General features: G+C 45.8%; 1 protein-coding gene across 1 annotated transcript; it reads left to right on the forward strand.

The window, feature by feature from the left end:
- Positions 1–325: 325 nt before the first annotated feature.
- On the forward strand, positions 326–32859 carry LOC136626802 (homeobox protein NOBOX-like; the record flags this gene model as incomplete). The annotated part of the gene is given in 8 exon segments (XM_066601807.1): positions 326–374; positions 4727–5209; positions 16482–16588; positions 19083–19279; positions 19704–19790; positions 21046–21276; positions 22983–23221; positions 32804–32859. Coding segments are annotated over 8 exon segments (1449 nt in total), but the record flags the coding sequence as incomplete, so codon positions are not given.
- Positions 32860–61370: the final 28511 nt, after the last annotated feature.

Genomic DNA, 61370 nt, shown 5'->3' on the forward strand with positions numbered 1-61370 from the left:
GCTCGGCGTCTTCAGCTGCCGCTCCTCCCCGCCGCCCAGTGCCTTCTCCTTACTCCATGCTTGCAGGGCGGCCGGCTGCTCTCATGACTGATTCCCATCTGGTCCTGCAGCTGCAGCTCCCTCTTCCCCCTCTCACTCACCTGAGCTAATCACCAGCCCGGACCAAACCACCCGCACCGGAGGGGAGTTCTGTGGGGTCCTGCTGTCATCCCCCTCAGGCAGGAGTAATGGGTCCCCCCGCCCAAAAGAATGGAACAGTCCATAAAGTTTGCGCAAACGTGCAAAATGATGAGAAAAAGTGTAAAGAGCTGAAGAGAAAGAGACGATGGAGGAAGAGGAAGGCGAGACGGAGCGGAGGCGGAGCTGCGCAGCGGGTAACGGCGCTAATTACCGCCATCATTAGCAGAAGCCTCATTATGTAATTAGGGAGATGAGAGTCATAAACAGCTGATGAGGAGGAATCGCCCCATTACACGGCAGGAGTGGCGATTATCAGCCTGCAGGGCCCCTCACCCCATTATATGGCGGGGGGCGATGGGGGTCATTCTCTACAGTGCCTATTATCAGCCTGCGGGGCCCCTCACCCCATTATATGGCGGGGGGCGATGGGGGTCATTCTCTACAGCACCTATTATCAGCCTGCGGGGCCCCTCACCCCATTACATGGCGGGGGGCGATGGGGGTCATTCTCTACAGCACCTATTATCAGCCTGCGGGGCCCCTCACCCCATTACATGGCGGCGGGAGATGGGGGTCATTCTCTACAGCGCCTATTATCAGCCTGCGGGGCCCCTCACCCCATTACATGGCGGGGGAGGCGATGGGGGTCATTCTCTGCAGTGCCTATTATCAGCCTGCGGGGCCCCTCACCCCATTACATGGCGGCGGGAGATGGGGGTCATTCTCTACAGCACCTATTATCAGCCTGCGGGGCCCCTCACCCCATTACATGGCGGCGGGAGATGGGGGTCATTCTCTACAGCACCTATTATCAGCCTGCGGGGCCCCTCACCCCATTACATGGCGGGGGCGATGGGGGTCATTCTCTACAGTGCCTATTATCAGCCTGCGGGGCACCTCACCCCATTACATGGCAGGACGGGAGATGGGGGTCATTCTCTACAGCACCTATTATCACCCTGCGGGGCCCCTCACCCCATTACATGGCGGGGGCGATGGGGGTCATTCTCTACAGTGCCTATTATCAGCCTGCGGGGCACCTCACCCCATTACATGGCAGGACGGGAGATGGGGGTCATTCTCTGCAGTGCCTATTATCAGCCTGAGGGGCCCCTCACCCATTTACATGGTGGGGGGAGATGGGGGTCATTCTCTACAGCACCTATTATCAGCCTGCGGGGCCCCTCACCCCATTACATGGCGGCGGGATATGGGGGTCATTCTCTACAGCGCCTATTATCAGCCTGCGGGGCCCCTCACCCCATTACATGGCGGGGGGAGATGGGGGTCATTCTCTACAGCACCTATTATCAGCCTGCGGGGCCCCTCACCCCATTACATGGCGGGGGCGATGGGGGTCATTCTCTACAGTGCCTATTATCAGCCTGCGGGGCCCCTCACCCATTTACATGGTGGGGGGAGATGGGGGTCATTCTCTACAGCGCCTATTATCAGCCTGCGGGGCCCCTCACCCCATTACATGGCGGGGGGCGATGGGGGTCATTCTTTACATCGCCTATTATCAGTCTGAGGTACCCATCACCCCATTACATGGCGGGGGGCGATGGGGGTCATTCTCTACAGTGCCTATTATCACCCTGCGGGGCCCCTCACCCCAATACATGGTGGGGGGGGGGGGCGATGGGGGTCATTCTCTGCAGCGCCTATTATCACCCTGCGTGGCCCCTCACCCCATTACATGGCGGGGGGCGATGGGGGTCATTCTCTGCAGCGCCTATTATCAGCCTGCGGGGACCCTGACCCCATTACATGGCGGGGGGCGATGGGGGTCATTCTCTACAGCACCTATTATCAGCCTGTTGGGCCCCTCACCCCATTACTTGGGGGGGGGGGGGAGTTGGGGGTCATTCTCTACAGTGCCTATTATCACCCTGCGGGGCCCCTCACCCCATTACATGGTGGGGGCGATGGGGGTCATTCTCTGCTGTGCCTATTATCAGCCTGCGGGGCCCCTCACTCCATTACATTGGGGGGAGATGGGGGTCATTCTCTGCAGCGCCTATTATCACCCCGCGGGGACCCTGACCCCATTACATGGCGGGGGGAGATGGGGGTCACACTCTACAGCACCTATTATCAGCCTGCGGGGCCCCTCACCCCATTACTTGGGGGGGGGAGTTGGGGGTCATTCTCTACAGTGCCTATTATCACCCTGCGGGGCCCCTCACCCCATTACATGGCTGGGGGGGGGGGGGGGGGGAGGGATGGGCGTCATTCTCTGCTGTGCCTATTATCAGCCTGCGGGGCCCCTCACCCCATTACATGGCTGGGAGGGCAATAGGGGTCATTCTCTACAGCCTGAGGGACCCCTCACCCCATTACATGGCCGGAGGGGATATGGGGGTCATTCTCTGCAGCGCTTATTATCAGCCTGCGGGGACCCTCACCCCATGACATGGTGGGGGGGAGATGGGGGTCATTCTCTATAGCGCCTATTATCAACCTGCGGGGCCACTCACTCCATTTCATGGCTCGGAGGGCCTAAGGGACCTCTCACCCTACTACATGGCGGGGGAGATGGGGGTCATTCTCTACAGCACCTATTATCAGCCTGCGGGGCCCCTCACCCCATTACATGGCGGGGGGAGATGGGGGTCATTCTCTACAGCACCTATTATCAGCCTGCGGGGCCCCTCACCCCATTACATGGCGGGGGGAGATGGGGGTCATTCTCTACAGCACCTATTAGCAGCCTGCGGGGCCCCTCACCCCATTACATGGCGGGGGGAGATGGGGGGTCATTCTCTACAGCACCTATTATCAGCCTGCGGGGCCCCTCACCCCATTACATGGCGGGGGGAGATGGGGGTCATTCTCTACAGCACCTATTATCAGCCTGCGGGGCCCCTCACCCCATTACATGGTAGTGGGATATGGGGGTCATTCTCTACAGTGCCTATTATCAGCCCGCAGGGCCCCTCACCCCATTACATGGCGGGGGAGATGGGGGTCATTCTCTACAGCACCTATTATCAGCCTGCAGGGCCCCTCACCCCATTACATGGCGGGGGGAGATGGGGGTCATTCTCTACCGTGCCTATTATCAGCCTGCGGGGCCCCTCACCCCATTACATGGCGGGGGCGATGGGGGTCATTTTCTACATCACCTGTTATCAGCCTGCGTGGCCACTCACCCCATTACATGGTAGTGGGATATGGGGGTCATTCTCTGCAGTGCCTATTATCAGCCTGTAAGACCCCTCACCCCATTACATGGTGGCGGGGGGGAAGTTGGGGGTCATTCTCTGCAGTGCCTTTTATCAAGAAAGGCACAAAAATTAGCAGTTCTCCGGAGTCGTCGCGTCCTGAGATTGGAGCCGTACATCGTGGCAGCGCAATGGCTGACGGCCTGTGAATACCAGTAATGTTCGAGGTTATGATTGTCGCACAGGGTAGACTGGCGGGATGTTCCCTGCGGTATTTGCCATCTGCCCCAGTAATCCCCCTCTACAGCCCCCTCTAGTGGTGAAGGTTATCTATGTTCCCGCATGTTTTAGCTGTTTTTACCCCCACAAAAGCGCAGCAACTACTACAGCAGAACCGCGGCACGAGAAAAGCTGCTGGAGGCGAGGGGCTCTGAAGACCCTCCGGCATGGCAGAGGCTATGGCCGACACTCTGCGGGACGCGCGCAGCCTATTGTTCCTTCCGATTTTCAAACCAAGAAATCTGTCTGAAAATGGCGCCCATTCCTGTGAGTCGCACGCCTCTTCTAGTCGCACGAGTATTTGGAGTAACCATGGCAGCACGTCGCAGCGGGCACCAGCGGCCGCCCATGTGTGGGTTGTGTCCGAGATTCTTCGGCACCACTGTTGAGCCGTCCGTGTTCCCTGAGTTCACACAGACGCAGTATGGAGGCGCTAACAGTCGCGGTTTTGTGTAGTTTTCGCTCGCCCATGTGAACCCCCCCTGGGGCTCCGCTGACACGGGCGCCCCTGCTGTCCTGAAGTTGGCATCAGAATCCGCCCTTCTTACTATCTGAGTTCAGTCGGCATCTGCGACGAACTTCATGTGGAAGAGAGCTGAAATCTGTGAAGAAAACCGTGCTTGTTATGGAGGTGGCCGGGCGTTGGGAAGGATCAGGCCTATTGAAGTGGACTCATACCCATCTGACCCATCGCGGTTACGTAAAACGCTGTGCCAGATTACTGTTAAACCTGCATCAGAAGAACCCGCCATGAACTTGTCGCGGTGTGAATGAGGCCAACGCAGCTGCTGTCTGTGGGCGCGGATGACGCTGTATACGACGGGTCGCACGGCGCTGCCATGTTATAACCTTCTCCCTCTGGCAGATTTGGTGTTAACGAGCCCTTAAGGACAGACAGGCCGCCCCCATCGTAGCGGACGCTCGGCCTCTTCATAATGCACCAGACTGTTTGCGACCAATGGTAGCAAGACGAGCAACGCTGGATATAATCTGTGGCCCTCAGGTACATTTAAGGGCCCCAACAAGGTGTTTTTGGTGGAGCTGGACGTTCTGTAGACCCCGATGACTTGCAGCTCATCTCTCCTCTGATGTCTTCACAGATTCCAAGGGCGAAACATCTCTACGGTGCACAGAGCAGGATGAAGAGCCCTCCAACAAAGTGCTTGCAGCGGGTCAGAGAGATGATCTACAGACCTCACACCCTGCAGAGTTCACCCACAATGCCGCTGTGAGTCCCGCAGCTGAGGGTGGGCGCTGCCAGATGAGCCTTTTGGCGGTATGTGGGCCTGATGCCTCTGGGGGCAGATGTTACGGTACCTACAGTACAGGAGCACCACTGGAGCCGCGATTCCTTCCTGCCAGCGGCCAGTTCCAGCCAGTCAACCTAAAAATGACAGGCACCTTCCCAACAGTGGTTCCAGTGCCCCGACGCTCGGCTCGCTGCGCAGCCTCATGTAAGATGCCCACCTTCATGTATAATACAGGACTAGAGGGAGAGCGACCCAAATCGAAATGCCATGAAGACAGTACAGAAGAAATGGCTGCACCAAACAGGAAGAAGAGTCGTACTCTATACAACATCGGTGAGACCTGTAATGTAGATGAGACTTATTATAATTCTGCCCCCTATGTACAAGAATATAACTACTATAATACTGCCCCTATGTACAAGAATATAACTACCATAATACTGCCCCCTATGTACAAGAATATAACTACTATAATACTGCCCCCTATGTACAAGAATATAACTACTATAATACTGTCCCCTATGTACAAGAATATAACTACTATAATACTGCCCCCTATGTACAAGAATATAACTACTATAATACTGCCCACTATGTACAAGAATATAACTACTATAATACTGCCCCCTATGTACAAGAATATAACTACTATAATGCTGCCCCCTATGTACAAGAATATAACTACTATAATACTGCCCCCTATGTACAAGAATATAACTACTATAATATTGCTCCTATGTACAAGAATATAACTGCTATAATAATGCCTCCTATGTACAAGAATATAACTACTATAATACTGCCCCCTATGTACAAGAATATAACTACTACAATACTGCCCCTATATACAAGAATATAACTACTATAATACTGCCCCCTATGTACAAGTATATAACTACTATAATACTGCCCCCCTATGTACAAGAATATAACTACTATAATACTGCTCCTATGTACAAGAATATAACTACTATAATACTGCCCCCTATGTACTAGAATATAACTACTATAATACTGCTCCTATGTACAAGAATATAACTACTATAATACTGCCCCCTATGGACAAGAATATAACCACTATAATACTGCTCCTATGTACAAGAATATAACTACTATAATACTGCTCCTATGTACAAGAATATAACTACTATAATACTGCACCCCATGTACAAGAATATAACTACTATAATACTGCTCCCTATGTACAAGAATATAACTACTATAATACTGCCCCCTATGTACAAGAATATAACTACTATAATACTGCCCCCTATGTACAGGAATATAACTACTATAACACTGCCCCCTATGTACAAGAATATATCTACTATAATACTGCCCCCTATGTACAAGGATATAACTACTATAATACTGCCCCCTATGTACAAGAATATAACTACTATAATACTGCCCCCTATGTACAAGAATATAACTACTATAATACTGCCCCCTATGCACAAGAATATAACTATTATAATACTGCCCCCTATGTACAAGAATATAACTACTTTAATGCTGCTCCCTATGTACAGGAATATAACTACTATAATACTGCCCCCTATGTACAAGAATATAACTACTATAATACTGCCCCCTATATACAAGAATAGAAATACTATAATACTGCCTCCTATGTACAAGAATATAACTACTATAATATTGCCCCCTATGTACAAGAATATATCTACTATAATACTGCCCCTATTTACAAGAATATAACTACTATAATACTGTCCCCTATGTACAAGAATATAACTACTATAATACTGCCCCCTATGTACAAGAATATAACTCCTATAATACTGCCTCCTATGTACAAGAATATAACTACTATAATACTGTCTCCTATGTACAAGAATATAACTACTATAATACTGTCTCCTATGTACAAGAATATAACTACTATAATACTGCCCCCTATGTACAAGAATATAACTACTATAATACTGCCTCCTATGTACAAGAATATAACTACTATAATACTGCCCCCTATGTACAAGAATATAACTACTATAATACTGCCCCCTGTGTACAAGAATATATCTACTATAATACTGCCCCCTATGTACAAGAATATAACTACTATAATACTGCCCCCTATGTACAAGAATATAACTACTATAATACTGCCTCCTATGTACAAGAATATAACTACTATAATACTGCTCCTATGTACAAGAATATAACTACTATAATACTGCCCCCTATGTACAAGAATATATCTACTATAATACTGCCCCCTATGTACAAGAATATAACTACTATAATACTGCCCCCTATGTACAAGAATATATCTACTATAATACTGCCCCCTATGTACAAGAATATAACTACTATAATACTGCCCCCTATGTACAAGAATATAACTACTATAATACTGCTGCTATGTACAAGAATATAACTACTATAATACTGCTGCTATGTACAAGAATATAACTACTATAATACTGCCCCCTATGTACAAGAATATAACTACTATAATACTGCCCACTATGTACAAGAATATAACTACTATAATACTGCCCCCTATGTACAAGAATATAACTACTATAATGCTGCCCCCTATGTACAAGAATATAACTACTATAATACTGCTCCTATGTACAAGAATATAACTAGTATAATACTGCCCCCTATGTACTAGAATATAACTACTATAATACTGCCCCCTATGGACAAGAATATAACCACTATAATACTGCTCCTATGTACAAGAATATAACTACTATAATACTGCTCCTATGTACAAGAATATAACTACTATAATACTGCACCCCATGTACAAGAATATAACTACTATAATACTGCTCCCTATGTACAAGAATATAACTACTATAATACTGCCCCCTATGTACAAGAATATAACTACTATAATACTGCCCCCTATGTACAGGAATATAACTACTATAACACTGCCCCCTATGTACAAGAATATATCTACTATAATACTGCCCCCTATGTACAAGGATATAACTACTATAATACTGCCCCCTATGTACAAGAATATAACTACTATAATACTGCCCCCTATGTACAAGAATATAACTACTATAATACTGCCCCCTATGCACAAGAATATAACTATTATAATACTGCCCCCTATGTACAAGAATATAACTACTTTAATGCTGCTCCCTATGTACAGGAATATAACTACTATAATACTGCCCCCTATGTACAAGAATATAACTACTATAATACTGCCCCCTATATACAAGAATAGAAATACTATAATACTGCCTCCTATGTACAAGAATATAACTACTATAATATTGCCCCCTATGTACAAGAATATATCTACTATAATACTGCCCCTATTTACAAGAATATAACTACTATAATACTGTCCCCTATGTACAAGAATATAACTACTATAATACTGCCCCCTATGTACAAGAATATAACTCCTATAATACTGCCTCCTATGTACAAGAATATAACTACTATAATACTGTCTCCTATGTACAAGAATATAACTACTATAATACTGCTCCTATGTACAAGAATATAACTACTATAATACTGCCCCTATGTACAAAAATATAACTATTATAATACTGCCCCCTATGTACAGGAATATAACTACTATAATACTGCCCCCTATATACAAGAATATAACTACTATAATACTGTCTCCTATGTACAAGAATATAACTACTATAATACTGTCCCCTATGTACAAGAATATATCTACTATAATACTGCCCCCTATGTACAAGAATATAACTACTATAATACTGCCCCCTATGTACAAGAATATATCTACTATAATACTGCCCCCTATGTACAAGAATATAACTACTATAATACTGCCCCCTATGTACAAGAATATAACTACTATAATACTGCCTCCTATGTACAAGAATATAACTACTATAATACTGCCCCCTATGTACAAGAATATAACTACTATAATACTGCCCCCTGTGTACAAGAATATATCTACTATAATACTGCCCCCTGTGTACAAGAATATAACTACTATAATACTGCCCCCTGTGTACAAGAATATAACTACTATAATACTGCCCCCTATGTACAAGAATATAACTACTATAATACTGCCTCCTATGTACAAGAATATAACTACTATAATACTGCTCCTATGTACAAGAATATAACTACTATAATACTGCCCCCTATGTACAAGAATATATCTACTATAATACTGCCCCCTATGTACAAGAATATAACTACTATAATACTGCCCCCTATGTACAAGAATATATCTACTATAATACTGCCCCCTATGTACAAGAATATATCTACTATAATACTGCCCCCTATGTACAAGAATATAACTACTATAATACTGCCCCCTGTGTACAAGAATATAACTACTATAATACTGCCCCCTATGTACAAGAATATAACTACTATAATACTGCTGCTATGTACAAGAATATAACTACTATAATACTGCTGCTATGTACAAGAATATAACTACTATAATACTGCCCCCTATGTACAACAATATAACTACTATAATACTGCCCCCTATGTACAAGAATATAACTACTATAATACTGCTGCTATGTACAAGAATATAACTACTATAATACTGCCCCCTATGTACAGGAATATAACTACTATAATACTGCCCCCTATGTACAAGTCTATAACTGCTATAATGCTGCCCCCTATGTACAAGAATATAACTACTATAATACTGCCCCCTGTGTACAAGAATATAACTACTATAATACTGCCCCTATGTACAAGAATATAACTACTATAATACTGCCCCCTATGTACAAGAATATAACTACTATAATACTGCCTTCTATGTACAAGAATATAACTACTATAATACTGCCTTCTATGTACAAGAATATAACTACTATATTACTGCCCCCTATGTACAAGAATATAACTACTATAATACTGCCTTCTATGTACAAGAATATAACTACTTTAATACTGCCCCCTATGTACAAGAATATAACTACTATAATACAGCCTCCTATGTACAAGAATATAACTACTATAATACAGCCTCCTATGTACAAGAATATAACTACTATAATACTGCCCCCTATGTACAAGAATATAACTACTATAATACTGCCTTCTATGTACAAGAATATAACTACTATAATACTGCCCCCTATGTACAAGAATATAACTACTATAATACTGCCTCCATGTACAAGAATATAACTATTATAATACTGCCCCCTGTGTACAAGAATATAACTACTATAATACTGCCCCCTATGTACAAGAATATAACTACTATAATACTGCCCCCTGTGTACAAGAATATAACTACTATAATACTGCCCCCTATGTACAAGAATATAACTACTATAATACTGCCCCCTATGTACAAGAATATAACTACTATAATACTGCTCCCTATGTACAAGAATATATAACTAGTATAATACTGCCCCCTATGTACAAGAATATAACTACTATAATACTGCCTCCTATGTACAAGAATATAACTACTATAATACTGCTCCTATGTACAAGAATATAACTACTATAATACTGCCCCCTATGTACAAGAATATATCTACTATAATACTGCCCCCTATGTACAAGAATATAACTACTATAATACTGCCCCCTATGTACAAGAATATATCTACTATAATACTGCCCCCTATGTACAAGAATATAACTACTATAATACTGCCCCCTGTGTACAAGAATATAACTACTATAATACTGCAGCCTATGTACAAGAATATAACTACTATAATACTGCCTCCTATGTACAAGAATATAACTAGTATAATACTGCCTCCTATGTACAAGAATATATCTACTATAATAATGCCTCCTATGTACAAGAATATAACTACTATAATACTGCTCCCTATGTACAAGAATATAACTACTATAATACTGCCCCCTATGTACAAGAATATAACTACTATAATACTGCCCCCTATGTACAAGAATATAACTACTATAATACTGCTCCCTATGTACAAGAATATAACTACTATAATACTGCCCCCTATGTACAAGAATATAACTACTATAATACTGCTGCTATGTACAAGAATATAACTACTATAATACTGCTGCTATGTACAAGAATATAACTACTATAATACTGCCCCCTATGTACAAGAATATAACTACTATAATACTGCTGCTATGTACAAGAATATAACTACTATAATACTGCCCCCTATGTACAGGAATATAACTACTATAATACTGCCCCCTATGTACAAGTCTATAACTGCTATAATGCTGCCCCCTATGTACAAGAATATAACTACTATAATACTGCCCCCTGTGTACAAGAATATAACTACTATAATACTGCCCCTATGTACAAGAATATAACTACTATAATACTGCCCCCTATGTACAAGAATATAACTACTATAATACTGCCTTCTATGTACAAGAATATAACTACTATAATACTGCCTTCTATGTACAAGAATATAACTACTATATTACTGCCCCCTATGTACAAGAATATAACTACTATAATACTGCCTTCTATGTACAAGAATATAACTACTTTAATACTGCCCCCTATGTACAAGAATATAACTACTATAATACAGCCTCCTATGTACAAGAATATAACTACTATAATACAGCCTCCTATGTACAAGAATATAACTACTATAATACTGCCCCCTATGTACAAGAATATAACTACTATAATACTGCCTTCTATGTACAAGAATATAACTACTATAATACTGCCCCCTATGTACAAGAATATAACTACTATAATACTGCCTCCATGTACAAGAATATAACTATTATAATACTGCCCCCTGTGTACAAGAATATAACTACTATAATACTGCCCCCTATGTACAAGAATATAACTACTATAATACTGCCCCCTATGTACAAGAATATAACTACTATAATACTGCCCCCTATGTACAAGAATATAACTACTATAATACTGCCCCCTATGTACAAGAATATAACTACTATAATACTGCCCCCTATGTACAAGAATATAACTACTATAATACTGCCCCCTATGTACAGGAATATAACTACTATTATACTGCCCCCTATGTACAAGAATATAACTACTATAATACTGTCCCCTGTGTACAAGAATATAACTACTATAATACTGCCCCCTGTGTACAAGAATATAACTACTATAATACTGCCCCCTATGTACAAGAATATAACTACTATAATACTGCCCCCTGTGTACAAGAATATAACTACTATAATACTGCCCCCTATGTACAAGAATATAACTACTATAATACTGCCCCCTATGTACAAGAATATAACTACTATAATACTGCTCCCTATGTACAAGAATATATAACTAGTATAATACTGCTCCCTATGTACAAGAATATAACTACTATAATACTGCCCCCTATGTACAAGAATATAACTACTATAATACTGCCCCCTATGTACAAGAATATAACTACTATAATACCGCCCCTATGTACAAGAATATAACTACTATAATACTGCCTCCTGTGTACAAGAATATAACTACTATAATACTGCCCCCTATGTACAAGAATATAACTACTATAATACTGCCCCCTATGTACAAGAATATAACTACTATAATACTGCCCCCTATGTACAAGAATATAACTACTATAATACTGCCCCCTATGTACAAGAATATAACTAGTATAATACCGCCCCTATGTACAAGAATATAACTACTATAATACTGCCCCCTATGTACAAGAATATAACTACTATAATACTGCCCCCTATGTACAAGAATATAACTACTATAATACTGCCCCCTATGTACAAGAATATAACTACTATAATACTGCCCCCTATGTACAAGAATATAACTACTATAAAACTGCCCCCTATGTACAAGGATATAACTACTATAATAGTGCCCCCTATGTACAAGAATATAACTACTATAATACTGCCCCCTATGTACAAGAATATAACTACTATAATACTGCTCCTATGTACAAGAATATAACTACTATAATACTGCCCCCTATGTACAAGGATATAACTACTATAATACTGCCCCCTATGTACAAGAATATAACTACTATAATACTGCCCCCTATGTACAAGAATATAACTACTATAATACTGCCCCCTATGTACAAGAATATAACTACTATAAAACTGCTCCTATGTACAAGAATATAACTACTATAATACTGCCCCCTATGTACAAGAATATAACTACTATAATACTGCTCCTATGTACAAGAATATAACTACTATAATACTGCCCCCTATGTACAAGAATATAACTACTATAAAACTGCTCCCTATGTACAAGGATATAACTACTATAATAGTGCCCCCTATGTACAAGAATATAACTACTATAATACTGCCCCCTATGTACAAGAATATAACTACTATAATACTGCCCCCTATGTACAAGAATATAACTACTATAATACTGCCCCCTATGTACAAGGATATAACTACTATAATACTGCCCCCTATGTACAAGAATATAGCTACTATAATACTGCCCCCTATGTACAAGAATATAACTACTATAATACTGCCCCCTATGTACAAGAATATAACTACTATAATACTGCCCCCTATGTACAAGAATATAACTACTATAATACTGCTCCCCTATGTACAGGAGTATAACATCTATAGTACTGCCAACTATATATAGAAGGATATAACTACTATAATACTGCTCCCTATGTACAAGAATATAAATACTATAATACTGTCCCCTATGTACAAGAATATAACTACTATAATACTGCCTCCTATGTACAAGAATATAACTACTGTAATACTGCCCTCTATGTACAAGAATATAACTACTATAATACTGCCTCCTATGTACAAGAATATAACTACTATAATACTACCCCCTATGTACAAGAATATAACTACTATAATACTGTCCCCTATGTACAAGAATATAACTACTATAATACTGCCCCCTATGTACAAGAATATAACTACTATAATACTGCCCCTATGTAGAAGAATATAACTGCTATAATACAGCCTCCTATGTACAAGAATATAACTACTATAATACTACCCCCTATGTACAAGAATATAACTACTATAATACTACCCCCTATGTACAAGAATATAACTACTATAATACTGCCCCCTATGTACAAGAATATAACTACTATAATACTGCTCCTATGTACAAGAATATAACTACTATAATACTGCCCCCTATGTACAAGAATATAACTACTATAATAGTGCCCCCTATGTACAAGAATATAACTACTATAATACTGCCCCCTATGTACAAGAATATAACTACTATAATAGTGCCCCCTATGTACAAGAATATAACTACTATAAAACTGCCCCCTATGTACAAGAATATAACTACTATAATAGTGCCCCCTATGTACAAGAATATAACTACTATAATACTGCCCCCTATGTACAAGAATAGAACTACTATAATACTGCCTCCTATGTACAAGAATACAACTACTATAATACTGCCTCCTATGTACAAGAATATAACTACTATAATACTGCCTCCTATGTACCAGAATATAACTCCTATAATACTGCCCCCTATGTACAAGAAAATAACTACTATAATACTGCCCCCTATGTACAAGAATATAACTACTATAATACTGCTCCCTATGTACAAGAATATACCTACTATAATACTGCCCCCTATGTACAAGAGTATAACTACTATAATACTGCTACTATGTACAAGAATATAACTACTATAATACTGCCCCCTATGTACAAGAATATAACTACTATAATACTGCCCCTATGTACAAGAATATAACTACTATAATACTGCCCCCTATGTACAAGAATATAACTACTATAATACTGCCCCCTGTGTACAAGAATATAACTACTATAATACCGCCCCTATGTACAAGAATATAACTACTATAATACTGCTCCCTATGTACAAGAATATAACTACTATAATACTGCTCCTATGTACAAGAATATAACTACTATAATACTGCTCCCTATGTACAAGAATATAACTACTATAACACTGCCTCCTGTGTACAAGAATATAACTACTATAATACTGCCCCCTATGTACAAGAATATAACTACTATAATACTGCCCCTTATGTACAAGAATATAACTACTATAATACCGCCCCTATGTACAAGAATATAACTACTATAATACTGCTCCTATGTACAAAAATATAAATACTATAATACTGCTCCTATGTACAAGAATATAACTACTATAATACTGCCCCCTGTGTACAAGAATATAACTACTATAATACTGCCCCCTATGTACAGGAATATAACTACTATAATACTGCCCCCTGTGTACAAGAATATAACTACTATAATACCGCCCCTATGTACAAGAATATAACTACTATAATACTGCCTCCTATGTACAAGAATATAACTACTATAATACTGCTCCCTCTGTACAAGAATATAACTACTATAATACTGCCTCCTATGTACAAGAATATAACTACTACAATACTGCCCCCTATGTACAAGAATATAACTACTATAATACTGCTCCTATGTACAAGAATATAACTACTATAATACTCCTCCTATGTACAAGAATATAACTACTATAATACTGCCCTGTATGTACAAGAATATAACTACTATAATACTGCCCCCTATGTACAAGAATATAACTACTACAATACTGCCCCTATGTACAAGAATATAACTACTATAATACTGCTCCCTATGTACAAGAATATAACTACTATAATACTGCCTCCTATGTACAAGAATATAACTACTATAATACTGCCTCCTATGTACAAGAATATAACTACTATAATACTGCTCCCTATGTACAAGAATATAACTACTATAATACTCCTCCTATGTACAAGAATATAACTACTATAATACTGCCCCGTATGTACAAGAATATAACTACTATAATACTGCCCCCTATGTACAAGAATATAACTACTACAATACTGCCCCTATGTACAAGAATATAACTACTATAATACTGCTCCCTATGTACAAGAATATAACTACTATAATACTGTCCCCTATGTACAAGAATATAACTACTATAATACTGCCTCTATGTACAAGAATATAACTACTATAATACTGCCCCCTATGTACAAGAATATAACTACTATAATACTGCCTCCTATGTACAAGAATATACCCACTATAATACTGCCCCTATGTACAAGAATATAACTACTATAATACTGCTCCTATGTACAAGAATATAACTACTATAATACTGCCCCCTATGTACAAGAATATAACTACTATAATACTGCCTCCTATGTACAAGAATATAACTACTATAATACTGCTCCTATGTACAAGAATATAACTACTATAATACTGCCCCCTATGTACAAGTATATAACTACTATAATACTGCCTCCTATGTACAAGAATATAACTACTATAATACTGCTCCTATGTACAAGTATATAACTACTATAATACTGCCCCCTATGTACAAGAATATAACTACTATAATACTGCCCCCTAATGTACAAGAATATAACTACTATAATTCTGCCCCCTATGTGTTGTAATGGGTTGTGTATGTCGGGTGGAGGTGCTCTGTGGGATATTACTGGTAGTGATGCCATTCCATGTATAACTACTGTCCTTCTGCGTTTTCTTCTCCTTCACTCTCTTGGTCTCTCCGTGTCTTCGGACCTCCTTGTAGACCAGTTGCAGGAACTGCAGCGAATCTTCGTGGAGGATCATTACCCGGACAGTGAGAAAAGGAGGGAGATTGCTGAAATAATTGGGGTCACTCCGCAGAGGATAACGGTAACTATCATGCTGGATATTGGCTCTGGAGGGGCGTATTCCGAAGTGTCCTGCTGCCCCCTCTTCCTCCCTGTTACAGATTTTTCATAGGAGGTAGATAGTGTAGAGCGCCCCCTGTTGGTGACCCGCATGGTGGTAGTGTGGTGCCGCCTGGAGTCCGCAGACAGGTCCTTCGAGTACATGGAATGTATTGTGGGGGTTTTATCGCGTTGCAGCAGACCTGAACCTTCCTCTCCGCTTCAGAACGATTACGACAATCCCAAAACGATGTCCTTCTTTTTCCCCTTCCGCACAATAAAACCCTGTTGTGTTTTTTCATCCCATCCCATAATGCATTATTTCTCCGTGGACGGCGTCGTTGTTTTCTGCGAGACGAGCAGAAGGTTTCATTGGTACTATTTTCGTACAGCTTTTTGATCCCTTTTAGGCACATTTCACGCAGCAGAGTGCGATATCGAGCTGTGAGACTCCGCCCAATATGGCGCTGGCCAACGTGCGACGTCCCTGTGGGTGCGAGGCGTCATTATGGGAGTAACGATCGCAGATCATTGGGTAAGCCTCGCATCGCACTCTCATGCACCTGGCACGCCGTGCAATGCTGTGCCCGCCCCGTTGAGGAGACGCCCCAAAATAGTACACACCGCAATTTAGGTTTTCCTATATGTGGGAAAAAATCCCTCGTGTGTATGACGTCATCTAAAAAATGGGTCTCATATTTGTGCTTCTCGCAATTCACAAATCTCACACGATGTGTAAAATCTGCTTCATGGTGGGCTTCTTGGGAAGGGAATTGAAGAAAAAAAGCATTTTGGGGTTCGGGTTTTTTTCTTTTTTTAGGCTTTATTTTTTGCTAGTGTTCCTCCCATTCTGTTTGCGCTTTCATCATCTTTCTTGTCCAGATGTTGGACTTTGCATTTCTCCTTGGTAAATCAAGCTTTTCTAGATCTTTTTGATCCTCTCTCTCTTTCCCCTAGTGTTAGCTATCCCTCCTAGCTTTGTGTCATCTGCACATTTGATCAGTTTCCCACAATTCCCTCCTCCAGATCATTGATAACAATGTTGGCCAACACTGGGCCCAGGACAGAGTCTTGTGGTCCCCACTTGATACATTCTCCCACTTGGATGTGCAGCCATTTATGACCACTCTTTGAGTACGATCCCTCAGCTGGTTGTGAATCCCCCTAACAGTTGTCCTGTCAATCCCATCTTTGGTCATTTTTTCGATAAGTATGGTATGAGATACTTTGTCAAATGCTTTACTAAGGTCAAGATATACTGTATCCACCGCATTTCACTGATCAACCCAGTCAGTGATTCTATCATAGAAGGATATTAGATTAGTCTGGCATGACTTGTTTGTTACACCCCATGCTGGCTCTGGTTAATTACTCCATTCTCATCCAAGTACTTGCATACATGCTGTTTAATAATCTGTTCAGAGATCTTTCCAGGTATAGGAGTCAGGCTCACAGGCCTGTAGTTTCCTGGATCCACCTTCTTCCCTTTTTTGAAGATTGGGACAACATTTGCCCTTTTCCAATCTTTTGCTATGCAAGCTAAAAAGTGTGCTATTGTACAGGTCATTACGGATGCCATGATGTATAACTTCTGTTTTGTTTTTGTTTTTTTTTCTAATACATTGTTAATTGTGCAAACAACATATTTAGTTTCTTACAATCTTTTTTTTCAATTTTAATGTGTTTTTTTATTTTTATTATGTCCCTCTAGGGAATTTGAACCTGTAATGGTATAATTGTTCTGATAATACACTGCAGTACTTGTGCACTGCAATCCATCATCGTTACAAGGCTAATGCCCACGGACGGATTATCCCTACGGAATTCGCAGCCAGATGCCCAACGTGAATTCCGCAGCAATGACCGTCCATAGACATGCTGTGTTCAAAAATTTTCCCCTGCCAATGAGCGTCAATCAACTGTGATTTGCCACTTTTGGGGAAGAATCGCAGCATATTCTATTTTGTATGGAAAATCGCACGGAAGGCTTCAATTGCCGGCAATGCAAGCCATCCGTCCTGCGATATTCCGTGCAGTGGGCACTGCGGAAGTATTGCTGGAATCTACGTCGCAGCCCAGCACCAGCTCGACATGCCTTGCACTGCACATGTGCGCAGGGTGAGAGACTCGCGGCGGATCCGAACAGCTTAGTATAGGGTCCCTGGGGGGCGCCGGGTCTGATTCCACAGCGAGATTTTGACGGTAGGCAAGAGGCCTTATAGTGATTACAGGTCATAGCAGACCCGCATGCCATTGGCCGGCCTCCGTTTGCCATGGCTACTCATTGGCGGTCTACGGTTACATGGTGGAGCACCAATGATGTCATATAGATAGCGCCATCCCTCTGTCAACCTTTTACATGCTGCCATTACCATTGATTGGAGAGGTTAGCAGCGGCCTAGTTGGGGGAATTTAAAAGAACGTGGCGTTGTCATCCGAACATTTACCTCTTCTTTTACGTTCTACATTTATTTCAGGTTTGGTTTCAGAACCGACGCGCCAAATGGCGGAAAACTGAAAAAAGTTCCATTAAGGGCTGCAAGATGGCAGCATGTGCCGGCTCTCTGGGGACGTCTCTTCCTGACAGCGCGGCTCTTTCCCGACCAGAAGCTGTCTCATTTGCAGTTTCTTCAGGCCATCACTCGTATGGTCCGTTATCGGGCGTCCGGAACGGGTGAGGGAACTAGTTGGTGGCTTTCCAGAATGTTCTGTTTTGTCACCTGCTATTGATGCGCTTCGTGCCACAGACAGCCTTGTCCTTGCTGACATTATTGTACTCATTCACACGGCCGCATGCAGAAAACGCTCACGCTGCGTGGTACGCGCATGTGTAGATCATGCTGCCATCTTTTCTCGCATGTATCTACACGCAGGGTTTACACGCTACTGTGTAATGTCCATTTACCGCGTGTCACGCAGCCGTACATAAAACGCACTAAAATCACGGTCGTGTGAATGAGCCCCTTTGGAGGGCCCTGCTAGCTGCGCTGTCTGTACATCCTGACTTTGCACCTTTCTCTTATAGCCTTGTCCTCGCTTACCTCCTCATGTGTGGTAAGCCCGCTTCCGCCTCTTAGTTCTCTCCATCTCTCCTTTAGGTCATCTCTGGTGCCCGGCGCTCTTCTGCAGCGCTCTCAGTCTGCTGAGATCTCTTCTAGCATCTCTAGCAGCAGCGGCTCAGGTGGGTACATGGCAGCACAGGCTTTATGGACCTAGATTTGTATATATATAGGGTGGCCCCCTTTATTAGAGCCCCCCATCTAGTAGCGTTGGACTCCTTTACCCTTCAGATCTGCGGCAATTTGTTGTGGTGTAGATTCCACTCATGATAAAGCGGCTCTGCAGGAATCTCGGCCCCTGCGGACAGGAAGCTTCTTGTAGTTGCTGCAGATTAGATGGCGGGGCTGACATGTTCTGACCGACTGACAGGATCCCCTTTGCTGGATGTTTTCCTTGATTGCGCCATTCTCTGTATACTCTCCACACCGTTACATGATAACCCCCCCACGGTTGGCGGTGAGACCCCGGCTAGTCTAGCACCAATGACCGGCCTCGTTGGAAGTCGCTCCGATCGCTGGATCTTCCACCTAATGTGGATTCACACTGAAACTGATCAGGAAAACTTGTCACGTGATTTTATGCTGCACTCCGGGGTCACGGGGAGAATTAGCATACAGGGAGGCGCTAATCGTAAGAGGGCAGGGGGCTCTAATGAAGGGGCCATTCACTGTGAATCAAGAGTGGCCACATGTGGCTCTTGGGCCACTTCCTGCACCCACTGACTACTGAACCCCATGACATGTCCTTGCTCCTTTCTGTCTGACTTGTCTTAGCCATGGCAAGTAGATATCGCTACATCAGAGGGGCTACATGTGAATTCTTGAACTTCCATGAAGGATATTAGTATGTGTACTGGATGGCGCAGGCAGTGTTGAGGCTAGTGGTTGGAGTGGGGCAGGGTTGAGGCTGGGGAGGGTTGAGGTTGGCAGTTGCGTCAGGCAGGGTTGAGGCTGGTGGTTGGGGCGGGCAGGGTTGAGGTTGGCGGTTGAAGCTGGCAGTTGGGGCAGGCAGGGTTGAGGTTGGCGGTTGAAGCTGGCAGTTGGGGCAGGCAGGGTTGAGGTTGGTGGTTGGGGCGGGCAGGGTTTAGGTTGGCGGTTGAAGCTGGCAGTTGGGGCAGGCAGGGTTGAGTTTGGTGGTTGGGGCGGGCAGAGTTGAGGTTGGCGGTTGAAGCTGGCAGTTGGGGCAGGCAGGGTTGAGGTTGGTGGTTGGGGCGGGCAGGGTTGAGGTTGGTGGTTGAAGCTGGCAGTTGGGGCAGGCAGGGTTGAGGTTGGTGTGGGCTATGTTGAGGCTGGTATTATGGGCTCGTTGATGCGTTTGTTGTCCTTCTGATCTGCTGCTTATATAGTAATTAACAAACCTCCTTCCTTCTACAGTGTCAAGTCTCGGATCACCAGGGGATGTCTGCCCACCACCATCCCAGGAGTATCCACCCACATTTCACAGCCCACCACCGCTGAGGCGTGTTGGGCTACCCATGTCTATGACCTTTAACTCCAGCAATCACATGATTCCTATGATGCTGGACACGCCTGAAAGCACCTGCACACCACCCCCCTCATCTGATGGAGACGTGTTCACCTATAATATTCAGGAGTACGTAATGAGATTATAGTGACGGCTGCCTGACAAATGACGAAGGTGTAATGATTCGTCCATGATAGGAGGGGATGTACAAGCCACGTATCGACCCCACACGGGTCTTTGTCAGGCTCGTCAAGGAGCTTGTACATCCCCTCCTATCATGGACGACTAAAGGAACTTCTTATATATATGGATGCTGCCCAGCTGTGATCTATTTGATACCTGCGGTTTGGAACCTTGGGAGTCCGGTTCCTTTTCTGGGCTTTGCATCCGAAACGAATACCTCGCACCAGCGGTGTTATACAGGGAAGTGCTGCTGCTTTTTCCACTTCTGTCTGAAGGTGTAATGATTGTCACCGTGCTTTACTGGAAAGAGATGCAAGTACAGGGTGGACCACAGAAAAGTAGCGCACCACCGACAATAGTGTGACGGGAAGAACGAGCAAGTGGATTGTTTTATCCAAAACGTTGTTGCTTCACCCACATGTTGCAACAGATGCTGGCGGTGGTCCCCATTCACTACTATGCACCTCTGACCACATCACAACATGTTGGCTGATACTGCCTGCAGCTCTTCCGCGGTGATGCTGTGGATAGTGTTTGTGATGTTTTCCTCGAGCTCATCCACGGCATGTGGATTACTGGCATATACTTTCTGCTTTAAGTTTCTCCACAGATAAAGATCACATGTGGACAAATGCGGGGAACGGGGTGGCCTTAACCCCTTGCCCACAACTCACTCTTCCATAAGCCGTGCATGAACCCATGCCAGTGAGTCGCGGGATGTCTGGCATGTTGCCCCATCTTGTTGGACAAATGCAGTAAGTTCTCTCTTTTAGTTTTAGTTGGTCGTAAATCTGTTCAAACGCGTCCAGATAAAGTGAGGCATTCACAGTGGATTTGACGGAAATTGGGCAATATACCTCTCTGAGCACCGAAAGCCAATCTTCTGGTCGTGCCGTGGTGATTGTGAGTCGGATGGGATTTTCAGTAGACCGATGCTTCATACTCTGAGTTCATGTGACCTGATCAATCATAAAGTACAGCAATGGCTCCGGAAGTCCTCTAGCAATCAGTCAGCAACCACCTACAGTAATTTCGTGTTCAGCTTTGTCGCACTCTTTCATTTCCTGCATGCGTTCTTCTGTATGGTTTCATGCCGACACGTCGTATGTGATGCACTAGCTTGCAGTGACTGACTCCAAGTTGATTTTTGAGGCCTAGTCGCAATCCACTGCTGAATGTCATAAATGACTTCGGACATCCAGACTGACAGAGGCCTCGACTTCTTGATATTTGCAACAGACCTAGTTTAGCGCCATTTCTAAACCCTAATTTAGCAGGTGGTTTTGTAGCTGAGTTCTTGTTAGTGAAGACCTCTGGAGTTTCCTTATTTGATCCGCTTTGCACAGAGCCTTCCACAATAACTATTCACAGTTGCAGGAAAAACACGGGGGAAAGAGGGGCAGATTTATGGAAGCCGTCCAGAAGAAAGTCTTTGCTGCCCAAAGCAACCAATCACAGCGCAGCTTTCATTTCTTATACTGCTGAGGAAAAATGAAAGGGTTACGGTTTTCTCCAAAGCGTGCAGCGTCGGGATCGGAGGTGGGCTACTTTTGCGTGGCCTACCCTGTATAACCAGCTGAATATGAATCGTGACTTGCCCACTGAGGCTTTATGGATCTTAGAGTTGTCCTAGTAATAATGATGTGATCAGTGTGTTCTTTGGTCTGCAGGTCTCCAACCCCGGAGAGCATGCCCATCTCCATAAGATATGGGCCACAGTACTACCACCAAAGTAACCCGCTGGGAGCTTTCCAGCTGCCCCAGTACCAGCTCTGCACACCAACTTCTTCTGATGACACCGCTTTCCTGGCCATGCAAGCCAACAATACAGGCCTGCTGGCTTATGGAAACCCAGGAGTGTATCTCCAAGGACATCCAGCCGGCCATATTGTGCTTCAGCCTGGCACAGGTACCTTTTACCTTGTCTTTATGAATTGATTGTGTGTTGTAGGACCAAAGAGGGCAATAATGTTGTCTTCCGCTCTCCCTTTACAACGTTCTGCCCTAGATTTGCCTTTTCCTCTCTTCAGTCTTCTAAGATGCCCACACGAGTTCTCGGAGTAACGATGCACAGTGGGCACCAAATAGTGGCAGGAGTCGTTGTGCCCTCTTAATAGACCAAAAAGGGACCAGAAAGGGGGGACTTTTTATAGCGCCAACTTATTCCACAGCGCTTTCAGGTAATTTCACTTATTACCCCCCAGCAAGCTGGGTGCTCATGTTACTGACCTTGGAGGGATAAGTCAACCTTGAGCCGCTACCATGCGGGGATTGAACTCGCAATCTTCAGGTTGTAAGCAAGCTTAGCACTGCATACTGCTGCCTAAACACTCTGCGCCATACGAGGCCCCGCATGGTTGTTGTTTTGTTTGTGCCGTCTTTTCACCTGCGACGCGCCATCCGTTGCAGACGGTAGGCAGATGCCAGTTCACACGGCGGCTGCTCTGCTGACAAACCATCCTATAACGATGTGATGAGTGAGAGAATTGTGGCTGTGCTAACGACGGTATAATGTAACATTTCTGCAGCTTCGTGAGGCCCTTTGTTTCAGTTCCTCAATCTGTTGCTGTATGTAAATGGATCTGTGGGCAGTGCTGATTTGTTGATGAGCTCTCAGGCGTAATCCGCTGCAAACTACATCGTGCGGGCTGCTGCTTTTGCGCTCCCGTATTATGCAATTCCTACATGGAAATGTGAGCAGAGCTGCGTGAGGCCACGTCCCTGGTGGCCGGCGCACACGGAGGATCTGGTAATCTGGTGTGAGCCTGACTCTGGAGATGAGCAGACCCTACTGATGGTCTGCGGCTCCGGCTGAACCCTGATTTCGGCTGCTTTTAGAATATAATTCCAGTGAGCGACCGTGAATGATTGTGCTTTGGGCTAAGCGCTACCCACTGACCGTTTTCTGGCGGCATGTCAACCATCGCGGCTCGTTCACTTACACTGTGCAACAAATTCAAAAATGTTCGGAACAGAAAGTAATTGACATGTTTCTGTAACATTAGAACCTTCCACCGGTAACGCTGATGGCGGCACGTTATTTAACCCCTTAGTGACCAAGCATTTTCCGTAACTCCTTTATTTATCTAGCGACGTCGCTTTTTGTGGGATGAGTTGTATTTTTTTAATGGACTGAAAAACTTTTAAAAAGTTCTAAGTGGAGTAAAATGAACAAAAAAGAAACCCTAAATTCCGCCATATTTCGGTGCGTCTTGTTTTTACGTCCCACAAACTGCAACAGAAATGACACAATAACCTTATTCTATGGGGCAGTACAAATACTACAATACCAAATTTATGGGGTTTTTTTGTTTTTTTTTTTGCTGTACTTTTATTTTTTTTCAAAGACTGTTATTTTTTTAAAAATTATTTTCTGCCACCATCTTGTGCGCACAATAACTTTTCCGTACACATAGTTGTGCAAGGGCTCATTTCTTGCGGGACGTCCTGTAGCTTGCAAGAGTACATACAACTTTTTGATCACTTTTTCTTGCATTTTTTTCTTGCAGACAGAATGACCAAAAAAGCGCATTTCTGACATTCTTAATTTTTTTTTCGGATGACGTTCACCGTGTGGGATAAATAATGTGTTACTTTGATAGATTGGACTCTTATGGACGCTGCCATACCAAACATGTATTTTTGTTTTAAGATTTTGATTCTTTTTAGTCTAACCAATGACCTATAAAAACAGTTAATTACAACTTGGCCCAATGTCCACGGCACGCACAGATCCCACTGCTGCATCCAGCCGCGCTCGCGGAAGTGGAGAGAAAAAAACATTTTCTTACTAGAGATGAGTGAGCACCAAAATGCTCGGGTGCTCGTTACTCGTCACGAACTTTTCGCGATGCTCGAGGGTTCGTTTCGAATAACGAACCCCATTGAAGTCAATGGGCGACCAGAGCATTTTTGTATTTCGCCGATGCTCGCTAAGGTTTTCATTTGTGAAAATCTGGGCAATTCAAGAAAGTGATGGGAACGACACAGCAACGGATAGGACAGGCGAGGGGCTACATGTTGGGCTGCATCTCAAGTTCACAGGTCCCACTATTAAGCCACAATACCGGCAAGAGTGCCCCCCCCCCTCCCAACAACTTTTACTTCTGAAAAGCCCTCATTAGCATGGCATACCTTTGCTAAGCACCACACTACCTCCAACAAAGCACAATCACTGCCTGCATGACACTCCGCTGCCACTTCTCCTGGGTTACATGCTGCCAAACCGCCCCCCCCCCCCTCCCCCCGACAGCGCACACCAAAGTGTCCCTGGGCAGCCTTCAGCTGCCCTCATGCCACACCACCCTCATGTCTATTTAGAAGTGCGTCTGCCATGAGGAGGAACCGCAGGCACACACTGCAGAGGGTTGGCACGGCTAGGCAGCGACCCTCTTTAAAAGTGGCGGAGCGATAGCCCACAATGCTGTACAGAAGCAATGAGAAATAGAATCCTGTGCCACCGCCATCAGGAGCTGCACACCTGGGCATAGCAATGGGGAACCTATGTGCCACACACTATTCATTCTGTCAAGGTGTCTGCATGCCCCAGTCAGACTGGTAATATGCACCTTAACAGTAACCGCGTTGGTGGTAATGTGGTGGTGACTGCGGACCTAGTAGCACGGTTGTATTTTGTTGGTTTTCGGAATGTGGCCAGGATTAAGTAGGCCGTGGCGGGGGGATGGTGGGGGGGCTCTCTTGTAGTGTCGGTAAAGGTGAAATTCTTGGACTGCCACCAGACGAACCAATGCAAAGGCATTTGCCAAGAATGTTTTCCCTGTTGGAGGAGGAGGGGGATGTTTTTGAGGCACTACGTGTCCTCTCCACGTGTCCGTGGTTATATGCACCTTAACAGTAACCGCGTTGGTGGGAAATGGCCTCGCCGCCATCATGTCTTTGGGAAGCCTCTGTTTCCACACCCCAGAGACATACCATTAGCAGCGGTATAGGCAGAGCCCAGAATTCGTAACATTTCAGCCGTAGCATTAGGACAGGCCCCACTAACATATCACTAGCAGCATTATAGCAGGAGCGCAGTCTTCGTTCCATGTCAGCAATAGTAGCACTCAAGACAGGCCCCAGTAACAATTCCGAAGCAGCAGTATAGCGGGAGCGCAGTCTTCGTTCCATGTCAGTAATAGTAGCACTCAAGACAGGCCCCAGTAACAATTCCGAAGCAGCAGTATAGCGGGAGCGCAGTCTTCGTTCCATGTCAGTAATAGTAGCACTCAAGACAGGCCCCAGTAACAATTCCGAAGCAGCAGTATAGTGGGAGCGCAGTCTTCGTTCCATTTCAGTAGCTGCAGTATAGCCAAGGCCCAAGTTACATTTATGTAGCTAAAGTGTAGGCCAACCCCACACACACTTCTGTACCATGAGTGCAGGCGAAGAACATACAAATTGCTATGATTACACTGTAGGTGAGGGCCCCAAAAAATTGGTGTACCAACAGTACTAATGTACCTCAGTAAAAATTGGCCATGGCCAGCCAAGAGGGCAGGTGAAACCCATTAATCGCTTTGGTTAATGTGGCTTAAGTGGTAACTAGGCCTGGAGGCAGCCCAGTTTAACGAAAAATTGGTTCAAGTTAAAGTTTCAACGCTTTTAAGAGCATTGAAACATATTAAAATTGTTTCGAAAAATTAGATGAGTGAGCCTTGTGGCCCTAAGAAAAATTGCCCGTTCAGCGTGATTACGTCAGGTTTCAGGAGGAGGAGCAGGAGGAGGAGGAGGAATATTATACACAGATTGATGAAGCAGAAATGTCCCCGTTTTTGATGGTGATAGAGAACGATGCTTCCATCCGCGGGTGCAGCCTACGTATTGCTTACGTATCGCTGCTGTCCGCTGGTGGAGAAGAGAAGTCTGGGGAAATCCTGGCTTTGTTCATCTTGATGAGTGTTAGCCTGTCGGCACTGTCGGTTGACAAGCGGCTACGCTTATCTGTGATAATTCCCCCAGCCGCACTAAACACCCTTTCCGACAAGACGCTAGCCGCAGGACAAGCAAGCACCTCCAGGGCATACAGCGCTAGTTCAGGCCACGTGTCCAGCTTCGACACCCAGTAGTTGTAGGTGGCAGAGGCGTCACGGAGGACGGTCGTGCGATCGGCTACGTACTCCCTCACCATCCTTTTACAGTGCTCCCGCCGACTCAGCCTTGACTGGGGAGCGGTGACACAGTCTTGGTGGGGAGCCATAAAGCTGTCCAGGCCCTTAAAGACTGTTGCACTGCCTGGGCTGTACATGCTGCTCGATCTCCGCACCTCCCCTGCTACCTGGCCCTCGGAACTGCGCCTTCTGCCACTAGCGCTGTCGGATGGGAATTTTACCATCAGCTTGTCCGCCAGGGTCCTGTGGTATAGCAACACTCTCGAACCCCTTTCCTCTTCGGGAATGAGACTGGGAAGGTTCTCCTTATAGCGTGGGTCGAGCAGTGTGTACACCCAGTAATCCATAGTGGCCAGAATGCGTGTAACGCGAGGGTCACGAGAAAGGCATCCTAACATGAAGTCAGCCATGTGTGCCAGGGTACCCGTACGCAACACATGGCTGTCTTCACTAGGAAGATCACTTTCAGGATCCTCCTCCTCCTCAGGCCATACACGTTGAAAGGATGACAGGCAAGCAGCAGGGGCACCGTCAGCAGTGGGCCAAGCTGTCTCTTCCCCCTCCTCCTCATCCTCCTCATGCTCCTCCTCCTCCTCCTGAATGCGCTGAGATATAGACAGGAGGGTGCTCTGACTATCCAGCGACATACTGTCTTCCCCCGCCTCCGTTTCCGAGCGCAAAGCGGCTGCCTTTATGGTTTGCAGGGAACTTCTCAAGATGCATAGCAGAGGAATGGTGACGCTAATGATTGCAGCATCGCCGCTCACCATCTGGGTAGACTGCTCAAAGTTTCCAAGGACCTGGCAGATGTCTGCCAACCAGGCCCACTCTTCTGAAAAGAATTGAGGAGGCTGACTCCCACTGCGCCGCCCATGTTGGAGTTGGTATTCCACGATAGCTCTACGCTGCTCATAGAGCCTGGCCAACATGTGGAGCGTAGAGTTCCACCGTGTGGGCACGTCGCACAGCAGTCGGTGCACTGGCAGATTAAAGCGATGTTGCAGGGTGCGCAGGGTGGCAGCGTCCGTGTGGGACTTGCGGAAATGTGCGCAGAGCCGGCGCACCTTTACGAGCAGGTCTGACAAGCGTGGGTAGCTTTTCAGAAAGCGCTGAACCACCAAATTAAAGACATGGGCCAGGCATGGCACGTGCGTGAGGCTGCCGAGCTGCAGAGCCGCCACCAGGTTACGGCCGTTGTCCCACACGACCATGCCCGGTTGGAGGCTCAGCGGCGCAAGCCAACGGTCGGTCTGCTCTGTCAGACCCTGCAGCAGTTCGTGGGCCGTGTGCCTCCTATCTCCTAAGCTGAGTAGTTTCAGCACGGCCTGCTGACGCTTGCCCACCGCTGTGCTGCCACGCCGCGCGACACCGACTGCTGGCGACGTCCTGCTGCTGCTGACACATCTAGATTGCGAGACAGAGGTTGAGGAGGAGGAGGAGGGTGGTTTAGTGGACGAAGCATACACCACCGCAGATACCACCACCGAGCTGGGGCCCGCAATTCTGGGGGTGGGTAGGACGTGAGCGGTCCCAGGCTCTGACTCTGTCCCAGCCTCCACTAAATTCACCCAATGTGCCGTCAGGGAGATGTAGTGGCCCTGCCCGCCTGTGCTTGTCCACGTGTCTGTTGTTAAGTGGACCTTGCCACTAACCGCATTGGTGAGGGCGCGTACAATGTTGCGGGAGACGTGGTCGTGCAGGGCTGGGACGGCACATCGGGAAAAGTAGTGGCGACTGGGAACTGAGTAGCGCGGGGCCGCCGCCGCCATCATAGCTTTGAAAGCCTCCGTTTCCACAACCCTATATGGCAGCATCTCAAGGCTGATAAATTTGGCTATGTGGACGGTTAACGATTGAGCGTGCGGGTGCGTGGCGGCGTACTTGCGCTTGCGCTCCAACACTTGCGCTAGCGACAGCTGGACTGTGCGGTGCGAGACATTGCTGGATGGGGCCGAGGACAGCGGAGGTGAGGGTGTGGGTGCAGTCCGGGAGACGGTAGTGCCTGTGTCCTGAGAGGGGGGTTGGATCTCAGTGGCAGGTTGGGGCACAGGGGGAGAGGCAGCGGTGCAAACCGGAGGCGGTGAACGGCCTTCGTCCCACCTTGTGGGGTGCTTGGCCATCATATGTCTGCGCATGCTGGTGGTGGTGAGGCTGTTGGTGGTGGCTCCCCGGCTGATCTTGGCGCGACAAAGGTTGCACACCACTGTTCGTCGGTCCTCAGGCGTCTCTGTGAAAAACTGCAAGACCTTTGAGCACCTCGGCCTCTGCAGGGTGGCATGGCGCGAGGGGGCGCTTTGGGAAACAGTTGGTGGATTATTCAGTCTGGCCCTGCCTCTACCCCTGGACACCGCACTGCCTCTTGCAACCTGCCCTGCTGCTGCCTCCCCCTCTGAAGACCTGTCCTGAGTAGGCGTTGCACACCAGGTGGGGTCAGTCACCTCATCGTCCAGCTGCTCTTCCTCAGAATCCTCTGTGCGCTGCTCCCTCGCACTTACTGCCCTTACTACTACCTCACTGCAAGACAACTGTGTCTCATCGTCATCGTCCTCCTCACCCACAGAAAGTTCTTGAGACAGTTGGCGGAAGTCCGCAGCCTCATCCCCCGGACCCCGGGAACTTTCCAATGGTTGGGCATCAGTGACGATAAACTCCTCTGGTGGGAGAGGAACCACTGCTGCCCAATCTAAGCAGGGGCCCGAGAACAGTTCCTGAGAGTCTTCCCGCTCCTGAGCATGTGTCATTGTAGTGGAGTGAGGAGGCTGGGAGGAAGGAGGAGCAGCAGACAGAGGATTCGGATTTGCAGCAGTGGACGGCGCAGAACTCTGGGTGGATGATAGCTTGCTGGAAGCACTTTCTGCCATCCACGACAGGACCTGCTCACACTGCTCATTTTCTAATAACCGTCTCCCGCGTGGACCCATTAATTGGGCGATGAATGTGGGGACGCCAGAAACGTGCCTCTCTCCTAATCACGCAGCAGTCGGCTGCGACACACCTGGATCAGGAGCTCAGCCTGTGCCCACACCCTCACTTGGCCCTCCGCGTCCTCGGCCGCGTCCACGTCCTCTAGGCCTACCCCTACCCCTCAGCATGCTGTATTACCAGTGATTTCACAGCCAGGAAATAAATTGGCGCAAGCCTGCAGGCCAAATAGAATTTTTTTCCCTGCTTTTTACAAGGAACACCCACACTGCGTGTATTCAATGAATACTAGGTTTAATAACTGTGTTGTGGCCCTGCCAATTTGTCCCAGAACTGCAGTGATGCAAAGTAATTCGCTACAGCAGATCAGGGATTTCCCATGCAGGAAAGAAATTGCCGCACGCCTGTAGTAAAACGTAGCTGGCTGCGCCTGATTTTTTTTTTAACGTTCTGCACGCAGCATACACGTACCCAGAGCCCTGAGTACTGTAAGAGGCAGGCCAAATAGAATTTTTTCCCTGCTTTTTACAAGGAACACCCACACTGCGTGTATTCAATGAATAATGTATGTCTTCTGGCCCTGCCTACACAATTCTATCCCTGTAGTATTAATGCCGGGTGCAATGCTCTGCACAGCCGGTTTTGAGAAAAAAAAAAAAATATGCAACACTGCTAACAGCAGCCTGGACAGTACTGCACACGGATAGATGTGGCCCTAGAAAGGACCGTTGGGGTTCTTGAAGCCTACACTCACTGCTAACACTCTCCCTGCCTAACCACCACTTCTGTCCCTATTGCAGGGCGCAATGCTCTGCAGATCCAATTTTGGAAAAAAAGAATAAAAATACTGTGCTAACACAGTACTGCACACTAGTAGATGTGGCCCTAAGAAGGGCCGTTGGGGTTCTTGAAGCCTATACTAACTCCTAACGCTCTCCCTACAGCAGCTCCAACACGATAGCACTTTCCCTCAGCTATGTCACAAGGCATCTGAGGCGAGCCGCGGGAGGGGCCGATTTTTATACTCGGGTGACATCAGATCTCCCCAGCCACTCACAGCAGGGGGGTGGTATAGGGCTTGAACGTCACAGGGGGAAGTTGTAATGCCTTCCCTGTCTTTCAATTGGCCAGAAAAGCGCGCTAACGTCTCAGAGAGGAAAGTGAAAGTAACCCGAACACCGCGTGGTACTCGTTACGAGTAACGAGCATCCCGAACACCCTAATATTCGCACGAATATCAGGCTCGGACGAGTACGTTCGCTCATCTCTATTTCTTACCACCGCAGATCTCCTCTGTGCCGGCCGTATCTTCTTTCGTTAGCAGGGCAGATGCTTCCATAGAATGGTAGAGTTGGAAGGGACCTCCAGGGTCATCAGGTCCTCCAGGGTCATCGGATCCCTCCGGGGTCATCGGGTCCAACCCTCGACTCAGTGCAGGATCACTAAATCACCCCAGACAGATGTCTGTCCAGCCTTTGTTTGAACATTTCCATTGAAGGGGAACTCCCCACCTCCTGTGGCAACCTGTTCCACTCATTGATCCCCTCACTGTCTAATATGTAATCTGTGTCTCCTCCCTTTCAGTTTCATCCCATTGCTTCTAGTCTTTCCTTGTACAGATGAGAATAGGGCTGATCCCTCTGCACTGTGACAGCCCTTCAGATACTTGTAAACAGCTATTAAGTCTCCTCTCAGCCTTCTCTTCTGCTTAACATTCCCAGATCCTTTACCCGTTCCTCATAGGACATGATTTGCAGACCGCTCACCATCTTGGTAACTCTTCTCTGAACTTGCTCCAGTTTGTCTATGTCTTTTATAAAGTGGGGTGCCCAGAACTGGACCCAGTATTCCAGATGAGGTCTGACTAAGGCAGAGTAGAGGGGATAATCACCTCACGTGATCTAGACTCTATGCTTCTCTTCATACATCCCAGCGTCCGCGCAGACCTGCTTGGTTGATCTTCATCTGTACTGCAGATGGTCCTCATGGCTCACCGTCAGACACACAAATGGAACATGCTGCGATTTTTCATCTGCAGTAATAACCACAATTAGTTTCTGCTTGTGTGGATTAAAAATCCCTTTTGCACAGCATGCCATGGGCAGTCTTTGCTGCAGAATCCGGAGGCAGTCGCCCGCTTTTGACTCGGTATGCATTCACCCTTAGCCTTACTTCATCACAGCCCAATTTCGTGCTCGCCAACTCTTTTACCGCAGATGCATGGCGTTTTTGTTTTGTTTTCAATGGGAAATCCTTGCATGTCGCCGACCTCGTTGAAAACCATGGCAGATGCGAGGCGAGGGCACACTCCAGGATAGGCGGTGCCGCTATTGGTTCCATAATGAATGACTAATATCACCAGAGGGGCCCTTTAATATCTTCTGAGATTTGGGATACAGCAGGAAGGTTGCTGTATATTGTGTGTCTTGCTGTTCTTGACTGTTTTGTGTTCTCAGCAGGTGGACTTGCCTTTCACCCCTCTCCATGGAATGATCTGTACATACAAGGTGCGCCGTCGTATGCTTGCTCCCGCCCCCAGACAGGAGTTGCCTGCAGCGTACCTGGGGAGCTCCAGTACAAAGCTTGTGTTCGGCAGCGTTCTCAGACAGCCACGCCGACGAGCGAGGAGCGCCCAGAAGACCAACCTCATGGTACCCATCCTACTTGCTTCCACTGACATGTTGGGGTGCCTTTTGCAGGGGTGCATTTGCTGCACGCTTTCTGCAGTGCGAATCCTCAGTGCCCAAATCCGTACCTACATGGTTGTTTTCTGTATTTCATGGCCTGAAATCGGCAACATGAAGTCTACGGATTCAGAATCCAAAGCGTTTTTCAGGTACACCGCGGATTTGTTGAGGAGGTTTTGGTGAGCTCGCACTGCAAATGCTGCGTGTGAAGGCGGAAGTAACTCTATGGAGAAAGTAAATGCGGGTTGTGTAAGACCCCCTGCTAAATTCTCTGAGCCCCCACAGGTAGTGACATCCTAGTGACCAATTGGGCTGTCTCCACTGTACTGGCACCAGAGTGCCCCCATAATGAGTCCGCAGTGCCCCCTATCAGCGAAGAGCTAGCACGGCCATGGGACTAGAGTGATAAACTTCAGAACATGTAATAACTCTTATGTTTTCACTTCCTGTGACTATATCAGCTGAACTGGAAGAGAATCCCGCGAGCGGCCGCCGTCTCTCGTCTTTGCCTCCGTCCACACATACGGACTTCAGTGACATCACCGTTGGCAGCCTGTTTATAGCGGCAGGTACATCGTTGGCTCATTCGCTGTATAAGTGAGAGCGGCTGAACGTATCTAACCTGAACGTATCTAACCTGAACGTATCTAACCTGAACGTATCTAACCTGAACGTATCTAACCTGAACGATTAGCGAACGAGCCGACGATGATTTTTATGCTGAACGAAAAGCAAATGATTGTTGTCGGCGTTTACACTGACAGATTATGGTTCATATTCGCTCGTTCGGGTAAGAAGGCTTCAGTCTCCTCCTCTCCGCTCCCGCGCGTCTTGTCCGGCACTAGAAGGAAGCTGGTACTATCACGGGGCACCACGTGATCCGCTGCACCATGTAATCCTGGGTTTCAGTGTTTGTATGCATTAATTTCCTATATTTTGCTTTCTTGCAGCTCCCAACAAAGATGCCGGCGGCGCCCTCTGACGACCTTGGCTACATCCAAGTTATTGAGTTATGTTCCTGGTGATGTGACGCAGCCTCGTCGTATAAACGCCTTTTTTTTCCTTTGGCCCCCTGCTTGAGAGACGGTGCTAAGACGCTTTATTTTGTGTTTGTGTCCCATCTCAATAAAGAGGTTTTCTTGACATTTCAACGCAAATCTCTTACTTTTGTTTTACAGTGTTGTGCTTTACCAAAACTAAAGAAACGACTCCTAGCAATCAGCCCTGCCCCAAACGCTGGTTATTAAGATGGCGAGCCGGAGAATGACCCCCAGACCCTGATTGAGCATTATTCTTTTAGTTTTGCTCAGGATGTAATTCTGTATGCTGCATTCACAATGTCCTTGTACTGATAAAGTTCTGCATGTGCTCTAATGTGAAGAGGGGGTCCTGAGTCGGCGTCTCTTCAGGCCGCTGTCACATGGGTGTAAGTGAAGGGAAGACCAGCAGGGACTGGAACGACTGCAATGGTGTGAGCGCATGGACGTGCAAGTAGGAATTCAAAGATGAACAACGCATTAGTTTTACTACGAGGAGGCAGAGAGACTGATCGCCAAGGAGAGCAAAAATAACCCTGAACTATTCTTCAAATATATAAACAGTAACAGGATTTGCACCGAGAGCGCTGGCCCTTTAACGAATAATGCAGGAGAAACCATAGAAGACGATGGGGGGAAGGCAAATCTATTAAATGGCTTTTTCTTAAGTGTATTCACAAACGAAAAATAAATGTCACACGAGATGCAGGTAAACCCCTCCCCCCCCCCCCCCCCCCCCCCCCCGCGCCGCCTCCCACTCACTAAATATTGCATGCCTAAAGCCTGGTTCAGGCATGATTACCGCTCAAAAGATGTCTTTGAGTGATAATTGGTGTGCCTTTGAGCGATCACCTTGCACTTTGAGCGGGGGATGCAGAAGACAAGCCGGGCCGCTTGTCTTCTGCATCCAGCTGTTTTCTGCTCGGAGCGCCCGGCTGTTATACAGCAGAGCAATCTGAGCAGGGGGTGCAGAACACAGCTGGACCGCTGTTCTTCATACCCTGACTGTGTTCAGGAATCGGGATACAGCTGAAACAATAGTATCAGCTGTATCCCGCTGTGAATTCCTGATAAGGCTCATCGTTGTCTTTCAGCATGCTAAAACTTCAGCGAAAACTGCACGGTCAGGGCAGTTAACACAACGATTATCACTTAAAAGACGATTTTGCGCTTTTTTTTTTTTTTTTTTTAATATATAATGGGAAAATCATGTCTAAATCAGCCTTAACCCAGGAGGAAGTGCAGAGGCGGTTAAAGAGGATTAAAATCGATAAACCGTTCGGCCCAGATGGAATACACCCAAGGGTTCTAAGGGAACTAAGAGAAGTGATAGACTGCTATTTCTTATATTTAGGGACACCATTAAGACCGTTGTTGTACCACTGGTTTGGCAAATTGCCAATGTGGTTCCAATATACACAAAAGGGTCAAGAAGTGAGCCTGGTAACTACAAGCCAGTAAGTCTCACTTCAATTATTGGAAAAATATTAGAGGGGTTTCTGAGAGACGCCATCCTAGAATACCTCAAGGAGAACAACGGAATAACTCCTCACCAGCATGGGTTCATGAGGGATCCATCATGTCAGACCAATCTGATCAGCTTCTACCATGAAGTAAGCTCTAGGCTGGACCTGGGAGAGTCTATTGATCTTGTATATCTGGACTTCTCTAAAGCCTTTGACACCGTGCCACATAATAGGCTGATATATGAAATGAGAAGCTCGGATTGGGTGAAAACGTGTGTATCTGGGTAAAGAACTGGCTCAGAGATAGAAAGCAGAGGGGAGTAATAAATGGTTCATACTCTGATTGGGCCCCCGTCGCTAGTGGGGGCCACAGGGTTCAGTATTAGGCCCCATTCTTTTCAATATATTTATCAACGACCTGATAGAGGGGCTGCACAGCAAAATATCAATATGTGCAGATGACACAAAATTATACAATATAATTAATGCAACGGAGGACAATGTGCGGCTACAAACGGACCGAGATAAGCCGGGGGCTTGGGGGGGGGGGGGGGGGGAATGGTAAATGAAGGTCAATGTTGATAAATGTAAGGTTCTGCACATGGGCAGGAGAAACGGATGTCACCAATATACACCAAATGGGGTACTACTAGGGAAAAGACCTGGGGGCACTAGTGGGCTGTAGACTTAACTGGAGTAACCAATGCCAGTCAGCTGCTGCAAAAGCTAATAAAGTCTTGGGGTGCAGTGAAAGAGGTATAGGGGCGAGGGACGAGAGCATTATCCTCCCATTATATAAGGCACTTGTCAGACCTCACATGGAATACTGCGTACAGTTCTGGTCACCGGTGCTCAGGAAAGATGTTACAGTGCTGGAGGGGTTCAAGGAAGAGCAACTAAACTAATACATGGAATGAAGGGACTGGAATACCCAGAGAGGCACCAAAACTGGGATTATTCACCCCGGAAAACAGACGGCTAAGGGGTGATCAAATAACTCTGTATAAATCCATGAGGGGACAACACAAGGATCTCTCCCAGGATCTGTTTATACCCAGGACTGCGACAGTAACAAGAGGGTATCCGCTACGTCTAGAGGAAAGCAGGTTTCATCATCAACATAGAAGGGGGTTCTTTACTGTAAGAGCAGTGAGACTGTGGAACTCTCTGCCTGAGGATGTGGTGATGGCAGGATCCATAGAGGAGTTTAAGAGGGACTAGATGTCTTTCTATGATATTACAGGATATAGACATTAGGTGACCAGCGGGTTGGTTATCTCGAATATTGATACAGGGATTACTCTGGTTGCCATTATGGAGTCAGGAAGGAATGTTTTTCCTCCAAAGGAGCTAAATTGGCTCCTTGGGTATTCAATTTGCCTTCCTCTGGACCAATAAAAATCCATTTATACCAGCAGATGATCGCTCAAACGACAGTGACGGCTTTGAGCTATCATTTTGCATAAAGTATTAAGTAGCTACTCAGCTACTTAAGTACCAATTAGGTATGCAAATGAAGCCTTTGCTGAATGCAGTTAATAGCTGGAGGCTATTATCTGTGCTCAGAGCCTTTGTTCTGCATGTGGAAACAATGCTATCAGCACAACCCTCAGAGAACTTCTGATCAGAGTAAACAAGGATTTTTAGGTTTACTTGAATTTAACAATCAGCTAGTAGGGCCCGAAAAGCGGATGATGGGCGCACATTCACACGCACCGATTATCACTAAAACTATCGCTGATTAGCTTTTTTTTAAAGTGATCATCGGCTGGTGTAAATGGGCCTTAAGGGTGGGGGGTTGGAACAGACTGAATGAAGACAATGTTAACTGCCTGTTTACACTAAGAGTGAGCCGCTCGCTGGTCATTCAGTTTCAGGCAGACGAAGCAAAGCGACCAGTGACTATTGAAGGATTTCTTTTTCACTACTTAGATTTTTCTGTGTAAACTCGGAACCCAACGATAACTTAAAACTGTTCTTTTCAGCAATATTTTTTGAGCGATAGTTGTCCTACGCCCAGCTGACCTTACCTTCAGTGATCATCTGCACCTGTACCCATACCTAAACTGTACAATCTACAGTCACCTGTACCCATACCTAAACTGTACAATCTACAGTGACCTGTACCCATACCTAAACTGTACAATCTACAGTGACCTGTACCCATACCTAAACTGTACAATCTACAGTCACCTGTACCCATACCTAAACTGTACAATCTACAGTGACCTGTACCCATACCTAAACTGTACAATCTACAGTGACCTGTACCCATACCTAAACTGTACAGCCTAGTCACCTGTACCCATAGTTAAACCATACAGCCCACAGTCACCTGTATACCTACCTAAACCGTACAGCCTGCAGTCACCTGTACCCATACCTAAACCGTACAGCCTACAGTCACCTGTACCCATACCTAAACCGTACAGCCTACAGTCACTTGTTACCATACCTAAACCGTACAGCTCGCAGTGGCCTGTACCCATATCTAAATGAGACAGCCTGCAGTCACCTGCACCCATAGTTAGACCATACAACCTACAATCACCTGTATACCTACCTAAACCGTACAGCCCGCAGTCACCTATATCCATACCTAAACCGTACAGCCCGCAGTCACCTGTATCTATACCTAAACCATACAGCCTGCAGTCACCTGTACCCATACCTAAACCAGACAGCCTGCAGTCACCTGTACCCATAGCTAAACCAGACAGCCTACAGTCACCTGCACCCATACATAAACCAGACAGCCTGCAGTCACTTGTTCCCGTACCTAAACCGTAGAGCCAGCTGTGACCTGTACCCATACCTTAACCATACAGCCCGCAGTTACCTGTACCCGTACCTAAACTAGACAGCCTGCAGTCACCTGTACCCATAGTTAGACCCTACAGCCAGCAATCACCTGTATATCTACCTAAATCAGTCTACAGTCACCTGTATCCCTACCTTAACCGTACAGCCCGCAGTCACCTGTACCCATACCTAAACCGTACAGCCAGCAGTCACCTGTACCCATAGTTAGACCGTACAGCCTGCAGTCACCTGTATCACTACCTAAACTGTCCAGCCTCCAGTCACCTGTATCCCTACCTAAACTGTACAACTTGTAGTCACCTATATCCCTACCTAAACCAGACAGCCTGCAGTCACCTGTATCCCTACCTAAACCGTACAGCCCGCAGTCACCTGTACCCATACCTAAACCGTACAGCCAGCAGTCACCTGTACCCATAGTTAGACCCTACAGCCAGCAATCACCTGTATATCTACCTAAATCAGACAGTCTACAGTCACCTGTATCCCTACCTTAACCGTACAGTCCGCAGTCACCTGTACCCATACCTAAACCAGCCAGCAGTCACCTGTACCCATAGTTAGACCGTACAGCCAGCACTCACCTGTATCCCTACCTAAACCGTACAGCCTGCAGTCACCTGTACCCATACCTAAACCGTACAGCCCGCAGTCACCTGTACCCATACCTAAACCGTACAGTCTACAGTCACCTGTACCCATACCTAAACCGTACAGCCTGCAGTCACCTGTACCCATACCTAAACCGTACAGCCCGCAGTCACCTGTACCCATACCTAAACCGTACAGCCTGCAGTCACCTGTACCCATACCTAAACCGTACAGCCTACAGTCACCTGTATCCATACCTAAACCATACAGCCTGCAGTCACCTGTACCCATACCTAAACCGTACAGCCCGCAGTCACCTGTACCCATACCTAAACCGTACAGCCTACAGTCACCTGTATCCATACCTAAACCATACAGCCTGCAGTCACCTGTACCCATACCTAAACCGTACAGCCTGCAGTAACCTGTATCACTACCTAAACCATACAGCCTGCAGTCACCTGTACCCATACCTAAACCATACAGCCTGCAGTCACCTGTACTCATACCTAAACCGTACAGCCTGCAGTCACCTGTACCCATACCTAAACCGTACAGCCTGCAGTCACCTGTACCCATACTTAAACCAGACAGCCTGCAGTCACCTGTACCCATACCTAAACCAGACAGCCTGCAGTCACCTGTACCCATAGTTAGACCGTACAGCCTGCAGTCACCTGTATCACTACCTAAACCGTACAGCCTGCAGTCACCTGTACCCATACCTAAACCATACAGCCTGCAGTCACCTGTACCCATAGTTAGACCCTACAGCCAGCAATCACCTGTATATCTACCTAAATCAGACAGTCTACAGTCACCTGTATCCCTACCTTAACCGTACAGCCCGCAGTCACCTGTACCCATACCTAAACCAGCCAGCAGTCACCTGTACCCATAGTTAGACCGTACAGCCTGCACTCACCTGTATCCCTACCTAAACCGTACAGCCTGCAGTCACCTGTACCCATACTTAAACCAGACAGCCTGCAGTCACCTGTACTCATACCTAAACCGTACAGCCTGCAGTCACCTGTATCACTACCTAAACCGTACAGCCTGCAGTCACCTGTACCTATGCCTAAACCGTACAGCCAGCAGTCACCTGTACCCATACCTAAACCGTACAGCCAGCAGTCACCTGTACCCATAGTTAGACCGTACAGCCTGCAGTCACCTGTATCACTACCTAAACTGTCCAGCCTCCAGTCACCTGTATCCCTACCTAAACTGTACAACTTGTAGTCACCTATATCCCTACCTAAACCAGACAGCCTGCAGTCACCTGTATCCCTACCTAAACCGTACAGCCCGCAGTCACCTGTACCCATACCTAAACCGTACAGCCAGCAGTCACCTGTACCCATAGTTAGACCCTACAGCCAGCAATCACCTGTATATCTACCTAAATCAGACAGTCTACAGTCACCTGTATCCCTACCTTAACCGTACAGCCCGCAGTCACCTGTACCCATACCTAAACCAGCCAGCAGTCACCTGTACCCATAGTTAGACCGTACAGCCTGCACTCACCTGTATCCCGACCTAAACCGTACAGCCTGCAGTCACCTGTACCATACCTAAACCGTACAGCCCGCAGTCACCTGTACCCATACCTAAACCGTACAGTCTACAGTCACCTGTACCCATACCTAAACCGTACAGCCTGCAGTCACCTGTACCCATACCTAAACCGTACAGCCCGCAGTCACCTGTACCCATACCTAAACCGTACAGCCTACAGTCACCTGTATCCATACCTAAACCATACAGCCTGCAGTCACCTGTACCCATACCTAAACCGTACAGCCCGCAGTCACCTGTACCCATACCTAAACCGTACAGCCTACAGTCACCTGTATCCATACCTAAACCATACAGCCTGCAGTCACCTGTACCCATACCTAAACCGTACAGCCTGCAGTCACCTGTATCACTACCTAAACCGTACAGCCTGCAGTCACCTGTACCCATACCTAAACTATACAGCCTGCAGTCACCTGTACTCATACCTAAACCGTACAGCCTGCAGTCACCTGTACCCATACTTAAACCAGACAGCCTGCAGTCACCTGTACCCATACCTAAACCAGACAGCCTGCAGTCACCTGTACCCATAGTTAGACCGTACAGCCTGCAGTCACCTGTATCACTACCTAAACCGTACAGCCTGCAGTCACCTGTACCCATACTTAAACCAGACAGCCTGCAGTCACCTGTACCCATACCTAAACCATACAGCCTGCAGTCACCTGTACCCATAGTTAGACCCTACAGCCAGCAATCACCTGTACCCATAGTTAGACCCTACAGCCAGCAATCACCTGTATATCTACCTAAATCAGACAGTCTACAGTCACCTGTATCCCTACCTTAACCGTACAGCCCGCAGTCACCTGTACCCATACCTAAACCAGCCAGCAGTCACCTGTACCCATAGTTAGACCATACAGCCTGCACTCACCTGTATCCCTACCTAAACCGTACAGCCTGCAGTCACCTGTACCCATACTTAAACCAGACAGCCTGCAGTCACCTGTACTCATACCTAAACCGTACAGCCTGCAGTCACCTGTATCACTACCTAAACCGTACAGCCTGCAGTCACCTGTACCCATACCTAAACCGTACAGCCAGCAGTCACCTGTACCCATACCTAAACCGTACAGCCTGCAGTCACCTGTACCCATACCTAAACCGTACAGCCTGCAGTCACCTGTACCCATACCTAAACCGTACAGCCTGCAGTCACCTGTACCCATACCTAAACCATACAGCCTGCAGTCACCTGTACCCATACTTAAACCGTACAGCCTGCAGTCACCTGTACCCATACCTAAACCGTACAGCCTGCAGTCACCTGTACCCATACTTAAACCGTACAGCCTGCAGTCACCTGTACCCATACCTAAACCAGACAGCCTGCAGTCACCTGTACCCATACCTAAACCAGACAGCCTGCAGTCACCTGTGGCTGTACCTGTGGTGTATGATATAGAATACTCCTTCTAGGGAAGGATGGTACAGACAATAAGTGTCTTTTCTCAGAAAGCTAGGGAAATGATTTATACACTGAGGGTGCCTTCACACTTGGGATAAACTTGCACAAAGCGAGAGTGAGACAAAACACAGAATTATAAATCCAATGGTTTTCAATGATTTCCTTCACAGTTGTGATGTTTTCACTTTTGTGAGATATGATGTGAGAAAAAGAAATTGCGGATTCCCTATCTTTAAGGGCTCATGTCCACGGGCAAAATAAGAATTAAAATCCGCAGCGGATTTTAACTCTTCTCCCGCACGCGGATCCGCATCCCATAGGGATGCATTGACCACCCGCGGGGTAGATAAATACCCGCGGATCGTCAATAAAAGTGATTTTAAAAAAAATGGAGCATGGAAAAATCTGGACCATGCTCCATTTTCGTGCGGGTCTCCCGCGGGGACGGCTCCCGCGGGCTTCTATTGAAGCCTATGGAAGCCGTCCGGATCCGCGGGACACAAAAATCATATTTTACTTACACGCTCCGGTTCTTCTCTTCGGCGCCGCGCCATCTTCTCTCAGTCGCGGCCGGATCATTTTGCTTCGGGCCCGGCGCATGCGCGGGGCACGTCACCGACGTCATCATGCACATCCGCCGAGCCGAAGAATGAAGATCCGGCCGCGACGAGAGAAGATGACGCCGCGGCGAAGAGAAGAAACGGAGCGGATGGGAGGTGAGTTAATTCTTATTTATTCCTATTTTCAGCGCTCATGTCCGCGGGGCAGGAGGGACCCGCTGCAGATTCTCCATGGAGAATCTGCAGCAGATCTGATTTTCCCCGTGGACATGAGGCCTTAGCGTTTTGCTTTTTTTCATTTCCCATATTTCCCTATGAAGCTTCTTTTTTATCACTTTGCAAAGCACAAATGTGCAGTTTTTGTGTGATGCGCTTTTATCAGTCCTATTGACTTTTGCGCTAATAAAATTCCAAGGGTCACGGATGTTTTTGCAAGTAGAAGCCGTGCTGAAGGTAAAAACTGCAGGAAAAAACAACGGGATTGTGGCTTTGAATTTCTCAGGGCAGAATAGCAATCACCTGTGTGAAGCAGGCCTCAGGAGAATCTACCTCACATGTATGTGTATATACTGAGGAGAATCTACCCCCCCTCTATGTGTATATACTGAGGAGAATCTACCTCACCTCTATGTGTATATACTGAGGAGAATCTAGCTTCCCTCCATGTGTATATACTGAGGAGAATCTACCTCACCTCTATGTGTATATACTGAGGAGAATCTACCCCCCCTCTATGTGTATATACTGAGGAGAATCTACCTCACCTCTATGTGTATATACTGAGGGGAATCTACCTCCCCTCTATGTGTATATACTGAGGAGAATCTACCTCACCTCTATGTGTATATACTGAGGAGAATCTACCTCACCTCTATGTGTATATACTGAGGAGAATCTACCTCACCTCTATGTGTATATACTGAGGAGAATCTAGCTTCCCTCCATGTGTATATACTGAGGAGAATCTACCTCACCTCTATGTGTATATACTGAGGAGAATCTACCCCCCCTCTATGTGTATATACTGAGGAGAATCTACCTCACCTCTATGTGTATATACTGAGGGGAATCTACCTCCCCTCTATGTGTATATACTGAGGAGAATCTACCTCCCCTCTATGTGTATATACTGAGGAGAATCTACCTCACCTGTATGTGTATATACTGAGGAGAATCTACCCCCCCTCTATGTGTATATACTGAGGAGAATCTACCTCACCTCTATGTGTATATACTGAGAAGAATCTACCTCACCTCTATGTGTGTATACTGAGGAGAATCTACCTCACCTCTATGTGTATATACTGAGGAGAATCTACCTCACCTCTCTGTGTATATACTGAGGAGAATCTACCCCCCCTCTATGTGTATATACTGAGGAGAATCTACCTCACCTTCGTGTGTATATACTGAGGAGAATCTACCTCCCCTCTATGTGTATATACTGAGGAGAATCTACCTCACCTCTATGTGTATATACTGAGGAGAATCTACCTCACCTCTGTGTGTATATACTGAGGAGAATCTACCTCACCTCTATGTGTATATACTGAGGAGAATCTACCTAACCCCTATGTGTATATACTGAGGAGAATCTACCTCCCCTCTATGTGTATATACTGAGGAGAATCTACCTCACCTCCATGTGTATATACTGAGGAGAATCTACCTCACCTCTATGTGTATATACTGAGGAGAATCTACCTCCCCTCTATGTGTATATACTGAGGAGAATCTACCTCACCTCCATGTGTATATACTGAGGAGAATCTACCTCTCCTCTATGTGTATATACTGAGGAGAATCTACCTCACCTCCGTGTGTATATACTGAGGAGAATCTACCTCCCCTCTGTGTATATACTGAGGAGAATCTACCTCCCCTCTATGTGTATATACTGAGGAGAATCTACCTCACCTGTATGTGTATATACTGAGGAGAATCTACCCCCCCTCTATGTGTATATACTGAGGAGAATCTACCTCACCTCTCTGTGTATATACTGAGGAGAATCTACCCCCCCTCTATGTGTATATACTGAGGAGAATCTACCTCACCTCTATGTGTATATACTGAGGAGTATCTACCTCACCTCTATGTGTATATACTGAGGGGAATCTAACTCACTTCCATGTGTATATACTGAGGAGAATCTACCTCACCTCTGTGTATATACTGAGGAGAATCTACCTCACCTCTATGTGTATATACTGAGGAGAATCTACCTCACCTCTGTGTGTATATACTGAGGAGAATCTACCTCCCCTCTATGTGTATATACTGAGGAGTATCTACCTCACCTCTATGTGTATATACTGAGGAGAATCTACCTCACCTCTGTGTGTATATACTGTGGAGAATCTACCTCACCTCTATGTGCATATACTGAGGAGAATCTACCTCCCCTCTATGTGTGTATATACTGAGGAGAATCTACCTCACCTCTATGTGCATATACTGAGGAGAATCTACCTCCCCTCTATGTGTGTATATACTGAGGAGAATCTACCTCACCTCTATGTGTATATACTGAGGAGAATCTACCTCACCGCTGTGTATATACTGAGGAGAATCTACCTCACCTCTATGTGTATATACCGAGGAGAATCTACCTCACCTCTATGTGTATATACTAAGGAGAATCTACCTCCCCTCTATGTGTATATACTGAGGAGAATCTACCTCCCCTCTATGTGTATATATACTGAGGAGAATCTTCCTCACCTCTATGTGTATATACTGAGGAGAATCTACCCCCCCTCTGTGTGTATATACTGGGGAGAATCTACCTCACCTCTATGTGTATATACTGAGGAGAATCTACCTCCCCTCTATGTGTATATATACTGAGGAGAATCTTCCTCTCCTCTATGTGTATATACTGAGGAGAATCTACCTCCCCTCTATGTGTATATACTGCGGAGAATCTACCTCACCTCTATGTGTATATACTGAGGAGAATCTACCTCACATCTGTGTCTATATACTGAGGAGAATGTACCTCCCCCCTATGTGTATATACTGAGGAGAATATACCTCTCCTCTATGTGTATATACTGCGGAGAATCTACCTCACCTCTATGTGTATATACTGAGGAGAATCTACCTCCCCTCTATGTGTATATACTGAGGAGAATCTACCTCACATCTGTGTCTATATACTGAGGAGAATGTACCTCCCCCCTATGTGTATATACTGAGGAGAATCTACCTCCCCTCTACGTGTATATACTGAGAAGAATCTACCTCACCTCTATGTGCATATACTGAGGAGAATCTACCTCACCTCTATGTGTATATACCGAGGATAATCTACCTCCCCTCTATGTGTATATATACTGAGGAGAATCTTCCTCACCTCTATGTGTATATACTGAGGAGAATCTACCCCCCCTCTGTGTGTATATACTGGGGAGAATCTACCTCACCTCTATGTGTATATACTGAGGAGTATCTACCTCACCTCTATGTGTATATACTGAGGGGAATCTAACTCACTTCCATGTGTATATACTGAGGAGAATCTACCTCACCTCTGTGTATATACTGAGGAGAATCTACCTCACCTCTATGTGTATATACTGAGGAGAATCTACCTCACCTCTGTGTGTATATACTAAGGAGAATCTACCTCCCCTCTATGTGTATATACTGAGGAGTATCTACCTCACCTCTATGTGTATATACTGAGGAGAATCTACCTCACCTCTGTGTGTATATACTGTGGAGAATCTACCTCACCTCTATGTGCATATACTGAGGAGAATCTACCTCCCCTCTATGTGTGTATATACTGAGGAGAATCTACCTCACCTCTATGTGCATATACTGAGGAGAATCTACCTCCCCTCTATATGTGTATATACTGAGGAGAATCTACCTCACCTCTATGTGTATATACTGAGGAGAATCTACCTCACCGCTGTGTATATACTGAGGAGAATCTACCTCACCTCTATGTGTATATACCGAGGAGAATCTACCTCACCTCTATGTGTATATACTAAGGAGAATCTACCTCCCCTCTATGTGTATATACTGAGGAGAATCTACCTCCCCTCTATGTGTATATATACTGAGGAGAATCTTCCTCACCTCTCTGTGTATATACTGAGGAGAATCTACCCCCCCTCTGTGTGTATATACTGGGGAGAATCTACCTCACCTCTATGTGTATATACTGAGGAGAATCTACCTCCCCTCTATGTGTATATATACTGAGGAGAATCTACCTCCCCTCTATGTGTATATACTGAGGAGAATCTACCTCACCTCTATGTGTATATACTGAGGAGAATCTACCTCCCCTCTATGTGTATATACTGAGGAGAATCTACCTCACCTCTATACGTATATACTGAGGAGAATCTACCTCACCTCTATGTGTATATACTGAGGAGAATCTACCTCACATCTGTGTCTATATACTGAGGAGAATATACCTCCCCCCTATGTGTATATACTGAGGAGAATATACCTCCCCTCTATGTGTATATACTGCGGAGAATCTACCTCACCTCTATGTGTATATACTGGGGAGAATCTACCTCCCCTCTATGTGTATATACTGAGGAGAATCTACCTCACCTCTATATGTATATACTGAGGAGAATCTACCTCACCTCTATGTGTATATACTGAGGGGAATCTACCTCACCTCTGTGTCTATATACTGAGGAGAATCTACCTCCCTCTATGTGTATATACTGAGGAGAATCTACCTCACCTCTATGTGTATATACTGAGGGGAATCTACCTCACCTCTATGTGTATATACTGAGGAGAATCTACCTCCCCTCTATGTGTATATACTGAGGAGAATCTACCTCACCTGTATGTGTATATACTGAGGAGAATCTACCTCACCTGTATGTGTATATACTGAGGAGAATCTACCTCACCTCTATGTGTATATACTGAGGAGAATCTACCTCACCTTTATGTGTATATACTGAGGAGAATCTACCTCCCCTCTGTGTGTATATATTGAGGAGAATCTACCTCACCTCTATGTGTATATACTGTGGAGAATCTACCTCACCTCTATGTGTATATACTGAGGAGAATCTACCTCACCTCTCTGTGTATATACTGAGGAGAATCTACCTCACCTCTATGTATATATACTGAGGAGAATCTACCTCACCTCTATGTGTATATACTGAGGAGAATCTACCTCACCTCTCTGTGTATATACTGAGGAGAATCTACCTCACCTCTATGTATATATACTGAGGAGAATCTACCTCACCTCTATGTGTATATACTGAGGAGAATCTACCTCCCCTCTATGTGTATATACTGAGGAGAATCTACATCACCTCTATGTGTATATACTGTGGAGAATCTACCTCACCTCTATGTGTATATACTGAGGAGAATCTACCTCACCTCTGTGTGTATATACTGAGGAGAATCTACCTCCCCTCTATGTGTATCTACTGAGGAGAATATACCCCCCCTCTATGTGTATATACTGAGGAGAATCTACCTCACCTCTCTGTGTATATACTGAGGAGAATCTACCCCCCCTCTATGTGTATATACTGAGGAGAATCTACCTCACCTCTATGTGTATATACTGAGGAGTATCTACCTCACCTCTATGTGTATATACTGAGGGGAATCTAACTCACTTCCATGTGTATATACTGAGGAGAATCTACCTCACCTCTGTGTATATACTGAGGAGAATCTACCTCACCTCTATGTGTATATACTGAGGAGAATCTACCTCACCTCTGTGTGTATATACTGAGGAGAATCTACCTCCCCTCTATGTGTATATACTGAGGAGTATCTACCTCACCTCTATGTGTATATACTGAGGAGAATCTACCTCACCTCTGTGTGTATATACTGTGGAGAATCTACCTCACCTCTATGTGCATATACTGAGGAGAATCTACCTCCCCTCTATGTGTGTATATACTGAGGAGAATCTACCTCACCTCTATGTGCATATACTGAGGAGAATCTACCTCCCCTCTATGTGTGTATATACTGAGGAGAATCTACCTCACCTCTATGTGTATATACTGAGGAGAATCTACCTCACCGCTGTGTATATACTGAGGAGAATCTACCTCACCTCTATGTGTATATACCGAGGAGAATCTACCTCACCTCTATGTGTATATACTAAGGAGAATCTACCTCCCCTCTATGTGTATATACTGAGGAGAATCTACCTCCCCTCTATGTGTATATATACTGAGGAGAATCTTCCTCACCTCTATGTGTATATACTGAGGAGAATCTACCCCCCCTCTGTGTGTATATACTGGGGAGAATCTACCTCACCTCTATGTGTATATACTGAGGAGAATCTACCTCCCCTCTATGTTTATATATACTGAGGAGAATCTTCCTCTCCTCTATGTGTATATACTGAGGAGAATCTACCTCCCCTCTATGTGTATATACTGCGGAGAATCTACCTCACCTCTATGTGTATATACTGAGGAGAATCTACCTCACATCTGTGTCTATATACTGAGGAGAATGTACCTCCCCCCTATGTGTATATACTGAGGAGAATATACCTCTCCTCTATGTGTATATACTGCGGAGAATCTACCTCACCTCTATGTGTATATACTGAGGAGAATCTACCTCCCCTCTATGTGTATATACTGAGGAGAATCTACCTCACATCTGTGTCTATATACTGAGGAGAATGTACCTCCCCCCTATGTGTATATACTGAGGAGAATCTACCTCCCCTCTACGTGTATATACTGAGAAGAATCTACCTCACCTCTATGTGCATATACTGAGGAGAATCTACCTCACCTCTATGTGTATATACCGAGGATAATCTACCTCCCCTCTATGTGTATATATACTGAGGAGAATCTTCCTCACCTCTATGTGTATATACTGAGGAGAATCTACCCCCCCTCTGTGTGTATATACTGGGGAGAATCTACCTCACCTCTATGTGTATATACTGAGGAGTATCTACCTCACCTCTATGTGTATATACTGAGGGGAATCTAACTCACTTCCATGTGTATATACTGAGGAGAATCTACCTCACCTCTGTGTATATACTGAGGAGAATCTACCTCACCTCTATGTGTATATACTGAGGAGAATCTACCTCACCTCTGTGTGTATATACTAAGGAGAATCTACCTCCCCTCTATGTGTATATACTGAGGAGTATCTACCTCACCTCTATGTGTATATACTGAGGAGAATCTACCTCACCTCTGTGTGTATATACTGTGGAGAATCTACCTCACCTCTATGTGCATATACTGAGGAGAATCTACCTCCCCTCTATGTGTGTATATACTGAGGAGAATCTACCTCACCTCTATGTGCATATACTGAGGAGAATCTACCTCCCCTCTATATGTGTATATACTGAGGAGAATCTACCTCACCTCTATGTGTATATACTGAGGAGAATCTACCTCACCGCTGTGTATATACTGAGGAGAATCTACCTCACCTCTATGTGTATATACCGAGGAGAATCTACCTCACCTCTATGTGTATATACTAAGGAGAATCTACCTCCCCTCTATGTGTATATACTGAGGAGAATCTACCTCCCCTCTATGTGTATATATACTGAGGAGAATCTTCCTCACCTCTATGTGTATATACTGAGGAGAATCTACCCCCCCTCTGTGTGTATATACTGGGGAGAATCTACCTCACCTCTATGTGTATATACTGAGGAGAATCTACCTCCCCTCTATGTGTATATATACTGAGGAGAATCTACCTCCCCTCTATGTGTATATACTGAGGAGAATCTACCTCACCTCTATGTGTATATACTGAGGAGAATCTACCTCCCCTCTATGTGTATATACTGAGGAGAATCTACCTCACCTCTATACGTATATACTGAGGAGAATCTACCTCACCTCTATGTGTATATACTGAGGAGAATCTACCTCACATCTGTGTCTATATACTGAGGAGAATATACCTCCCCCCTATGTGTATATACTGAGGAGAATATACCTCCCCTCTATGTGTATATACTGCGGAGAATCTACCTCACCTCTATGTGTATATACTGGGGAGAATCTACCTCCCCTCTATGTGTATATACTGAGGAGAATCTACCTCACCTCTATATGTATATACTGAGGAGAATCTACCTCACCTCTATGTGTATATACTGAGGGGAATCTACCTCACCTCTGTGTCTATATACTGAGGAGAATCTACCTCCCTCTATGTGTATATACTGAGGAGAATCTACCTCACCTCTATGTGTATATACTGAGGGGAATCTACCTCACCTCTATGTGTATATACTGAGGAGAATCTACCTCCCCTCTATGTGTATATACTAAGGAGAATCTACCTCACCTGTATGTGTATATACTGAGGAGAATCTACCTCACCTGTATGTGTATATACTGAGGAGAATCTACCTCACCTCTATGTGTATATACTGAGGAGAATCTACCTCACCTTTATGTGTATATACTGAGGAGAATCTACCTCCCCTCTGTGTGTATATATTGAGGAGAATCTACCTCACCTCTATGTGTATATACTGTGGAGAATCTACCTCACCTCTATGTGTATATACTGAGGAGAATCTACCTCACCTCTCTGTGTATATACTGAGGAGAATCTACCTCACCTCTATGTATATATACTGAGGAGAATCTACCTCACCTCTATGTGTATATACTGAGGAGAATCTACCTCACCTCTCTGTGTATATACTGAGGAGAATCTACCTCACCTCTATGTATATATACTGAGGAGAATCTACCTCACCTCTATGTGTATATACTGAGGAGAATCTACCTCCCCTCTATGTGTATATACTGAGGAGAATCTACATCACCTCTATGTGTATATACTGTGGAGAATCTACCTCACCTCTATGTGTATATACTGAGGAGAATCTACCTCACCTCTGTGTGTATATACTGAGGAGAATCTACCTCCCCTCTATGTGTATCTACTGAGGAGAATATACCCCCCCTCTATGTGTATATACTGAGGAGAATCTACCTCACCTCTATGTGTATATACTGAGGAGAATCTACCTCACCTCTATGTGTATATACTGTGGAGAATCTACCTCACCTCTATGTGTATATACTGAGGAGAATCTACCTCACCTCTATGTGTATATACTGTGGAGAATCTACCTCACCTCTGTGTATATACTGAGGAGAATCTTCCTCACCTCTATGTGTATATACTGAGGAGAATCTACCTCCCCTCTATGTGTATATACTGAGGAGAATTTACCTCACCTCTATGTGTATATACTGAGGAGAATCTGCCTCACCTGTATGTGTATATACTGAGGAGAATCTACCTCACCTCTATGTGTATATACTGAGGAGAATCTACCTCACCTCTATGTGTATATACTGAGGAGAATCTACCTCACCTCTATGTGTATATACTGAGGAGAATATACCCCCCCTCTATGTGTATATACTGAGGAGAATCTACCTCACCTCTGCCCGTATACTGAGGAGAATCTACCTCACCTCTGTGTATATACTGAGGAGAATCTACCTCCCCTCTATGTGTATATACTGAGGAGAATCTACCTCACCTCTATGTGTATATACAGAGGAGAATCTACCTCACCTCTATGTGTATATACAGAGGAGAATCTACCTCACCTCTATGTGTATATACTGAGGAGAATCTACCTCACCTCTATGTGTATATACTGAGGAGAATCTACCTCACCTCTATGTGTATATACTGAGGAGAATATACCCCCCCTCTATGTGTATATACTGAGAATCTACCCCCCCCTCTATGTGTATATACTGAGGAGCATCTACCTCACCTCTGCCCATATACTGAGGAGAATCTACCTCACCTCTGTGTATATACTGAGGATAATCTACCTCCCCTCTATGTGTATATACTGAGGAGTATCTACCTCACCTCTATGTGTATATACAGAGGAGAATCTACCTCACCTCTATGTGTATATACAGAGGAGAATCTACCTCACCTCTATGTGTATATACTGAGGAGAATCTACCTCCCCTCTATGTGTATATACTGAGGAGAATCTACATCACCTCTATGTGTATATACTGAGGAGAATCTACCTCACCTCTGCCCATATACTGAGGAGAATCTAACTCACCTGTGTATATACTGAGGAGAATCTACCTCCCCTCTATGTGTATATACTGAGGAGAATCTACCTCCCCTCTATGTGTATATACTGAGGAGAATCTACCTCCCCTCTGTGTATATACTGAGGAGAATCTACATCACCTCTATGTGTATATACTGAGGAGAATCTACCTCACCTCTGCCCATATACTGAGGAGAATCTACCTCACCTGTGTATATACTGAGGAGAATCTACCTCCCCTCTATGTGTATATACTGAGGAGAATCTACCTCCACTCTATGTGTATATACTGAGGAGAATCTACCTCACCTCTATGTGTATATACTGAGGAGAATCTACCTCACCTCTATGTGTATATACTGAGGAGAAACTACATCCCTTCCATGTGTATATACTGAGGAGAATCTACCTCCCCTCTATGTGTATATACTGAGGAGAATCTACCTCCACTCTATATGTAAATACAGAGGAGAATCTACCTCACCTCTGTATATTGAGGAGAATTTACCTCCCCTCTATGTGTATATACTGAGGAGAATCTACCTCACTTCTATGTGTATATACTGAGGAGAATCTACCTCACCCCTATGTATATATACTGAGGAGAATCTACCTCGCCTCTGTGTGTATATACTGAGGAGAATCTACCTCACCTCTGTGTATATACTGAGGAGAATCTACCTCCCCTCTATGTGTATATACTAAGGAAAATCTACCTCCACTCTATGTGTATATACTGAGGAGAATCTAATTGACTTTTGTGTGTATATGCTGAAAGGCTGTAAGGTACATAAGGAAACAGCCATGGACTGCAGGGATGGAGCCTTTAAGGCTAAAAAGGGGCTGCAACCTCAAGTCTGGGTGCAATTTTGAATAAAAAGGCGCAGTACCTTTAAGGCTACAAATTGAGGAGGGCACATTCTGCAGAGGGACATCGGTACATGCAGCCTGAGGAGAATCTAACTCTCCTTTATGTGTATTTTATTCCTCGGTTCCTCTGAAGTAACCATGGCTTTATAAAATTTAACACAGCCATGTAGGAGTCACCCATATACACCAGTCCTAAGGCCAGATAAATGGCGAAGGTTAGGGAAAGACCTAGCAACCTACCCTGTAAAAACCTCGCTGTGCTAAAGAAGGACATCATGTACATTATGGGCGACTTCAATTCCAAAGTTGGCAGCCAGTCAGAAGCAACCATCGCAGGAAGATTTGTGCTTGGTGAAAGAAATGAAGCCGGTGATCGCCTAGTACAGTTTTGTGAAGAAACTTGGCTCAGGATAGCAAACACATGGTTTATGCAACCCAAATGCCAACTGTACATGCGATCATCCCCCAAACGCTGACTGAACACGTGGTAATCTCTCAAAGTCCTTGATTGAAATCAGACTGATTACATCCTGTGTCATTTTCATTGGCGAAGTTCAGTCATTGCAATAAATACGTTTCCTGGCGCCAACTGCGGCACGGATCATGAACTCCTTGTAGCTAAGAAAAAGGTCAAATTCCGTAGCATTAAGGCCTCCTGCCCACGCCGTATCGGACTCCACCAGCGGAATATCGCAGCGCAGTCTGACACGGCACCCCACAAACACCCCATACTCACCTCTCCGGATCCGCCGCGAGAGCCCTGTCCGGCAAGCATGCGTGGCGCATGATGAGCCGGCGGTGACGTGTAATCTTGCCATACTTCCGCTGAGCTTGTGGCGTAAGTATCGCGTGACGGATGGCTTCCATTGACTATAATAGAACCCGGACACGCGTTTTTCCGTGGCAAGTAGAACATGTCGCAATTTCTTTTACGCTGCAGAATTCCGCAGATTGAACATTGCAAAGCAAAAAGCTATTAGATTCAATAGAACCTAATATCTGCAAATCCGTCCGCAGGAATTAGCCCTAAGAAAGATGCTCCACTGAGAAAATTCAACACCTCTAAAATCCCCTAATCATACACCATAGAGCAAACCGATTCAAACTGCTTGACACATCAGAGACGCATCCGGAGGAGCTATGGCACTATATACAGGCCACAGTTATGGAAACAGCCAGTAAGCATCTCACCTATAAGTAGCAGGAAAAAACGGGAATTTTTCTTACCGATAATTCCCTTTCTTGAAGGCATCATGACGGCATACACCTGGAGGTTGCTCACCTGCTGACCCGATGGGACAGGAAGAGGCAGAACATAAAAGGCACCTCCCCTCCACCAAACACCAGTGCGTTCCAAATAACCACAGTGACAGTATACTTAACCAGAAGGTGTGATTTATTGGCATCACACACCTTAGACAAAGAAATCATAAGCATATACATTACCTCATGTGTTAAACAAACAAGGGTAACCGTGTCGGTAGGGGCGGAAAAAGCCCGTATGCTGTCATGATGCTTTTAAGAAAGGGAATTATCGGTAACTTCTTGAAGCACCTTCCTCCCGAAGGTTGCATCCTCACTAGATTTTAATGTCCAGCCTGTAATGTTTAATAAACGTATGACTAGAAGTCCACGTGGCTGCGTTACAAATCTGTTCGATTGAGGCGTGCGCTCTTTCTGCCCAGGAAAATGCCACCGCCCAAGTAGAGTGGGCTTTCAAAGCCTCTGGGGGAGGAATGCCCTTGGCCTTGTAAGCCTCTTGGATGGCTCTTCTGAGCCACCTGGCTATTGAACCTCTAGAAGTGGCCTTCCCTTTGGCCTGCCCCTGAAATTCAACAAACGTTTGTCAGTCTTTCTGCAACTTTCCGTTGCCTCAAGGTACGCTAGTGCAGCTCTTTTAACGTCAAGATTATGGAGCCTCTGCTCCTTTTAGTTTGTAAAATTTAGACAAAGGCTGGAATGACTATTGGCTGGCCTCCGTGGAAGTCTGACAAGACTTTGGGTTGGAGGGAAGGGTCTAAGGAGAATATGATCTCATCGGGGTGCATAGTCATATATGGGGCCCTTTGTGAAAGGGCCTGGATTTCACCCACGCACATAGCTGACATAACTGCTCAAGGTGGGCTACCTTGTACGCCAGCAAGACGATGGATAGGTTTCTAATAGGTTCATACGGGGGAATCACAGAAGGCCTGAAGGACTATAGTCAGATCCCTGGGGGGCGCCGTAAGACTTATAAATGGATACAGTCTACTCGCCCTTCTAGGAAATTTCCTGATCCCCTTGTGCTCAGCAAACGCAAGATCAAAGAATGCCCTCAAAGCCACTACTTGGGCTTTGAGGGAATCTGGACTCAATTCTTATTCGGGCCTGCCTGGACGAAATTTAAAATTTTTACGAATGTCTGATTGGATGTCCTGACCCATCCATTCTGAGAATTTTTTCCCGACTTTGGAATAAATCTTTTCTGTCGAGGGCATAAGGCTCTCGCAATTAGTGGAAACCCCATTAGATGATAGACCCTTTTCTAAGAATTTTACCCGTTCAACATCCAGGCTGTAATCCTGAATTTGTGAACCTCTGGGTAGAGGAGAGGACCCTGCAGCAATAGGTCCAGTCTTGGCAGAAGATGGAGAGGCTCTCCCACTGACAGATCTCAGGAGAGGAAACCAAGGTCTTTTGGGCCAATAAGGCGCTACTAAAGTTACTGACAGCCTTGGCTGCAGTAATTTTCTTAGGAGGAGCAGAATCAGGGGTAAAGGGAAAAAAGTAGATTCCAAAGGCAAGGCGCCATTCTCAGCGCAAATTTAGGAACTTTTTGTGAGTTGACATAATTGGGGATGTGATAATACTCATCCTTTACGTCAATCGTAGCCATTACGTTATCCCTACCAATCAGGGGGGTTGCGGTTCTGATAGTCTCCATCGGTGGGAGCCATCTGGTTGGGAACCAGAAAGAGAGGGGAGTAAAACCCTTTCCCCCCCATTCCGTCTTAGGGATGGGGATAACTGCACAGATATCCAGCATGATCTGTTCACCCTTAAGTAGAGCCTGCTCTAGGGTTGGTGCCTGGATGACGGTCGTGGTGGAACCGGAAGCCCGTGCTTGGACCCAAGCCCACACAGTCCCCCGAGGTTAAAATGAATCTATTTGGAGGGCGGGATTATAGCTCAATCTTGTACCCCTCCGCCACCAGGCCTGCGCTTGTGGGATCGATTCCTGTCCTTAGGATAGTTTCCCAGCGTGTGGTAGGCACTGTCAGTAGCTATGTTTCTCCAACTAGTGTACAAATAAACTAATCTTCTGCTCACCGGGCATGAAGATACAGGTTGAGGGACAACAGTAAGAGCCTTACCCCTTCCTCCTGTCTTTTCCTTTCCCCACGTACGTTGTAGACGAGGGACATGGAATGGAAGCGCTTTTTGCGGGGTCTGATGACTAGCCACCCCAAAAGGGTACGGTACACAACCTATTTTTGGAGGTTATGTTTCCTGACCACTACTTTACCACTGGCCGTGTTGGATAGGGCTGCCACGCGGGCTCCGAAGCGGACAGTAGAAGCTGACCCAGTCAAACCACCATAGAGCGAGCCACCAAGGTGGCCGCAATATTAGCTTTATAATGAGACTGGACATGGACCAAGCCTTACGCATGGTCATGTCTACTTTGTTGACCATAGAGTCCTTTAAGTGGGACGTATCCTCAGATGGTAGCCCAGTTCTTTTAGACACCATAGAGATAGCTGTGTCAACATTTTGCGTCTCCTCAAGGATAGCCACTTCATTGTCTGCAAATAAAGGACGCTCCTAAAATTCTTTTCGTTTACAGGGAATGAAGATTTACGTTGTGGAAGCAGACTCGCAACATGACGTCCTGCACAGTGCAAGGTTTCCCTGTAGTGTTTTTTCAAAAAAGAGATATTTTTTTCTCCCCCTGCGACACTTCCCCAAGATCTTCAAGATCTAATTCTTCCGCCATGTCAGAGTCGGACTCTAACACTGCCGGAGCAGACCTTCTTGTGGCCCCTAAGGGCCCTGGTTGAAGGTCCGAAAGGTAGGACTGTGTTTCTTCACGGACAACCGACCGGATTTCAGACATGGGGGAAGATTTTTCTTCCTGCAGAATTTTCGCTGAGCAGGAAGCGCATAATGTTTTAGAATAGGAGTCGTCAAGTTTTGCTAAGCATACTGGCCAAGCCGCACCAGGTCACGCCCCCTTTGTGTGCTCCGTCGAGGCCACGCCCTCTTGCGGAGTGTCTGGCGTCACACTCCATGTGTTCCGCCCGCTACAGCCGGGACCCAGAGATGGCGGCCGCCGCCTGATTGACGGCCACGGTGGTGCCGGAAAGTCCGTCCTTGGACCCAGGCCCACGCAGTCCCTGGTTAGCTCCCAGATGAGGTACTTCCCACTGGGGCAACCGGGGCTGCCAGAAGATGATATCTTAGAGATGGCGACCGCCGCCTGAATGAAAGCCGCGGTGGTGCCGGAAAGCCCGTCCTTGGACCCAGGCCCACGCAGTCCCCGGTTAGCTCCCTGATGAGGTACTTCCCACTGGGGCAACCGGGGCTGCCAGAAGAGATGCCGCCGCTCACCGGTAAGTCCTGGAACCTCCGGCATGGGACAGCATCGCTGGAGCTCTGCCGCTGCTGTCCTGGAGGGACAGGAAAAGCACTGGTGTTTGGTGGAGGGGAGGTGCCTTTTATGTTCTGCCTCTTCCTGTCCCATCAGGTCAGCAGGTGAGCAACCTCCAGGTGTATGCCGTCATGATGTCGGAGGGAAATGATGCTATTGAAAAGTTCAGCAAAAAAGAGGTTCGCCTTCAGAGGTATGGAAAACGTTCGCCTTTATTAATCATGTCTCAGCATTCAATAAAACCAGGAACGCATTTCGGCCAGCGCCAGACCTTGATCACCCTGGTTTACTGAATGCTGAGACACTTAATAAAGGCAAGAGTTTTCCATACCTCTGAAGGCAAACCTCTTTTTTGCTGAACTTTTCATATGAATTTCGTGGTGGACTGCATGACTTGCCAACAGGTTGGATACACATCAGGAGTATAAGGATCGGGTGAAAACAAGAGAGGGTGAGCACATATGTTTTTTTGTCTTCAATGATGCTATTGGTTTTCCGAGCAAACCCTCAGAATAGCCAATACAAGAAGAGCAGCAAAGGCGGCCGGCAGCAAAGACGAAGTTCGGCAGCTAAATGACGATTTTCAGCGAACGGCAAGGATATATAAGGAAATGGACTGGAATGAGCATTGCAAACAACTCTAAGCAGAAGCCATGAAAGGCCATATGTGAGGCCTATTCTCACATGTCAAGATGGCCCGAAAACCCTTTTTTGGTACGCAACAGCACAATCAAAGGCAAAAGTGGGAAGGAACTGAATGACCAACAGAGTACCAAGGACAAGTGGAAGGAATACTCAGAGGAACCAGATGCCTGCAACCACAGCCTGTGGACTTGGAGCCTCCATTATGGAGTCAGAACTGGTTATGGCAATGAAGCAAATAGCCAAAAATAAACCACCGGGCATAGATGACATACCGGCAGAGCTATTGCTGCCAGTACCAGTAAAAACCATCACAGTGCGGTGCCAGGCAGTATGGGCATCCACACAATGGCCACAGGACTGGAAAAATCTGTCTTCAACCCTCTAACTACCAAACAATAGCTCTTCATTCCGCATGCAAGCAACATCCTAACCCTAACCCTCAAAATTATACAGGAAAGACAGACAAGTAGTTGAAGCGGCGCTCCTTGATGTGCAGGCAGGATTTTCTCGAGAACGCCATATTGCAAACCTACCATGGAAAAAGCTTAAGAATACCAAAAGAATTTTTTACATGTACTTCATCAACTACACCAAGGCCTTTGACTATGTCGACCATGACAAGTTATGGCGCCCCCTACAAGAGCTGGGCGTATCGGCACATTTAGTCATGCTAATAAAATCACTTTATACCAATCAAGAAGCCCCTGTGAGAACACAGTATGGAGACACAGATTGGTTTCAGATCAGCAAAGGCGTCCAACAGGACTGCATCCTCTCATCCTTCTTGTTTAACCTATTTGTGGAAGTGATCATGGGAAAAATGGGCCTAGACGAATTGGAAACTGAGAATAGGTGACAGAAACATCAACAATCTCCATTATGCAGAAGACACAAGTCTGCTTACAGAAACAGAAGCCGGTCTGCAGCTGCTGATATGGAAGATTAAAATTAAAAGTAAAAATATGGGCCTCTACCTGAATGTAGAGAATAAAATTATCACAACTGCAGAAAAATGAGGTCATAAAATGCCTGCGAGACTTCATCTTCCGGCTCAAAAATTGACTAAGCAGGAGAACCAATGGCAGAGATAAAACGTAGGATAGCATTGGGGGGAGCTAAACCTGGACAAAATCTGGAAAAGTAGGGATATCGGTATAGCAACAAAACGCAGGGTAGTGCAAACCACTGTTGTCCCCAGAGCCATGTATGGATGTAAGAGCTGCACTGCGAGGGAAGCTGATAGGAGGAGGATTTATGTGTTGGATCTGCGAGAGTAACAAACAAAGGAATTCTGAATCGTATGAGACCCGATATATCGCTGGAGGTCAAGATGACCAGACTCACGGAAGTCAAGGATGAGCGGACTCCGACTCACGGAAGTCAAGGATGAGCGGACTCCGACTCCCGGAAGTCAAGGATGAGCGGACTCCGACTCCCGGAAGTCAAGGATCAGCGGACTCCGACTCCCGGAAGTCAAGGATGAGCGGACTCCGACTCCCGGAAGTCAAGGATGAGCGGACTCCGACTCACGGAAGTCAAGGATGAGCGGACTCCGACTCACGGAAGTCAAGGATCAGCGGACTCCGACTCACGGAAGTCAAGGATCAGCGGACTCCGACTCACGGAAGTCAAGGATCAGCGGACTCCGACTCCCGGAAGTCAAGGATGAGCGGACTCCGACTCACGGAAGTCAAGGATGAGCGGACTCCGACTCACGGAAGTCAAGGATGAGCGGACTCCGACTCACGGAAGTCAAGGATGAGCGGACTCCGACTCACGGAAGTCAAGGATGAGCGGACTCCGACTCACGGAAGTCAAGGATGAGCGGACTCCGACTCACGGAAGTCAAGGATGAGCGGACTCCGACTCATGGAAGTCAAGGATGAGCGGACTCCGACTCACGGAAGTCAAGGATGAGCGGACTCCGACTCACGGAAGTCAAGGATCAGCGGACTCCGACTCACGGAAGTCAAGGATGAGCGGACTCCGACTCACGGAAGTCAAGGATGAGCGGACTCCGACTCACGGAAGTCAAGGATGAGCGGACTCCGACTCACGGAAGTCAAGGATGAGCGGACTCCGACTCACGGAAGTCAAGGATGAGCGGACTCCGACTCCTGAAGTCAAGGATGAGCGGACTCCGACTCCTGAAGTCAAGGATGAGCGGACTCCGACTTAGTGAGGACTCCCCTTAGAATGGTGGCTTATGTAGCAGACGGATTACACAAGAGTTGTTAGCTAGAACAACGGTGTAGATGCGGTGTGATGCTGGTGCCTTTTGAGTGCAATGCCGTGGTGAAAAAAACAGAACGGTCAGAATAGGTTGCATTAAAACCGAAGGCACACAGTTTACTGAGTATCTCAGATTCAGTACAAAAGTTCAATTCAGTAATAAACAACTCTAAGTCCTTCTCCACCACTTCCAATCAGATGTATTGATTTCTTCAACCTTCCCAGTAATGAGACTGTCCGACTGCGTTAACTGGCTACAGCTCCGGGTGGTTATTTGTGGAGGGGGTAGGCTCTCCCATGGATGCACTGACTTTTGACTAAACAGGGATACGTTCAAGTCACGGTTACAAAGCCCGATTTCCTTCCAGCTGCTCGA

Source organism: Eleutherodactylus coqui, chromosome 4 (assembly GCF_035609145.1).
Source record: "Eleutherodactylus coqui strain aEleCoq1 chromosome 4, aEleCoq1.hap1, whole genome shotgun sequence".
NCBI classification, from domain to species: Eukaryota; Metazoa; Chordata; class Amphibia; order Anura; family Eleutherodactylidae; genus Eleutherodactylus; species Eleutherodactylus coqui.